The sequence below is a fragment of the Amborella trichopoda genome, chromosome 11 (genome assembly GCF_054954075.1).
Source record: "Amborella trichopoda isolate Santa Cruz 75 chromosome 11, AtrichopodaSantaCruz75HAP2 v2.0, whole genome shotgun sequence".
Taxonomy (NCBI): Eukaryota; Viridiplantae; Streptophyta; class Magnoliopsida; order Amborellales; family Amborellaceae; genus Amborella; species Amborella trichopoda.
Window position 1 is genome coordinate 31475961 of NC_142346.1, and position 72089 is coordinate 31548049.

A 72089-nucleotide genomic window follows, 5' to 3' on the forward strand; every position below is an offset into this window, starting at 1 on the left:
CTTTGAATTTGTAGCAGAAGCAATGTATTTATCGAACAAACTTTGAGTGGGATCAGATAATTGAGCACTAGTTTGAAGAATCTACTTTAGTTTTTGTGCCATTGTAATGAAAACAGAAAATTAAATTACACAACGCGTGAATAATAAAATAAAGTTAAAAGACTCTATTGAAACTCTAATGAACGATATAAAAAACAGGAAGATATGTATGTGAGATTAAGAAAACGGTTTCTTATGGTGGATATGACATATACATGTAGAACATTCATTGAACATGATGTTGTGCCAAGCTCACTCTTACAAAACCCTGTCAATAGGATTTCCACTATAAGAATCTTATCTGATTTGGGATTAGAATCAAGAAATGGTGTGGGTGTGCGTGTATCTCTGTGGAGACCTCAGGTAGATTTTAAGTAGCACAGAGAATTTATAGCATCATGAGCAACTCTTTAGTATTTTTGCACAGCAATAAAATTTTATTTGCTTTCTGGTATTTGTGGGTTGGCTTAGTTATCTTCAAATTTGAATATCAAACTTATGTCCTTGATGATAAGCAAGAGAATCACACCTATGACCAACCCAAGCAAATAGCTTGTAAAAATCTAATAAATCATAAATGTACTTTGGATTAAAAAATTTCATAAGGTTGATTTGTAATGATGCAACATTACATTCCTTTTGCAATGAAATATGGCTGAATCCTCCATACTCATGCTTCTTGAAGATATGATTGAAGGAGACGTCAACATTTTGTTTAGAGAAACATGAAAAATTCAGTTCTTTGTTCAGCCATATTAACCTATATACACTTGGAGTATCACTATATTGAATGCATAACGAATATTTTACATAGTGCTTCTTTATGATGTATAGATATCACCATAACCAGAAAAAAGAAAATATCATATGATGACCTCTTAGGTGGATCACATTACAAATATATTGTGTAAATATAATGTAAATGACTGTTATGAAATTTCTAATATTGCAATTTGCAGTGAACACAATAGTAAGCCAATGAATGCAATTTACATACTTGATTGTAATGGAATTTCTAATACTGCCATTGCAGTGATCATGGAAGCAGGTCAATTGTGTTAGTCAGTTGGATGTGTACATCTAAATTTTGATAAGGCAAGCATTTAGGTTCTCCAAAGATACATATTGTGAATCCATAATAGCACAAGCTCACAAGAATTGGTTTATTGATAATGCTAGGAATGCTCCTTTTGCCAACTAGTTTGGAGGTGGAATAAGAAAACAGATGAAATCTTCAAAAACAGAGTAGCTCAGCATCAATCACTATTTGAATTAAGGAGTTAAACCATCCTGGACAATAGCCATGTTGTCTCACTAGAATTAGTACAATTGCATCACTAAGGCTATACTATGCACGCCATCTTGGCAAACCATTTCATAACATTAACTCAGATGCAAGAATCTTTTCTATTAATGACATAGATCCTGATATGCATAGTGGTACATTCAAAGGAGCTCTAAGTTCAAATATAACACCAGTTGAATGAGAAAAATTCTCCATCCAGTAAATTTCTATCCTGCCTGGTAGTTTCAAAATGCCTATACTTGTCCAATCCAAATTAATATGAAGACACCTATTGCAAGTACGAAGTGAGCGATCAGTACGATCTTAGGCATTGGCACCAACCTGATTTATAGGAACTGCTGATCGACAAAGTATGGGACAAGATGCTAGAATGGAGAATCGAGATTAAAATTTCGGACATCCATGTGTGCACCCATCCCAAAATGGTTTCATACCCCTCCATGCCATCAAATTAAGGCACACCTTTAAATATTGTGAAAGATGTTCCTTTAGTACTCGAAATCTTGGTGCGCCCTTAAAATTTATTTTTATCTCTATTTATAAAATTTAAAGCTTCAAAATTAGTGTAGATTGAGAAGATCTATGAACGCTTGAAAATCTTGAAAAACTATTAAGATGCACTATTTCCAAGACTTGAAATCCATTTTTTGTCTTGGAATCTATTTTTTCTCATATCCATACATAACAGTTATCAAACAAACTGAAGTAACACAAGCACATACTCCAACAAGATGTTTGAACATTTATTTTATACACAAATTAGTGTAACAATTTCTCAAAACAGTGGCTGCTGTACTTCACAATAAAGAAGAAAAAATTTATCTCAAACTCATGGTAGAGACGTATCTTATCTTAGAAGAAGGGGAGCTGCAATGCGATGGTTCACTGGTGTAAGATTTCTTCCCATATGAGGATATTAGTTTCTGTAAAACCTATAGCAGAATTGAGCATTGCTTAACAAGATTGAAATATATAATTGAATTGTTCAATGATCCATAAATAAATGAGGACAAAATGTGTTAAATAAATGAGGACAAAATGTGTGAAGAAGTAAATACACAAAACAAACAGAGTAGGACAGCAGTATGTACTGCATTTTCTAGACAGTTAGTGGTGTAGGAGGTGGCATGTGTTAATGGTCCTCGACATTTGGATTGGACTCATGGAATACCTCCAATGTAAACCCCAAGAGTCACAAAGAACATGGTAGAAAGTTCTAAAAGGCAACAATTATGCAAAACAAACTAGGCTCAGCTCTAAATACATGATTATAAAATAATTTAGGCACTGAGCTATTTCCTTGATCATGTGATTGCTAGGACTTATCTAGCTGGTATGTTCCCATAAGGCTAAGCATCATAGATATAGCAGCCTGTATGGAATTACGGCAGACTAAATTTATATGTTCTATTGTTTAAGCGTGAAGGAAGAGTATAATCAGAGGCATAATTAGGAAGCAAAAGAATTGTCATCATCATCATCATAAGCAAAAGAATTGTGTAAGATAACATTTATAATTCATTTATACAGTTAAATATTTTAAAAAAAACATTTATAATTCATTTATTAAGCATATTCAGTTACAACAGAGACGGCTACCAGTTTTCCTAAACAGTTGCTGCATAATTAACCAGTTGCCCATTCATCTTAAAATGACCAGTACTTGAGAAAAGGGCCCGCTATTGATTTTAGTTTGGAGATTCTCTATCTTAAAGTGAACCTCTAATGGAGAAAGTACAACCAAGCTTAGAGAAACAGGACATGGCATGAAAATAATTAGCAAGAAGATAGTACTTTTTATCAAGGATCATAAAACATTTCATTTGGAAAAGTAGATTCTTATACTAAAAGGCAATTTTTGTTCCCTTTTCGTAGAGAATCGATCATCATTTGCCAAATATCAATGCAAAATCAAAATTCTTGACCCAATGCCCCAATTTCATTAACCTCAATAATTATTAACATGCCCATTCCAATTTCATCAACCCCTTAGTATTGAACAAGAAACCTCCACATCTCAATTTCATTAACCAAAATTAGTAGTTAAAAACTCTACAACTCGTCAACTCAAGCACCCAGCAAAAAAACAGGGGCTACTTCATGAAGATAGAGAGAGAGAGAGTGTGGATGTTTAGGCAACTACAGCCCCACGGAAACGATATCTACAAAAAAGAACTCAGAAGGATAGAATTTACCATCAAAAGTCCACAGAATCAGACCCACAAAATGAAGAAGCACCAAATAAATTCAAAACCACCAATCTCATTCATTTATGCATGATCAAATCGCTTTTAGTCCCATGATTCCTTTGCACTCAACGCCAACAACTCCTCCAAAATCTCCATCTTATCATCAACATCACCATCACCATCACCACCAAATTCTTCATCACCGCTAGTATCAGTATCCCCATCATCGCTAGCATCAGTATCCCAATCATCATCAGAAGGCTATATTCCTCGTCTTCACCACTTGAAGGCTCATACTCCTCGTCTTCACCACTTGAATCCCAATATACAGAGGGGAAATCCAAAGCCTCCCCCTCCACTTCCTCAAATAAACATGTCTTCCTCACCCGGGTTTCTCAGGGCTCTGCATGGCGAGAACGGTCTGCAACCTCTCCTTCAACATTAGGGTTTCGCTCACTGCGATGGCCTTCTTCTTTGGGAGCCTGCAACCTTCGACGGCCTCCATGTCGTGTATGAGGTTGTGTATGGCTGCTGCATACGCTTGGTCCTCGGTTTTGTATACTCCATGAACCGAGTCTTTGTTGGTGCCCTGGTGGAGCCTAACCAGGATATAAGCGGGCGAGGGTTCGGCCAGGCCCGGTGATGGGCTCAGCTCATGGGCCACCATTTACCTTATTTTCTCTTGCCTGTCAAGTGAGAGAGAGGGAACTAACGCGTACTGTGTAGAGAGAGAGAGCAAGGGTTTTGTAGTGAGCACTGCAGAGGTTTTGGAGTGGGGTCGAGACCGTTGGGTTCATTCCGCCAGAAGCCATCAACTTTTGCCGCCTCTGTCTCTCACTTCAAATTTCTAATTTCACTTAATTACATACGGACTTTAAATAAGTTACGAAAATACGACTTTGCTCCGTCTTTTTTTACAGAATTAACCCTCAGTCCGAGATCGTGAGACCGTTTCTTTTGTTGTCATTCTCGGACTTCTTTTATGTTTCAAAACTTAAGTTTGGCTTGGAGAATGCCATTCCCATTTCGTAACTTCAAGTTTTGGAATAAACCATCATCGGACAGCTTTTCTTTTTCAAAGTTTAAGTTTCGGTCCGAAAATGCCATCTTCGGACAACAACTTTAAATTTTGGAAAAAAGAAAAGTGGTATGAGGATAGTATCTCTGAACCGCTTTTAAGTTTTGAAAAAAATAAAAAAGTGGCCCGGGCTATCCTCAGACCGCTTTTAAGTTTTGAAAGACAAACGGTCCACGGACCGCTTTTTATTTTTTTCTTTTTTTTCAAAACTTTAGGTTTCGATCCGAGAAAGGCATTCTCGAAACGCCCTTTTAAAAAAAAGCTTAAGTTTCGGTCCAAAGTTGAAATCCTTGGAACTCAACTTAAGTTTTTTTTTGAAAAAAAAAGCAGTATGAGAATGTCATCCTCGAACAACAACTTTTAAGTTTTGAAATAAGTAAAAAAAAAACAGTTCGAGAATGGCATATTCGGATTGACTGGGTAATTTTGTCAAAAAAAAAACCGTATTGACTGACTTTGATTGTAATTTTCAAGTATAAAGAGAGCAACTCGTATTTTCCTAACTTACTTAAGGTCTGTTTAGAAGAAAGGTTCGAGAGACAGAATTGGGTAGCTAAACTGGTCAACCACGGGTAGCTGAACCAATGTTGTAGATTCGCTTCAAGCAATTCGGTGTTTCAGGCGGTTTGGGAAAAGAACTTTGGACTTTTTTAAAAAAATTACTATAATAAATTAGATATTTATATATAAAATAATAAAAAATTTAAAAATAAAAAAATTTTAAAAAATGCTTTTATAGAGATATTTATTTTTTAACCGAAGTGGTCCGAAGCAGACTCGAAACAACCCAAAGCAGCGCGAATCTGACTGAAGCGGCAGCACCATGCTTCTCTTGGCTCTGGTTTATGCATAAAATTCATAGGCTTTAATAACATTGAGCTGAACCGGCCAACCATAGGTCCCAATCAATTCAGTTTTAATTGACTAGGACCTACCAAGCTAGAAAAAACTGGAAAATTTTCAAAAAACAAACAACTGTATTTAAAAGACAGTTGATAAATTTGCGACATATTTTTTAGTAAATCACAATTATTTTTAGAGTTTAAAATATAGTAAGTCTCAAATAAGAATAATAACAAAGAGAACAAGAATAATAAAACTTACTAAAATTGTACATAACATTAATTATAGAGCCTAGGCTCTAATCAAATTAGAGCCTACCTTCAAATAGTTTCAAGAAATATGGTTTCAACACTAGAAATCATTGTGATGGCCTTAAAATATATTTTCATATTTATTTAGAAAGTTTAAAGCTTCAAAAATAGCTATGAAAACTTGAAAATATTGAAAATTGATAGGCCAAAAATGCAGTATAAAATACACTATTTCCAAAACTTGAAATCCATTTTTTTCTCATGTCCATGCATCTTGATGTCAAGATGATCAATTTGACGATATTTTTCTATCAAAACAATCTCTTTTAGTGAAATTTTTGAGGTAAGCTCAAATTTCATTGCTTAGAGCCTCAACTCTATAATAAACTTTTCTCTTAATTCAAATAGGAAACTTATCTCTTCTTTCTTTAATTCATGCCCATACCTACTTTTGCTCATTTTCTTTTCCCAAAATGATCTTCACCGACCTAATCTACATCTTTATCTATATGATGCAAATAGGGTTATCAAAAAAAAAATTTACTTTTTTTTAATGACTTAATTTATGTTTAGTGGATAAGTGAGTTGTTTGAGGATATGGTTGATTTTAATATCAGACAAAAAGATTTAGATATCGTATTTTTCATGACATGGGAGATTTACTACAGATTTATGGAAGATTTAGATAGAGATGTATTTAGATGTGGAAGTTAGACGCTGATTTACATGGAAGTTAGAGAACAAACCTTGGAATTTAGTAAAATTGTAGGGGAATTCCCTTGCAAATTTAGAAAGAAAATATACTTTTCTTAATCTTTTTTATTTTATATTTCTATTTTTCTGTTTTATTATTTCTCAAAACCAACATTATGAAGCGGTGAACGTGTTGCAAAAATAGAGCAGGTTATTTTGGATTGAAGGACTTAATGGAAAGCATGGAGTGAGGAAATCGAGATAACCACGGACAATTAGGAAATGGAGATAACTTTTGGAGTGGAGCTTGCATAGACATATATGAAAATAAATAAAAATTACGTAACACAAAAAAACTTAGAGGCGGCATTTCCTCAAAGGGTTACATCTCTATCATCCTATAGAGAAAAAAATTTCTTGAAAGACCATTAAAAAAATAGAAAATAAAAAAAAATTGCTCAAAAGGTTGATCTTGCCATCTTGGAGAAAGCATTCCAATTAAATACGAAGGTTGATTAAAAATAGGTAGAGAGATATGATGTAAGAATCAACTACGTATCTGAATTATTTATTTTTTTATAATTTTAAAAAAATTATAATTAGTTAATAAAATTATTCAATTATAAAGATAAATTCAATAATATCTAAGGCAATATTTTATTGAAAATATTTTTTCAGTGATTAATATTAAATATTATGTGCAATGCGTTTAATTGAATTGAGGAGACAGAAAAAGAGAGAGACTCTTGAGGAAAGGGGGTGAACATTTAATCCCACATTTAATGTGGGAAGAGAAGGGTAGCCTAAGGAACATTAAAAAGACATTTTGGTGCTAAATTTGAGTTGGGCAGCTTAAAGCCTTTTCATGCACGCGAAGTGGACCGCAACTATAGGTAAATGATTTTTTTTTAAAAAAATTGATAAATAAAAATACAAAATTAATGAATAAGAAATTTCTTTAATGAATCGATGCGGTGGCATGGTTTTCTGACAAAACTGGCTGGTTCATAAGGGGAACCGGCCAGTCCAGATCAGCCTGACCTATTCCCATTTTGGATTGGCTGGTTCAGATCCGAATCACCAATTTTTAAAACACTGCTTCAAAAAAAATAAGTTCGCTCATGTGTTAAGATCCTCTAAGTTTGGTCCAATCATATGAGAGTTTATGTTCATACATTATATGAGAGCAGTCCAATTATACGAGAATTTATGTTCATGCAAGAGAGTTTATATCCACCATAGTGTATAATGGCGAGAACCCGATATAATCAGCAACATTCCCTTACATGTACCCTTACATTCTCTTACAGGCACCCTATTTTGGTATGCAAACTCATATTTTCCCAAGTTTTGAGAGGCAAAAGGCATTTATGTTTAGCCTAAGTTTCGATCCATTTTCAGGCAGTATTATTCTTCAATAATTCATCTGGAGCCACTATTCTTCACATTAGGATTGCCATACCTTCAATTGAGAGATAAAAGCTGACAAAGGTACCTATTTTTATTTGTGGTCTTCTCATGATATTTTTAAGGTTTCTAATGAGATCCTGCTATTTCCCTTCCTACCTCCGCCATGTGCTTTGATTCAAGCTCTGGATTAAAGCTGTGTATGTTATGGTTCTTAAGTTTATTCTACTAGTTCTGTTATCTTTTTGGCTCTTTCCCTTGTAGCTTTTTGGGCTCTTGAAAATGTTTTATGGGTAGGGATGGCAAGGGGCAGGTGGCCTGCCCGGCCTGGCCCCAGAAAATTAGGGTTTGGACCATAAAAAGTGCTTTGAGGGCTAGGCCAGGGCCGGTCCAGCACTGCCGAAGGGCTTGGCCAAGCCATGGCCAAGATAGGGCCAGCATGGTCCAACCTTTTGTTCTTTATATTTCTTTATATTTTTTCCATTTGGCCCAATCTGACCCTTCTCGGATCGGACCCAATGTTGGATATACATGGTGAAGCCATGTTTAAGGGAGGTTGATCCCTACTAATTTGCGACCTACGTGATTCCCTTGGGTTACATTTTATTTCCTATTTTGTAAACATGGGATATGAGATCCTATTTTTATGGGATCTAATTCCATATAGCAATAGGAAGAGTCCCGTGACTTCTATTGGGAGACATTTTTTAATCCTAGTAGGTGTAGGAAAGTTATGGGAATTACGTATGGGGTACAAATGAGCCATGTGAGTCTTTTGGCCTCTTTATATAAGTTGCCTTGTAGAGAGAAAAAAAAAAAAAAGGAAAAGTGAGTTACAAAAATGGAGAAAGAAAAAATAGTTTTTCTTTAGCCCTTAGGTAGGTACTCTGGAGAGAGAAAGACCGTGTTTTAGGGCTTGCGAGAGAGAGCTTGTAATACCTTGTATTTTTCATGCTTGCATTGTGTTTTCTTGATTAATAGAAGAGAATTTTATTGTCCATGGGCTTGCGAGAGAGAGCTTGTAATTCCTTGTATTCTTCATGCTTGCATGGTGTTTTTTTTATTAATAGAAGAGAACTTTGTTGCCCCATGGACGTAGGCAACTTGTCAAACCACATTGTATCTCTCTTCTTTTATTTTTCTGCACTATTTTTATTTCCCTTATTTTTTCCAAACTTTGGTTTTTATCTTCTACAATTGGTATCATAGCATTATGGTTTTATGATCCTTGAGGGGCACAAGGTTTGTAGCAGATCGTGGATTTTTAAAGATGGCTGGAAGAAGTTCAACTAGATATGAAATTCTAAAATTTGACGGTTCAGATTTTTCAACCTGAAAATTAAAGATGCATGCAGCGTTGGTGTAAGATGGTTGTGCATTGGCGGCAAAGAAAATAAACCTGCAAAGATGGATGATGAGGAATTGGATGAGAATGATGAATTGGCCAGGGCTGATATTTTCTTAGCACTTGATGAGTTTGTTTTATTTAATGTCTTCTTAGAAACTACTGCGAAAGATTTATGGGACAGGCTGAAAATACTTATAAATGTAAGTCTCTTCTTAATAAAATTTTTCTTCATCGAAAACTTTACACTCAAGATGAGTGATGATGCATCTTTGAAAGGGCACTTAAAAGAGTTTAATGCCTTAATTGGTAAGTTGATGTCACTAGATGTAAACATTGATGAAGAAGACAAATCAACTATTTAACTTTGTTCTATGCCAAAATCATGAGATGGATTAATCATGAATGTCAGTAGTGCAAAATTTTTGGAATTTGATTTCATTGTTTCAACAAATCTGACAGAAGAGTCTAGGCAAAATTCTAGTCAGAATTTCTTTGGGAATGTATTTTTAGCATAGGGAAGATCAATAAAAGAACTACGAGTAGAGGTCAGTCAAGATCCATATCGGCGTAAAAGAAAGTGAAGTGATGGAGCTGTGGAAAATTAGGTGATGTGATGAAAGATTGTAAGGCACAAAAAGAGAACTAGAAAGCCCATAAATCTAGTTCTAATGAGAGGTCTATTTCAAGTTGTTCTCAAGGAAATCTAGTAGAATAAATTGAGTTTTCTGAAGATGAAGAAGTTTTGTCTATGAATAGGGAATAAGTTTTATAGTATTGACTAATTGATTCTGGTACATCCTTTCACATGACTCTACATAGGGATATGCTTTATAGGTACCAACTATGTGATAGAGGTATTGTTTACATGGGATATAATGACTCATGTAAAATAGTGGGAGTTGGAGATATGAGAATCAAGGTATTCAATGGAAGCATATGTACAATCCTAGGTGTCAAATATATTTCAAGTCTTAGAAGGAGTCTCTTGTCCTTGGGTAAATTTGATAAGCAATATTTCAAATTTATAGGGAAAAAAAGATATTTGAAAATTTCATAAGCGGTACTAGTGTTTGCGAAAGGAGAGTTAGTAGACAATTTGAATAGACTTGCTTGAGAAACAATTTTGAGAGAGGCTAATATTGCAGAGATAAACGTTTGAGCGTGGACTCAAGGTACTTCTCACTAAAAACCTCCTCCCTAGTTTAAAATGTTTTAATTTAGATTTTTGTGAGTCATCCTTATTTGGAAAGCAAAGCAAATTGCATTTTACTTTATCCATTGCTAAAAGTAAGGATGTTTTGGAAATGATTCATTCGGATACATAGGAATCACATTGTTGTTTCTATGGGAGCTACTGCATATTTTGTCACTTTTATTGATGATTTTTTTAAAAAAGTATGGGTTTATATGCTGAAAAAGAAATCAAATGCCTTTAGTTGTTTCAAAAAATTTAAGGCCTTAATAAAAAATAAGAAAGGTAAGAGCATCAAATGTCTAAGAACTGGTAATAGCGGAAAATTTTGTTCTGACGAATTTAATAATTTTGTAATATGCATGGTATTATTGCTAGGCAGTTGATAGTTCCTGGAAAACCTAAGCAAAATGATGTTGCTGAAAGAATGAATCATACCATTATGGAGTGTGCTAGGTATATGTTGAGTGCTGTCAGATTAGAGCAGTGCTTTTGAGTACAAGCAGTTCGTATAACTTGGGTCCTAATCAATAGGTCTCTCTAGTTCTGCTATTGACTACAAAACACCAAAATAGGCCTGGATAGGTCAACTTTTTTATTATTCTTTCCATTGTGTTTTTGGTTGTAATGTGTATTGTTTAATTCCAAAGGAGAAGAGAACTATGTTGGATGAAAAATCCAAAAAGTGTGGTTTCTTAGCTATGTTGATTGTGTTAAGGGGTATAGATTGTGGGATACTACTTACCACAAGGTTATAGTCAGTCGAGATCTTATTTTCAATGAAAATTCTATACCGAATAAAGAAAGATGAACCATATGCAAAAACTGTTCAGGTGAAATGCACCCATGAGAACTAGCAAGATAGTGAACAGGATCAAAAACTTGAAATTGTCCAAGAGCTTGAAGAATAATTAGGTGATTTTTAAGTAAGAAAATCAGATAGACCTAAAAAGGCTCATGACAATGTCTTGTCTTATGCTTTCCTAACAAAGGAGGGTGAGCCATTTTCTTATCATGAAGCATGTGAGGTCGATGAAGCTGGTGAATGGAGAGCATCCATGAAAGAAGACATGGAGGCCCTACGAAAGAATAAAATATTGGACCTCGTCGAATTACTAGAGAAGTGAAATGCAATTGGTTACATGTGGGTCTTCAAGAAGAAGAAAGGTCATAATGATACTGTTGAAAAGTACAGAGCTTGATTGGTTGTGAAAGGTTGTGCTAAAAAATTACATATTGATTTTGACGAGATTTTTTCTCATATTGTGCACATGCCCACTATTAGAGTTGTTTGGCTATGGCTACCATTCTTGATTTAGAGTTGGAACAATTGGATATGAAAATTACACTTTTGCATGGTGATTTAAATGAAGAAATTTATATGACCCAACCTAAGGGTTTTATTGAGGAAGGTAAATAAAATTTGGTTTGTAGTTTCAAGTAATCGTTGTATGGGTTGGATCAGGTGTTGGTACAAACGATCTAACTCTTTCATGTCGAGCTTGAAATTTCTTCGATGTGAAGCTGACCATTGTGCCTATTTCCATGATATGGTGATGGAAGATTTATTATTTTATTATTATATGTCGATGACATAATTGTTGCAGGACCAAACAAAGAGAATCTTACAATACTTAAAGCTCAGTTAGCAAAGAATTTGAGATAAAAGATTTGAGAGAGGTTAATCGAATTATTGGGATGAGTGTACTTATAGACAAGAAGAAATGGAAAATTTGATTAACTCAAAAGAGTTATGCAGAAAAGGTTTTCTGGCACTTCAATATGCAAAATGCCAAGCTGGTTAGTACCCCATTGCCTGTGCATATAAAGTTATATTTGAAACAATGTCATAGCATCGAATTAGAGAAGACACAGATGTCTCAAGTACCGTATTCATTAGTAGTAGGGAGTCTCATGTTTGCTATGGTCAGCACCAGACCTAACATAACACAAGCAGTGGGAGTTGTGAGTAGATATACGATAAATCTTGGTAATGATTATTGGATCATTGTAAAGTGGATCCTTTGATATCTTAAGAGAACTTGCAATATTAGTATTTGTTACAGTGGAATGGATTTGAAAGTCACTAATTATGTTGATGCAGATTTTGTAGCTGACTTGGATAAAAGATGGTCTTCTACCGGGTATGTTTTTTCTTTGGGAGGTGGTGCAGTTGATTATGAAGGTTGCAGTCTATGATGGTGTTCTCTTCTACAGAGGTTGAGTATATGTCACTTATTCATGGATCTAAAGAAGTAATTTGGCTAAATGGGTTACTTGGTGAATACCGAGTTGTGCAAGAAAGTATACCACTTCGTTGTGATAATCAGAGTTCTTTGTTTCTAACAAGGAATCTAGCTTTCCATGATAGGACTAAACATATTGATGTTCAATATCACTTTATTCTCGATGTGGTAGAATATGAAAAAATTTTATTGTAGAAAATTCATATTGAATTTTTTCTAGATGGTCATCAATATGAATTTTCTACAATATGAATTAATAACCGGTGGGCAGCAATTTCTTGAAGCATACTACTCCAAATGGAAACATATCTTCAAGTGGGAAAATGTCAGATATAAATGGTGAAGCCATGTTTAAGGGAGATTGATCCCTATTAATTTGGGATCTACGTGATTCCCATGGGTCATATCTTATTTTCTATTTTGTAGTATCCTATCAACACAGTATACGAGATCCTATTTTTATGAGATTTGATTCCATGTAGAAATAGAAAGAGTAATGGGACACTTTTACTAATTAGGAATGGGGTAAAGATGATTCACGTGAGTCTTTTGGCCTCTTAATATAAGTTGTCCCATAGAGAGAGAAAAAACAAATAGAAAAAGTGAGATGCAAAAACAGAGAGATAAAGATTAGTTTTTCTTTAGTCTTTGGGTGGGTGTTCTAGAGAGAGAAAGACTGTGTTTTAGGGCTTGAGAGAAAGAGAACTTGTAATTCCTTGTATTCTCCATTCTTGCATGGTATTTTTCTGATTAGTGGAAGAGAACTTTATTGCCCCATGGACGTAAGCAACTTGCCGAACCACGTAAGTCTTTATGTCTCTCTTCTTTTATTTTCTGCATTATTTTTTTCACTTATTTTTTCCAAACCTTGTTTTTTATCCTCTACACCCAACACATTGCTAGGCTTTATGGAAGCAGTGTTGATGGATGGTTCAATTTCTATGGATTTGCTTTCTCAAAAGGTTTTTGCCTTTGCTTCAAGATCTAGGGTTGATAGATATAGGCTTTTGTTATGCTGTATATTTTGGTATATTGGGTTTATTTGCATGACACGTATGTGGGCTTTCAAACTTTTATTTTGGTGAGTACTATTATTTACGTTATTAATATTACACTTAAGGAACTAACATTTTTCATTGTAATAACCATGTGGTTTGATTGGTAAAATGTGCTCATATGGTTAATAAAATTAATTTGTGCTTATTTGCATCAAAATTACACTTGAAATTGCTTGGACGCTTGTAGTTCATAGCTTCATTGGCCACATTGTAATTTCTTTGTCATATTGAGTGATTTGATTTGGTGGGTATTGAAAAAGAAAGACGTATCTATACACCACATCGACTTGTTGAAAGATATGTATGACAGTGTGCTAACTAGTGTACGAACAACTAGTGGAGAAACGAGCGACTTTTCAGTTACAATAGGTCTACATCAAGGGTCAGCATTGAGCCCATACCTCTTTGTTTTAGTTATGGACGACTTAACTAGGCACCTACTGGATGAGGTGCAATGATGCATGTTGTTCGCAGATGACAGTTTTGATTGATGAGACCCAAAATGACGTGGAGGGATGCTCTAGAATCTAAAGATTTTAAAATTAGTCAGATTAAGACAGAATATATGGAGTGCAAGTTTAGTAATAATAGGAGTAGAGACGAAGAAGTAGTTAAGATTGATGATTATGAAGTACAAAAAAGACTGTACTTTCGATATCTTGAGTCAATAATCCAGGAAAATGGAGAGACTGAAGACGATGCCGGACACATAATTAGAGCTGGCTGGGTGAGGTGGAGATGTGCAACTGGAATTTTATGTGATCGCCGCATACCAATGAGGTTGAAGGGTACATTTTATATGATAGCGGTGAGACCAGCTTTGCTCGATGGGGCAGAATGTTGGGCGGAGAAAAAATAATATACCCATTGAATTAATGTAGCGGAGATGATGATATTGAGATGGATGAGTGGCAAGACAAGAAGGGATAGAGTTTGAAATGAATATATTCGAGAGAATTTAGGAATTTAGGTATGATACCAATATGGAATAAAATGAGAGAGAGTAGATTTAGTTGGAATGGCCATGTGTGGCGCCTACCAAGTACAACACCTATTAAGAGGTGCGAGTTAATTCAAGTGAAATGATTGAAAAGAACATGGGGTATACCCAAAAGGACGTGGTTGGAAATAGTCCGAAAAGATATGTGGACTTATGATCTCCTTGAGGATATGGCCTTTAATAGATCAAAATAGAGAACTAGAATTCATGCAGCAGACTCCAACTAATTGGAAAAAGGCTAAAATGATAATGGTGATTAAGTGATTCAAAGCCACATGTTTGTCTTGAGATATTCATTATTTCATATTTGTTGTTGCTTGTTTTTGTGTCATACGTAGCTCCAATGTCCCTCAATATGACACATACATTACAGTGAAAATGTGAATTGAAATGATGGAGGTACGAAAGAATGATAAGCACAATTCCAATATTAGATAAGGTAGGGAGTCCTACAAATAGTCCTTTTGATATCTTTCAAAGGACCATTCTTGTTAGATATCTTGTCCACGAGTTAATCAACTATCACTCATTGAAAAAGGGGCTGGGTCCACCATATTGTGATTTTTATTCCGATTGACACCACCTCATGATACTTTCAAAAAAGTTAACTCTAAATTATTTGAAAAAACTGATAAGGCCTGTCATACCCATTGAATTACCAAATAAAAAATTCACTCATTGGGCTTAATTCCTTTGGCTTTTCTATTCTTTCTTTATCTTTTTTATTTTTTATTTTTATTTTCGTCGGAATAGACCACCTATTTTAGTAGCAAAAAGAGATTTTATATTCTTATAGGAATATGTTTCTATTTACTCCCTTATTTGAAACTCAATCTAAGATTAACTTTAGGGTCCCAAATTTAAAGAATACAATATCTTCAAGCCATAGGCTAATCCTAATAATTTCTATTTATTTTTAATTGCATTCAATATGCCCTTAGAAAAAGTAATCTTAAAATTGACTACAAATCGTCCAATTTTTAGAGAGTAAAATAAAGTTACTGGAAATCTCAAAATTCAATTTTTTTTCTTTAGAAAATAATAACCTAATAGATCTTAAATGACTCCCAAAATTTTAAATTGAAAAAAATCCTAGGTATTCCAATGGAAAGAGTCGATGTATGTGGGCCTAGCCCTGACCTGAAACCTAAGACCTTCCTGCACATGAAGGCCAAGGTCTAGCAAGCTGCCATTTTGGGTTGTCATGGTTAAATATATCAACGAGTAGTAAATTTGGACGTGCAACTCTTGCTTAATAGATCGGCGTATTCCACCACGGAGAAAGTTTATATACAGCCGAGGCTCTAAACAATCAAATTTGAGCCTACCTAAAAAATTTCATTAGAACAGGTTGTTTTCGTGCCCAAATATATTCAAATTGATCATCTCGACATCAAAATGCATAGACATGAAAAAAAAAATAGATTTCAAGTTTTGGAAATAGGGTATTTTGTAATGCATTTTTGGACCGTCAATTTTCAAGATTTTCAAGTTTTCATAAATCTATCGATCTACACTATTTTCAAAGCTTTAAACTTTATAAATAAAGATGAAAATATATTTTAAGGCTATCATAAAGATTTTCAGTAGTGAAACCATATTTCTCAACACTATTTGAAGGTAGGCTCTAATTTGATGGTTCAGAGCCTAGGCTGTATACAAACCGCACCCATTCCACCACAACACTATATTATAATTTATATTCCAAGCTATAGGAACTTAAACGGGTGCTGTTTATATAGAGCTGAGGCTCTAAACAATCAAAGTAAAATACACTTTCAAATAGTGTCGAGAAATGTTCTTTCAATATTGAAAATCTTTGTGATAGCCTTAAAATATATTTTCATATTTAATTATAAAATTTAAAGCTTAAAAAATTGTGTAGATCAAGTGTATCTATAAAAACTTGAAACGGTCCAAAAATGCGTTACAAGATGCACTATTTCTAAAATTCGAAATCGATTTTTTTCTCATGTCCATGCATCTATATCGAAATGATCAATTTAAGGATATTTGAGCATCAAAACAACCTCTTCTAATGAAATTTTTGAGGGGCTCAAATTTGATTGTTTAAAACCTCAGCTCTATATAAACTTTTTCCTATTATATATAGAAGTGTGACTTACAATACTGATATTGTAGCTTTGCGTATTAGACAACCTGATGCATACTAAATATGGATATTGACATGCGTACTAGTATCCATGTAACACCACAATTTCATTTATGCTCGGGGGACCATCTGACGAATCGACAATGACGTTATTTTGCATGCGTGGGCCTGTGAATAATTGTCCTGGTTTTCAATGGCAGCAAAGCTGTCTGTAATAGGGCAATCAAAGGAATCTCAGTGACATTTTGCTAAACCGTAACGGTGTTCCCTGAGGGTGGACCCTCTCCCACTAAATTAGTGGAGCACCTATATATGACATGAGCTCTCTGTGTCCCATGCACTCCTGTCATACCATTTTCTAAGAGTGGGAGAGAGGAGGAGAAACAAGTGAACAATGAGTTGGAAAAGCAAGATATAGATAATTGGGGGAACTGGTTATCTTGGTAAATTCATGGTACAGGCCAGTATTTCAATCGGACATCCGACCTATGTCTACAGTCGACCTTCTACAGGGGCCCCCGATTCTTCTTCCAAGATTCAAGTCATCCATGACTTTCAATCCACGGGAGTTCACATTATTGAGGTTTAAAGCTATATCTCTGTGTATGTCTTTGTTGACTTGTAAAGCATAGAGAATGGATTTTAAAAGAAAGCGGAATTCACGAGCTTTAAGAAAGTTAAGAATTAGGGTTGGCATTGGACTGTGGCCCGGTCCAGCCCAGACCTAAAAAGACTAGGCCCACAAAATGTTGCATGAGGGCCAGGCCATGACCAGGGCCACCATAGGCTGGCCCGGTCCATAGTTATTGGGAGTGCCTAACTAGGGTGGCGCTCCCACTCCAAAACCTAGCTCTGGCGCTCCGTAGCAGGGATCTCGACCGGAACTCATTCCCTATTTTTTGGGAGCTCGCTCCTATTTTTAAGATTCTCGATTCCATTTATAGGGGAGCTTGCTCCCGATACTGCATGGAACGCATTCCTTCAATTTTAGGATATCGTTCCTGAATAAATTAGATTCCCGCTCCAAGAATTTTAGGAGCGCGATCCCTAAATTTCCGGAACTCCATCCATATGTGCCTAGAACTTCCGAAAAGAAACTTTTAAAATAAAATTATTTTTTAAAATAAAATAATTATGTTTTAAGCAAAATTTTCATAAAAGTGGAGTTTTGCTATAGGAGCGCAGACAAATCATGTACATAACGCGATCCTTCCTTGAATGGAGCTCAATCCTTTCGAACAAGGAACACAGTCATTCTTAGATGGGGATGCGATCCTGTTGTCGATGGGAGCATGATCCTAATAAATATGAGTACACGATCCTATTTGACATGGAACACGTTCCCGTTAAATAGGGATCTCCATCTCGATGTATTGGGAACACGCTCCCTATACATACGGGATCTCGATCTACTACATTTACCCTCACCGAAACTCGCTCCCTGAGCTCTAGAGCTTTGGGCAGACATTGATCCGACGCTCATGCTCCTAGAACTAGAGCCGTTCCCGAGGGCCTTTTTGGCCTAGTTAGGTCTTGGTTGGGCTTCGGCCAGCCTTATAGGAACCAGGAACAGGCCAGAGCCAGCCCGGCCCAGGCCAGTCCCGTTGCCCAGGCTGGGCATAGGCCGGCCCTATAGGGACTAGAAATAGGCTAGGGCAAGCCTATCCTAGGCCAGGCTCGTTGACTAGGTCAGGCTTGGGCCAGCCCTATAGGGACCAGGTATGGGCTAGGGCCAGCCCATCCGAGGCCCGGCCCGTTGCCTCAAAGTTATCAACCAAAGGCTAGAAATCATGATGCAATCTAACGAGGAATCGCACATAGTGTGTGAAATATATGGAGTTTTTGCATGATTTTACCATGGAAAATGAGAGGTTATTCCGCTGGCTCACGAAAAATTAGTCGTCCTATAAACCAGATTTTTCGTGTGACTGCAAAAAATTTCCAAAACATTCCCTATACATATTCATGAAAATCATGGATTTAGAGCCATAGAAAATTCATCGAATCCCTTGTTACGGTACACGTTAGTGGGTTAGTGGGCAATTCATAGAGTACATTAGGAGACCATGACTTTAATGTTGCACGGCTACATCTATTTTTTGTGCCTCATGGATTTGGATTCCACTCCTTGTGGGTAAAGGATCTCCTAGGAGTTCTTGATGCTCTTAGCAGTTTAATAGAGAAAAAAATGTATATGGCATTGTTGGATTTATCCAAGAAAGAAAAGAAAGGGAATTCTATATAATATGGATTTATCTTTAGAGGGAGAAATAACCATTCTTTCGAAAACGATTTTTTTGTGGGGTGTTTTTATAAAAAGGAATCAAAGAGAGAGAAAATGTTTTTCTCTAAATGGGTTACGTACATCTGAAAGGGAGATTCTCTATTTACACCAAAAGCTTCTATGTGTCGTCTTCTCTCTTTATAAACACTAGAAAAAGAAAAATACCAATTGGTGATTTGAAAACTTTTGTACCTTGCATCAAAGGCTCGGAATATATATATATATATATATATATGTGTGGGAAAACCTAAAAAACGTTTATAGGCGAAATGATATAGCGTTTCGCTTCCATCACAGACTTGTTATGTATGTGGTGGTTTATTGAATGGACCCGCAATGAACGACGCCATCCATTGTGGTTCCGCGCAAAGTTTTGGACAGCCACCGAACTAGTATGTCCATGACCACAATGAATGACACCGACCATTGTGGTTCCTCGTGAATTTTTGGACCGCCACGGACCTAACATGTCCATGACGATTAGATCCACGGCGGTCAAAAAATACACACCGATTAATTTTTTCGAATGGTTATCGGCCAAAAAGCGAAATCAGTATAGCATTTCGCCCTTAGGGATTTTTTTTAGAGGTTCGCCTCCCTGATTTGATAGTACGTGTGACTGGTATACAAATAGAGAAAAGCCTTCTTTTTTGAAGTCTTTTGGCTCTTATCTTTATTCTTTTTTTCTTAGCGCTTTGGCAAAACTAGCCCCTGAGGCACTGTATGGTCCTTGCAGAGTTGGGCCATACATATGCATGCTGAGCACACGCAAAATGAACTTTGCGCGGGATGTATCTTAGACTACGTGGTCCGTCATGGTAGTCCACACGGTGCATTGGAGGTGAACTTGCTAGTCGTCCAACACCCTACGCGTTCAAACGCTAAATGTGTTTATTACCACAAGTAGGTGGTCCCAAACGACTACTGCACGTAGGTGATCTTTCTTGACCATAGTGCCCAGATGCTCTCAGAAGACCAAAGCTATACTGTAGTCTCGGGGAGCACTTCCAGGAGGTGGTCCTACCACATTTTGCAATGTGCATTTAAAAAAAGAAAATTGTTTCATGTGGGCTGCATCCATGTGGGCTGCATCGCATTTCTACACATGCGCTGCATCCATGTAGGCTGCATCGCATTTCTACACATGCGGTCCAGAAGGTGTAAAGCATCCATTACGAAGATAGATGAAAATAGGTGTTCTATCTAAAAACAATGGATTTAAAATCTATCTCAAAAATAGATTTAAGGGGCCTGAATTTCTACATATACAAGCATGGCCGCATAAAAACTGTGTCCTTTAAAAAAATACAAAAAATAAAACAAAAGGTTTATCGGCCACATGTGTGGAAGACATGTTCACATTTTCCATGACATGTGTAGATCATACGTGTGATTTGACATGTGTAAGTTCAACTGTGGCATAACGTGCATGTGAGGACCACACATGGCTTTTTTTTGTTTTTGATGCGCAACTCCAACAATTATGCGCCGTGGCCATGCAACATACCATGCAATTGTAGCCTCGTGTCATCTGTGTGGCCTTGGGAGTATCATGTAAGTTTTGTAAAGGCCTATCCTTACTAGAATAGGTGATTTCAAGGAAGCAAATTAGACCTAAAACATCTTGAGGGTATAACTTTCCATAAAGATGTTGTTAGGATTTAAGAACCCCCATATGATTAGAATCTTAAGTTGGAATGTTAGGAAGTCTTAGTAGCAGGAAAATAAAATTAGAGCTTCTTTCAATGGTTAAAAAAGATAGCCTTGATTTGATTTTGCTTCAAGAAACTAAGATCTCTAGTCCTAGTTTGACGGAAGTTAAATCTATTTGGGATTGTAGGCCTGTTATGTTTTGTTGTAAGGATGCTATGGGTTTATCAGGGAGTTTATGAGCAGTTTGGGATCTCTCTGTGTTTTGTTGTGAATGGTCTTCTGTTAATGCTTCGTCTCTATCTCGTGTCTTCTTGTTTATTCCTATTGGTGTTAGTTTTTGGGTCTCTAATGTATACAATCCAAACTCTCTTTCATATCTCATATGTGGCATGAACTTGGCTATGTATGGAATATGTTTAAATTACCTTGCTTAATTGGCGAGGACTTCAATATTATCAGATGGCCTACTGAATCGAGTGTTAATAACCATTTTACTTCTTGTATGAGAGTTTTTTTGGGTTTTATTTCAAAATTTTATTTTCTTGATTTACTTTTAAATGGTGCTAGATTTACTTGGTCAACTGGGTGTGCTACAAATCCTATTATGACTAGATTAGATAAATTCCTTGTATGTCCAGTGTGTGCTGAGTTATTTCCAATGGGATCTGTTAGACCATTGCCTAAATTCTCTTCTGTTCATGCTCCTTTACTTTGGGAAAGTTAAATATAAAAGAATAGGTGAGGTGCATTTTAAATTTGATATGGCATGGACGAAAGACAAATCAATGAATGACCTAATTTCTAAAGTTTGGAAGAGGAATGATGTTCAGGGATGGCCTGGTTTTGTTGCCACAAAAATGATTTAGGGAGTAAAAAAGGAGTTGGTGGATTAGAGGAAATGGAATGTTATTAACTACAAAATGAATACTGAAGAGACCATGTCCAAAATTAGGGAGCTACATTTAAAAGATGGGAATCAGAAACTATTGAGTTGGATGACATTACTTTGTGAAATGATTTGAATAGATAGTTGTGTGATGTTATGAAAGCAGAAGAAATTTATTAGAGACAAAGGTCAAGAGTTAGGTGGTTGAAAGAAGGTTATTTGAATACATGATTTTTTCCATGCAGCGGCAAATGCAAGGAAACGTGTTAATAGTTTGCAAGTCCTTAAATAGAAGGGGTAATAGAAGGTGATGAAAATAGTTTGGAAAAAGATATTATTGAGCATTTCAAAGGGACCTTTACTGCTGGGTATACAATTATTACAAACCTTTGTAATATTCCTTGTCACAAATTGCCGAATGATAAAAGTAAGTGGATTGAGAGACCCTTTTTTTTAAATTGAAATTAAAGTTGTTTTTAGTTTGGTAGGGGATAGGGCACCAATCCCAGATGGATTTCCAGTGGGTTTCTTTTAGCATTCTTGCGATTTGGTAAAGGATGAGGTTATAAAGATGATTGTGGAATTCTATCATAATGGTTTTGTCAATATTAGTCTAAATTCTATGATTATTGCCTTGTTCCAAAGAAAGGCATGATTGAAAAGCTACAAGATTTTAGACGTATTACTTATTGACTAGCCTATAAGATTCTTGCAAAATGTCTAACTAAGAGACTGAAATCATTATTACCTTGGTCATTAAAAGGCCCTAATCAACATTAATTTAGAATAGGTAAATTACATATAGTATCTTTTGTGCTCAGGAAGTTATTAGCTCTCGATTAGTTAAGAAAGAAGCTGGGATTGTGTGTAATATTGATTTGGAAAAGGCTTATGATAAGGTTGAATGGAATGTCTTATTGAATAATATGAAACCAATGGATTTTGGGGATAAATGGTTAATGTGGATCAAAAGTTGTTTGGAAACAACTAATTTCGATCGTAATTAATGGTATGCCAAAGGGATTTTTTAAAGCTTCTTGGGGGATTCGTCAAGGAAATCATTTATCCCCTTTTTTGTTTAGTATCATGGGACAGATTTTTAGTGTGATGCTAACTTTGGTGGTAAAGTTTTTCTTGCCAAAAGGTTTTCAAGTGAAAGAAAATGGGACAATAGTATCACGTCTGCAATATACGGATGATATCTTAATTTTTTGTGGGGCAAATGATTTGGAAATACATACTCTAAAGAGATTCCTTAGAGTATTTGAAGTGGTCATTGGACAAAAAGTAAACGTTCAAAAAATCCATTTGATAGGTGTGGCTTGTGAGGAGGAAAAGGTTAAAGATTATGCAGTGAAGATGAACTATGTTAGAACTTGCTTTCCATTAAAATATCTTGGACTGCCTTTGCTTGAAAATGCTATACCTATTTCTCTTTGGGATCCTCTAATTCAACGTTTTCTATATAAATTAGAGTCATGAAAATTTGAACTTCTTTCTTTGAGGTGTTGTATAACTTTGATTAAAGCTACTCTTTCCAATATGTCAATTTACTATGTCTTTGTTTAAGATACCAAGCAAGGTATTAAAAAGATTAGAAGGTCTGATGAGAAGATTTTTATGGGGAGGATCTAATGACAAAAAGAAATACAATCTAGTCAAATGGTCAAAAGTGTGTACTCCATCAAGTGATGGGGATATTGGGATAAAAAGATTGAAACTTATGAACAATGCATTTATACTTACCAAGTGGTGGTGGAGATGTGTATAGCAAAAACTCCAGTTGAGGAAAATTCTTGGTGAAAATTATGGGGAAGATAGAAATTTAAGGATTGTTGCTAAAGCGGCCAACACAAAGGGCATCTTATATATTTGGAAAGGTAGCTTGGCGCATAGGATATTCGTTTTTTGCAATTCGAGAAAAATTGTAGGGAAGGGTGATACTATAAAGTTTTAGCATAAAAAATGGGTTGGGGAATATGATTTAAAATCCCAGTTTTCCAACTTGTTTACTAAAAACAAACACAAAGAACTATATGGTCAGTGAGATGGTGGATGGAAGATAGAATGTTACTTGCTCATATAGAAGGGTGAGTGAAGTGGTTTCTAATAAATATATGCAATGTTCAAATGTTTTGAAGGATGTTTATTATTATCCTGATAAACAAGACAAAGTTGTTTAGGAACCAAGTAGAAATAGAGTTTTTTCGATAAGCTCAGCTTACAAATTATTGTTTGAAGATACAGTAAGATGGTCTGACAAAGATGCAGGCAAATTATGGAAATGGCATGTTCCTTTGAAGATCTGTGCTTGATTGTGGTTAGTTAAATTGTGAAGGATCCTTACAATTGATATGTTGATGAAAATAAGGTATATTTTTATAAATGTGTGCGTTAAGTGTAAAAAGGATGCTGAATCCATTGAGCATATTTGTTTGCAGTGTTCTTATACTAAAGCCATATGGGGTTGGGTATTACCATGGGTGGGCTTAAATAATACATGCCCTGTGGGAATTGATAGTCTTTTGGGGGACTGGTCGATAACAGGGATGAGTAAAAAAGGCATAATTAATTAGAAAATTGTAAGAGCTATAGTGATATAGGAGATTTGGAAAGAAAGGAATAGGAAAAGTTTTGATAATAAGAGTTTAGAGTAATGATCCTATGAGACCCTCCCACACCCATGTGTGTAGGACCCCAAAGGATCACCATTAAATTTGGCATAGATCTATAGAAAAGTCAAGTCCAACACTTATATGATAACTATTCTAGAGATCTGTACCAAATTTAATTGTGATCCCTTGGGGTCCTACACACATGAGTGTGGGAGGGTCTCATAGGATCATTACTCAAGAGTTTATCTCAATGTGAATTGATAGAAAAGATTTGTGTGACAGTAGCTAAGCTCGTGAGCATTAACAAAGAGTGGTGGGGTGTTTCAAGATTGGATATGATGTATAACAATAATTTGTTCACAAATGAGAAGTCTGATAAGAAAATCATGATATGATTATATAAATGTCCTACGAATGGTTGGGTTAAACAAAACTTTGATGGTTGTTCTTTGGGGAATCTTGGTCAGGGAGGCATTGTTAAGGATTGGGAAGGTAGAGTGTTGCTGAGGTTTCATGGTTCAATAATTGTGGTGACTGCTGAGAGTTTCATGGGGTATTACTAAGGGTTAAATTGGTAAAAGATTTGAAAACACGCATGGAAATAGAAGAAGATTCTATGAATATTGTGAAATAGTTAAACAAAGAAGCAGTGTATCCATGGAAAATCCATAGCCTGATTATTGACATGAATGGTTATTGTTCGGAGTTAGAATGTACTGTTAAGCATGTTTCTAGGGAAAGTAATAGGGAGGCAGATGATCTTGCTAAGATGGGGGCGACAATAAACAATTTGATTGTTGAGAAGTTTGTTTAGGTGGTTGTTGGTTTTATTTTTCTTTGCTGTAGTTTTTTTGCTATGTTTTGATTAGTCTATTTCGACAGGAGATATTGTATTTGTTTGTATGTTTTTATTGAATAAATAAATCAGGTGACCTTTCTTCAAAAGAAAAGAACCCTCTTAGATGCGAAAACAAGAATCTCAAAAATTATTTCCCACCAAGATCATATACTTATCTAGCTAGAAACGAAATAGGAGAGAGCAAGCTATAATAAAATAAATAAAGCACGAAACACACACCACAAAGCACAAAGATTTACGTGATTTATCCTACGAGGGCTACATCTATGAGCATGACAAACTGAAATCTACTATACCGATGAAAGTTACATTATAGATTTTGGGACATGGAGTTACCTCTATAGACATTGAAAAAGACTAGTCGAGTAAACCCTTTTAGACCCAATCTCCCAACCAACACCACCAGTCGATCTCTCTTCTCTATTCTACAGCTAAACCACTATCCAGGAATAGACTCATCTTTGTTCCACAGCTAAACCACTGTTCAAGAAAAGAAACTTGAGAGCAACCGAGACTTTCTCTCTCTAAAAGGGGAAATCACCCAAAATCTTCATGGGAACTGCTTCTCTACAAGAAAAATATCTCTTAATCTACAAGAGGTACATTCACGATGTTTCTCTCCATATGAAACTCTTTTCTCTCTAAGGAGAGGCCTTGCCTCTCATAAACAGGAGGCTTGTGCTTCTTTCTCTCTAGAGGAAGTCATCTTTCCCATATGGTGACCCAAATAGAGCACACAAATTCTCTGGTCTTTCATCCCATATATATAAGATTAGGAGTCCACACTAAATCAAAAACTTCTTATAAGTGTTACATAATATCAAGAACCAAGTGATATATCCCAAAGTCTTAATCTTTTTAGATTTTTGTTCCCTTTAGGAAACTTATCAATATTAATCTCAATCCTACATAATATGGGATTTTTATATGTGGGTGATTTTGGATATTACCATATCCAACAATCTCCTCATTGATATTAAAACCACCGGCTCACCATGCCAACATCCATTGGATAGCATTATGAATTCACCATCTTTTATCAAATAAATTCCTTCATTTCTTGCTAAAAAATTATATTTACCATCATATTTCTCCACCTCAATTAAAACACGCATACTTTGCCATGTGCTTTTCTTTAACTGAATGCGCAAACAACAGCTTTGTACTGAACCATGCGCTTTGATACCACTTGTTACGATTTAAGAGCCCTCTTAGATGCAGAAACAAGAATCCGATAAATTGGATCCCATAAAGATTGTGTACTTATCTAGCTAGAAACAAAATAGGAGAGAGCATGAGCCATAATACAAGAAATAAAGTACGAAACACATACACCACAACAACAAAATGATTTACGTGGTTCACCCCGAGAGGGGTACATCCACGGGCACGACAAACTGAAATCTACTATATCAATGAAAGTTATATTACAGATTTTGAGACATAGAGTTACCTCTATAGCCTTCGACAAAAACCAGTCGAGTAAACTCTTTTAGACCCAGTCTCCCCACCGGCACCACCCGTTGATCCATCATCTCTATTCCAAAGCTAAACCACTGTCCATGAATAGACTCATCTTTGTTCCACAGCTTCCGTAAGAAAACCTTAAAAACAACTGAGACTTTCTCTATCTAAAAGGGGAAACCACAAAAAATTGTCATGAAAATTGCTTCTCTACAAGAAATCAGTCTCTCAATCTATAAGAGACATTTATGATGTTTCTTTTCATATGAAGCTCTCTTCTCTCTAAAGGGAGGCCTTGCTTCTCATGCATAGGAAGCCCATGTCTCTCTCTCTAGAGGAAGCAATCTTTCGTATATGGTAACCCAAATAGGACACACAAATTCTTTATTTTTTCATCCCATATATATAAGGTTAGGAGTCCACACCAGATAAGAAACTTCCTATAGGTGTTACATATATATCAAGAACCAAGAGATATATCTTAGAGTCTTAATCTTTTTAGATTTCTATTTCCTTTAAGAAACTTATCAATATCAATCTCAATCACATATAATATGAGATTTTTATATGTGGGTGATTTTGGATATCACCATATCCAACAAGTGTATGTTATTAACATATCATATATCTTTTTGGGGTTAGTCGCTAATTATAATACAACTGGAAGGGTTTTGTCTATTGATTATATGACAATAGCATTTGTTTTGACCAATTTTTTTTTTTTTTGAAATGTGCTTTTATGATATTCATTTCTCCCATCAATGGTAATAAAAGAAATTTGATTCTATATCACTTTGGAAAGAGACTACAATTAGTTTCCATGAAATAGTGGGATTTTTTATTTGGGATGTAAAATACTCACTTAACGATAGGGATCAGAAAGCCTCATCCCCAGGCTTTGATTTATTGCTAATTACTAGCCCTGTAACCTTCTGGTTATGCAAAATTTGGGTTCGAGATGCTTTGGAAGTTTGACTCTTTTAATTACTGATGATTCAAAAGAATGCTAGGAATGATGATACCCATGTGTGGATGAACGTCTGAATAAATTAAGATATACATGGAACTTATTGCGGTTTTCTTTTTTCATAGAAATAGACTGTTAGTGCGTTAAAAGGATTTGATTGCCCACATCTTATAGGGAAAATTCTAGATGTTGGGAATGTTGATATGCGTTTTCTAATACCAAGTTGATAAGTATGCAATATTGGAGAACCTAATCATCAAGCAGAGGACCCTCTTGAGTATGGGTACACAATCTAGGCTAGTCACAAGAAAGAGAACTTATTAGGCATGGATCAATAATGATCTTTATACACGTCTCTATCTTAAATAGCATGTACAATGACCAAAGAGGTTAGTTTAAAAGCTTTCCAATAGCCAGGAACATAAGGTAAGCCTTACAACTCCAATTTGCTTAAAACTTAGCTAACATATTGTGTGCACTCTTGCAGGCATTTAATATGTACTAAATGCCACCAAATGTCTCCATGATGGAGCATTTGAGGAAAAAATCACAGAGATATATGAAATGAGTGCTGCTGCTATCATTTCAAGTGACAAATAGTAGGTAGTAGTTTTCCTCTTGTCACTGCCTCATTCTTGGGAACCAGATGGAGATTTCCCAAGATGGAGATATTAGTGATGCATATTTTAAATGTCACTAATCTCAACATCTAGAGTGAGCCATAGTGCCTCTTTGTCTGTGAAACTAGGAAACATCATGCTTACCATATTATATTAGCACAAAGGTCGCGACATTCTTAAGGTCAAGCCTAAGAGCAATATTCCGACGAGGAAAGAGGAGATGAAAATTGAGGGTTCCAATGGCAAATATAGGCGAGGCAAACAAATCACTCTATATGAAAAAGTTACCCTTGACTTATTACACATGGCAAATAAGGTAGAAAGTTCATTCAGCTTCCTGATGTGCAAGACACTACATTTAAACCTTGAGTCACTAAACTCATTTCTAAAATAAAAATAAAACTTAATTCTTAGAAAGGTGTGGTTTCTATAAGCTTGCAACCTTAAATAATCCAATTAAGACACACCTCCAAATTTTATCATAACATGTAACTTTGGTATAAAAAATTCTTAGGATTATCTCAAAATCTATTTTCATATCTAATTATAAAATTTTAAAATTCAAAAACAATTAAAATTAAGTAGATCTATAAACATATGAAAACATTAAAATTTGACGGTCTAGATAATGTGATGCAAGATGCACTATTTCTAGGACTCAAAATATTTTATTCTTTTTCATATTCATACATCTCGTTGACGAGATGATCAATTAGAGGGCTTTCAACAGTAAAACAACCTTTTCCAATGGATTTTTGAGGTGCATCTGTAATTCTACATTTTAAGGTTGCAACCTTATATAAACATTTTCCTTCTTAAAATAGGACACCTATTACTAATAGATGGATGTCCTATTTCTAATATAATAGATGGATGTTAAAATTGGATACCTTTGAAGAGATTTTCGAAATAAAAATTGAAGTACTAATTCACAAAGATGGATGTTTATACTTTAAAGAAGTACACAGACAAACCATTTAACTTTTAGTATAAGGATGTCACAATCACTCTTGACCATCAGATTTTAAATCGGATGGTTGTAAGTATATCATTAAGTAGACTAAAAGTTCAAAAAAGACTTTCTCAAACTTCACAACGCGCACTAAGCCATCTAATTTGAAATCTAACGACTAGGAGTGACTATGATCACTTTGTTGTTAGTGTATGGATATCTCATGTTAGTATTGATATACATCATTACCAATACATATCAATATGGATATGGATATCTCGTGTTAGTATTGATATACATCATTATGGATACATATCATTATAGATATGTATCTGTATGGGTATATATCTCTTGATAAGATTAGTTGTCTAGGCAAGATTAGTTAGTAATTATCAATAACTGTTGGTGTTTATCCAGAACTGTTGCTAGCCATATATTTATACGGGGCCTTGTACGTTCTTTATTAATCAATAAAGAGAGAGTTCTTTATAATATTCTAAAATAATATTCCATGGGGGCCTAAGGCCGAAATATACAGAAATATAGTTTCTAACATAGTATCAGAGCCATAGACTCTGCAACCTCCTATCTGGGCTCGCTAACCTCAGATCTGAGGATCTGTTCCTTCTCGCTAGTATCTCATTCCTCTCTACATTCATCGGTGTGATATTTGGATTTCTGTTTCACTTCTCTAGACCGTGAAACCTATCCCGTGCAAAATTTTTCTTTCCAACAAGTTTGCTTTCCAAGCTTCTATTGACATGTCCCCATTGCACCATTATATTGGCATGTGACCCTTGCTCCATCTATTGGAAAGTCCCCTTTGCACCATGTTTTGCACCATCGTGTCCATAAAATTCCTTTGCTTTGCAACTTTGTGAAACCGATTCAAACCCCTTTGCGGCTCTGCAATTTGAATTTTCTTATTACTCTTTGAAGGATCCCTCACAAAACCTGCAAGATCCATGGATGAAAATCCAACCCCTGATCTCGGCATTACTGTTCTCAACCATTTTGTAACTATAAAGATGGTTAGATGTAGTAAAAAGCTGCCATATGTTTTTTGTAACTGCTGCCTGTTGTTGTTTTCCTCCTCTAAGATCTGCTTCCAATATGATATGTAAGCCTTAAAGCCCCTCCGTTATTTGCCACCTCTGAAATAATGGCCTCTCAAAACGGTCGAGCTGCCCCATCTAAAAAAAACAAGAAACCGCTCTCTGCCACCTCTCTGCCTATTTTTGTCTCTAGATCTTGATCTTTGGTCAAGATCCATTTGAAACCTCGTCAGTCTGGCCAACCTGCCTCGCCAGCCACCCTGATCTAATCTTATCTGATGATCGAGTTTTTTGTTACTCGATCACGTCTGATGATCGAGTTTTTCGTTACTCGATCTTGTCAGATGATCAAATGTTTTGTTTCTCGATCCCGTCTGATGATTGAATTTTCCGTTACTCATTCTCGTATGTTCTGAAGGCCTGTTGGTCTATTGTTGCTTGAGTTCTCTGCAAACTGCTGAATATGTTGTCTCTTCAATGTGCCATTCTGTTTTCTCAGCTGTCGCGACTGTTTTTTCTGGTGAAGATCGGAAGTTTTTTTATCTAATGGCTCAAGTCTGTTCCAGATGCCATCTGTTGTTCCTGAGACAGTTTGTTCCTGAGGCTTATTGATCTGCGACTACAATTCGTGCTTGTTGTTTAAGCAATCTGAGCAATATGAAGATCACCACTCATTTTGGCAATTTAGTATTATTCAAACTCAAGCTGTTTTGTGTCAAAGCATCTTGAGTTTAAGAGGAAGTGTTAGCGTATGGATAACTCATGTTAGTATTGATATACATCATTACTGAAACATATCAGTATGGATATGGATATCTCGTGTTAGTATTGATATACATCATTATGGATACATATCAGTATAGATATGTATCTTTATTGGTATATATCTCTTGGTAAGATTAAGTATCTATGCAATATTAATTGGTAATTATCAATTACTGTTGGTGTCTATCCAAAACTGTTACTAGCCATAGATTTATACGAGGTCTTACATATTCTTTATTAATCAATACAGACAGAGTTCTCTGAAGGATTATGAAATAATCTTCCATGGGGCCTAAGGCTCAAATATACAGAAATACAATTTCTAACATTTGTAACAATCGTAAATGGTTGTATAGTATACAATCCCTTATACTTCTCCTTTACATTATCATCACGAAATACTCGAAGTTTCTTCTTTAACTATGAGTATGGAATAAGTGAAGTAACTGAGGGTAGCGGAAGATTCATTAAAACATCATTAACTGGTACATGGGGTCAATTATCCTGCGTTGGCACCTTGGACGAATTTAGATAAATACTCAAGAGATTTTATTTCAAGTCTCATCACACGGATCATCGTCACCAGAGCCTTATTCCAATTATTTGGGACTGGCTCTCTCAACACACACGTGCTAAGGGGCTGATTCTTTGGCTGACAATGGGTTGGGAGGAGTAGTCTTTAATTTTGGTAGAATTTTTGCATATTGTTTTATTTATTTATTTATTTATTTATTATTATTATTATTATTATTATTATTATTATTGTTATTATTTGATCTTTTTGTTGCATATCTTTTGTAAAAGGCTTATACCATGTAAATGTTGTAAAACTAGTTTGCAGTTAACGACAAGGTACTAAATCAAGTGTACATTAAATCACTCCTACGAAATATGGGCACATGTGCTTGCTTATATTGCTTTAGAAGTAATATTAGAGTTGCCAATGGGCCGATCCATTGTTGGCCTACTCAAAATTTGATTGGAAGGAGCCTTATTCAAGCCACATGATTTAATTTAGTGTTAGGCTTGAGCCTGGTTCACTGGCCTCATACAATTGCCTAAAGGCCCTTGGATCATGTGGCCAGCCCTTCATGTATGAGGTTGCCAATAAGCCACGATAGGCATGGCCTAGCTCTTATAACCACGACTGCACTCAATATGGGCCCAGTCACCTTAGATTGGGCAGGACTAAGTTAGGCTTGGGAGCATCATCAGGCTACCTTCGCCCAGGTCAAGTCCATCCCAATTGGCAGCCTTAATTTGACCAATATTCTTAGGGTGGAAAATATTACAAACAAGGATAAGAATTAGACTGCCTTTTCTAAAATTTGGATAATTTAAACCCCAAGTAATTTTTGTTTTATCCTCTATTTATAATGTAGAAAATTATGAAATATTGTTACTTAATAGCTTGTGTCTCAATAGGGGTACTTGGATGAATATGATAAGCTGCTTTCGGTGCTTCATAAAGTTGATGCTGTGATCGCATTGTTGCCCATTCCACAACATTTAGAGCAACTCAAACTCATAAATGGCATCAAAGAAGTGGGAAATATTAAGGTAAATTAATAATTTGATTGTACCAAGAGCTGACATGCACTAGTATTGCTGGTTAATCCTTGCACTATAATTTTGTTTGTTTTCTCTTCCTTTATTCCTGGCTTTTAAAGTTTTTGCTATTTGCATCCACATTTTACTATTCCCACCTAAAACATATGTTTGAATACATCTACAGAGGTTTATCCCTTCAGAGTTTAGCGTTGAATCAGGCAGGGCACATAGTTTGCCTTCATTTCAAAGAATAATTGATACTAAGAAGAAAATTAGAAGGGTTATCAAAGAGGCCAAGATTCCACACACTATTGTTGTTGAGAATGCCTTTGGTGCTTACTTTGTAGATTACTTGCTAAATCCTCAGGAACAAAGGGATGAAATTACAATCTATGGGGATGGCAAAGCAAAAGGTATGTTCCTATTTCGTAATCTATTCAGTAATGGGTGAGAAATGAGTGGAATATCATTTGAACTTTCGAGTACTTCTATTGGAGAATAGTTTACTTCTATTCCCTAGGTTAGAAACTACTTCAGAGGATTTATTCAATCTGAAATTATGGGAACCACTTCAGAATTACTAGAGGATTATGCTCCAAAACACTTGAAAAAAATTGAGTTTTCTAACAACTAGATCTCATCATTTAAAATTGGATAGTTGCTATTCAACCTCAAGATACTATTTTTTCAAATGTATAGAGTACCGTAATGCAATTTTTTTATTATTGAGTTTAATCTATGGGTTGGAGAGCTTACATCCCCAAAATTTGAGATACTACAATCAAATCTTAGTGGAGTTTTACTCAAGGGAGTAAATGGACATTCTACTTCCACGGGAGTAGAACATCATTTGGCTTTTCAAGAAAAATGTCACAGAAATCGCAGCAACACTTCTAAAAAAATAATATATATATATATATATATATATATATATATATATATAGAGAGAGAGAGAGAGAGAGAGAGAGAGAGAGAGAGAGAGAGAGAGAAGGCGAGAGAGAGAGACTACATTATTAAGTCAAATGCAAGGGGTAGACACATGTCGCAAGAATAAGAAGGGACCGATTGCTATAAAGATAGGTAACTATATTATATAAGTAACACTCCCTCATCTTTAGTATTTTTTTGTTTGGTGAAGGGGGGGGGGGGGGGGGGGTCATCTTTAGGGGGCAGAGAAAGAATAATGTTCAAATAAATTTGGATTATTTTGCTATTTTTAAGCAACACAAGTTACATAATAGATAGGGAAAATCAATGGGCTTTTAGACAAATAGCACATGGAGATTTGAGATAATATGGAGAATGAGATACTTTAGGAGAAAGATAAGATGGAGACTCAATTGTAAAATAGTAGGTGAGACTCTCTCTACAATAGCTTTGTTGGATTTGGATTATCGTGTCATTTTTTAAGCAATGCAAATCAAACAATAGATAGAGAAAATCAAGAACCTTTTATATAAAGAAAATTATGAGATAATATGAAGAGAGATATTTTAGGAAAAAAATGAGAGGGAAACTCATGTATAAAATAGTAGGAGAGACTCATATGATTATATAATATTTAAAAAGCCAACTTTGATACAAATATATTTGAAATTAAAGATCTTTTATATCTTGAACTTCAAATGTTTTTAAATTTCATTTATGTCAAACATTATTTATTTTAGAAACCTTTAATGCATAAAATTTATTTTTTAATGGAAATTTCATTCTCCGATTATCAAATTTCTTATAATGGCATTTAAGGGAAATATCATTCTCCGAAAATAGTTTATGGCCAATTATCAAATTTCCTATAATGGCATTTATAATATTTTTCATAATTTGTGATGACTTTTCTTTAAAAGCAAGAAATAATAAAAAAATAGTTTCTTACCTTTTTTGGTTATTTAAATAGCTATATATATTATTTATGAATTTTATGGTTCTAAAAACAATGAAATCTTGTGAGATTATTTACTTCTTGTACTTCAAAACTTGAAAGTAGAAGTCCATATTATAGAAAAGATGTGCCATTATTCAATTTTTCATCTATATCAATGTAATTGTATTTGATTTATTATACAATATTTTTGTGTATTATTCAATAGAGGAGATTGCTTAAAGTTTTGTGCAACACGTGTCCCTCTCTCCACTCTCTTAATCTCTCTCTTTGCTTAAAAACTATTACAATTCAACTGTTATCTCTCTCTTTTTAAAAAGTTTGAAAATCAAAGGTTTTCCGCTCATCAAGTCTCTCCTACAATCTTTTCCCTTAAGTCTCTCTTGTGGTCTGCCTCGTTCTCTCTTATTTCTTGGTCTCATCTCATTTCTCTCTCTCCTTAAATCTCTCTCTCAATGTTTCCATCCATAAATGTCTCTCTCAGTATTTCCATCCCTAAATATCTGTCTCAGTGTTTCCCACTGTTTCTCTCTCGAAATCTCTCTCTCAATGTTTCCGTCTCAAAATCCCTCTCTCAATGTTTCCCTCCCTAAATCTCTCTTTTTTTATCTCTCTCCCTCTCCTCCTTTTACTACCTTTCTCTCCCGCTCCTCCACTCTTTGATATTTATGAACATTGACTAAATACAGTTTTTCTTCACATTCATAAGGGAACCAAATATTGTTCTTTTAGAAGTTATAAAAGATTATCATATTTTTTAGTATATAAAAAAAAAAATACTGCAAACAAGGAAAAACATAATTTATTTCAAGCTTTTTTACATTTTCTAAAGTAAATACTACATTATATACAAAAAACAAACTCTCCTAGTGTTAAATTTCGGGGGAAAATTCAAAGAAAAATATAAAAAATTAGATATCAAAAAATAGAAATTTAATTCTCCCTCTTTTTCTTAAATTTTCTAAACTAAATTAAAAAAAAAAAAAAAAAGCTCCAAACTTATTTATGTTCTTTTACAATTTTCTGTACACGCTTTTTAAATATTTTTAAAAATATAAAAGTCCTTGCAAATTAAAATAAAATAAAAAGAAAAAAAATGAAAAGAAAAGGAGGAGCAACAAACTCATTTCTTTCTTATTTTAAAACAACATTTCTTGGATTTTGGAATCATCTTTTAAGGGATTTAACACATTTAATTGTAAAAGCGCTTACAAGTTGGAAGTTACTATATTGAAACCTTATACATATTAATTTTTTAGTTATCATATTATGGTCTTTTGTAAAATTGTAAGACATTCTTAAAATAAGCTAAATATGCAAATAAAGTAAATAGATTACATTGTACTATTATGTTGTTCAAAGTAGAGTTTATAAATGTTTTATTTGTGTTAAATAATATACTGCAATAATTTTCTCCTTATGTTATCTAAAACGAATTATATATTTGAATTGTAATTTTTTAGTTTAAAATTTTTTTTTAACACAAATATTCATTCGTGTACTATGCAATATGGAATACGAGGATTGTCTCTTTTTTCTAGTTTTTGAATTTACTTATATTTTAATTTGGATTTCATGTTTTTTTAAGTTATAAAAGATAGTATGGGGAGAGAATTACATGTTAGTTTATGATAAATAAGCTAATTAATATTTGGCTAATTTTTTGTTACAAAGTCTAATACTTTTTAGTATATATGCAATATATTTTACTATCTTTGTTTACCAGATATATGTAATTTTGTTTACATATTAACTATAACTTTAGTATATGTAATTATTTACGACCTATTTTTATAATTTATATTAGTATTGTCTTCTATGTTCCATTCCCTTTTGCATCACTTTTAAAGTTTAACGAAATCAAAAAATATTTTTTTTAGGCAATACAAGATGTAATGATTAAAACGCAAAAACAAAAATTTATATTAGTTTTAAGGTGATGTCCAAGACTTAATAATTAAAAACATAAAAAATAGTAATTAATAATATGTTTCTATAAATTTAGCGAAATAAAATAGGTATATTATCTACAATTTAAAAATAAGAATTCCATAAAAGTTTAAACAAAATATTAGAATTTTCATTCTCCCTAGCATCCATATTGCAATATTTTATTTAAAGATTAGAAATATTTTTGAAAGCATAAGGAAAAGGTAAAGAATGAGAAAAGTTCTCCAACTACATATTTTATAAAGAAAAAGAATTATTTTTATTTTTATTTTAGGGTTCTTTTATTTATAAAAATGACTCATTTTAATCTATCATGCTAGGGAGAAAGAAATTTTTTTTTTTTTTTTAGAACATTGCTTTATTATTAAATAATATATCTACTTTGATTTTTTATTTTAAAAAGTATGTATTATAATTATTAATTTGTTTGTTCTAAAATTTATTTTAAACTATATTTTAAGATTTTATAATAATTATACTTTAATTATAGAGTTGGACATATTAAAATTATTCATAACTTAATGTTCCCCTCTTCTCTAGCTTCTCTTGCTATTTTCTAGGAGCACTATATCCTTCTTATTCTCTCTGTTTTAAAATAACAATTTATTTTATTATTTTTATTATTTTTATTTTATTTGTATAGGCAATTTTGGATCCTGCATGTTAGATACAATGGAACATTTTTTTTTTCCTTTTTGATGTAGAGAGCTATTTTATTTTTTGTTTCAAATAACACATGTGCGTTGTCTTGATTAAATTTTTTTATTATATAATATAATTTATTAATTTTTATGGTTTAGCAATAGCGTGTTACTATTTTTTAATTCTTATTAATGTGATATTTAAACTTCCTTTGGTGAATTATTTAGTTATACTTCATAATATTATTTCTATTTGACTAGTTCGGTTTTAATTTCATAAATTTTTATATTTAGTCGTATTCAATGGGTAGATATGTGTCACAAGAATAAATAGGGAGCCCATCTTAGAAAGTATGTTGGGCAAGTGACCAGAAGTTTTGGGTACTTTGTAGGGAAATAAATTCCATTCTATTTAGGATATAATATTTCATACTTTTTAATTTTTTTGATTTAAATCACGTATGTGAGTCTCTCTCTTTGCTTCCTTTGTTTTTTATTAAAGGGCTACTTTATCATTTAAAATTGTTTGATACAACGGTAAAAAACGAGGTAAAACGTGGGAAGATGAAATAAGGGAGAGAAATTAATGATAAGATTTAAATAACTTTAAAAAATAGATATTTATGTAATTTTCTAAACCTCTGCTTAAACTGGTGTTTGATCTTGGTAATTATTTGATTTTTAAAATTAAATTATGATGTACATGATAGAACACACTCTCTCTTCTTCTCTCTCGCTAAATTCATGAGTGGGAAATATGTAAGTTCGTGGTGGAAAAAATGGTTTAACGGTGAAATCATCATCTTCAATTTTGTAGTCCCTTGTAATTACATCTCTCTCATCTTCCATCAACTCTCTCTCAACCCAAATTACATGCCACTTGAATTGTACGATTTTATTCCATTTTTCTAAGTTCTAAATTTATCGATTACTTAATTCATATACCATGATATGAATGTACCTATCTGTAATGAATTCATATACCATGATATGATTGTTCCTATCTGTAATGAGAAAATGTAAGTTTGAATTCATTTCGTTGTTTGAAGTTTATTATTTTGGAAATATTTTCTGTCTCGAATATTGGTACAATCCTATTCTATATCCTATATTACAATTTTAATTTTTCTAAGATTTTTTACATTGAATATTAATATTTTGAAATAACTAATATTACCTTTAATATAAAACTCTTTACTTCCAAAATTAAAAATTCTGATTTAAAAAATAGATTACGAACTTTTTCTGTTAATAAATTTTATATATGATAAATTTCTTGAGGAATGATTAAAGTTACAAAGAAGGGTGCCCTTTCAGAAAAATCATTTATTAGGATTTTTAAAAAATTGCTTAGGTTTTTGAAATTTAGAAATTTCAATTTTTATCTAGAATAAATGTATTTGTGAGTTTTCGTACTTCTCAAAATTGTCTATGACCAATTATATTAACAAAATTATAAATATTTCAAATAGTATTATGATTTTTAAATATTTGTATTTTTTACTTATGAATTTCTAGGCTTTGAAAATTATCTATGACTGAATTTTTAGTTTGTTGTTACAAATTTTAAGAAAATAATAATATTGCAATGACTACAAAAAATAGGAAATTGATAAGAATATCAAATTTTAGATACAATTTTTTATGTTTCAAATATTATATAACTAATTTCAAATTTTTATGCTGAAAAAATGACAGATGAGGATTTGTGTAACCGATCCCAATTAGTTGGAAAAAGCTCTGATGATGAAGATGATGATAGGATTTTAAATTATAATTTTAATGTCTGAATAATTATATCCCTTAGTTTTACAAAATTTTGAAAATATAACAGTCTAAATATAATTTTGTATACTTTGAAATTAGTTTATACTAATTTTTAATTTTTAAATTGTAATTTGTAATATTTAAGAAATTATTTCCACTGTTTTGTCATTTCTCAATATTTTTGAAATCTTATTTTTAATTATAATTAGAAAATAGAATGCGATATCAAACTTCTTTATTTCAACTTCTTAATTTTTCATGCTATAAGCTTTGCCGATGATTAATTGTCATGCTCTCTAGAAAAATTTCATACTTTAAAAATAGATTATAAATTTTTTCTAATTGTTTTAACAATTTAATTCTTCTTAAAAGTCACGGACAATTTTATGCAATAATAAGTATAAGGAAATTATCTTTTCATACTTTAAAAATAGATTGTAAAAAATTTCTATTTGTTTTAACCATTTAAAAAGGCTTCTTAAAAGTCACAAACAACTTTATGCAAAAATAGGTACAAGTAAATTATCTTTTTTCCTTTATTTTATACAATTAAATATTTTTAATTTTTACTCCTTTCAAATTATTTGGAACTACTTTCTAGAAATTTTAAGTACTAAAAAATTGCCATTTGAAGTTTCACAACAAAAATTGCAAAATTTTTAGGAATTATTTTGTATGATTTTCAAGAACTATCTTTATTAATTTTCTTTTCGCAGTTAAATATTTTAATTTATTAAAAAGGTTGTGTGCTTCTTTTGTTGATTCGTAAAATTATTATGTTATGATTTTAAATGTTAAGAAAATTGTAATTGTTCTAAAACTAGCATAACAATTTTTAATTAAAACGTTGTTTAAAGAAAATTGTAATTGTTCTAAAACTAGCATAACAATTTTTAATAAAATAGTTGTTTGAAAAAAATTGTAATTGTTCTAGAACTAGCATAACAATTTTTAATTAAAAAGTTGTTTGTTTGTTTTGCTGATTCATAAAATTATTTTGTTATGATTTAAATATTTTAGTTAAGAAAATTGTAATTGTTCTAAAACTAGCATAGTAATTGTTCTAAAACTAGCATAGCAGTTTTACTAGCTAGCTTTTTTTACAAATTTGAAATTCGAAACTTCAAGGATGCTGTAACTTCTCAAATTTAGAAAACTAGTTTTAGATATCTTAATTTGGTAAATTTTGATGTTTTGATAGTTTTAACATTCATTTACAAGTCATGTTCCTTTTATTTAGAGCTTCAAAAATATAAAAGTTGACATTTTTTTAAGACAATTTTCTTTATTCATTTTCCAAAATTTTTACTTTAATTCCTAAATTCTCAATACTTGAATGTTATCACATAATTTTTGGAATATAACAATGATATTATTTTAAGTTCTACCTAACATCATGTAAGTTTATCAAATTTGTATTATGTATTTGGTTTGTATAACATGTCAACATTAGTAACACACCTTTAAATATTGCTAAAAGATGCAACTCCAGTATCGAAGCCCTTACGATAGCCTAAAAATTATTTTCACCCCTAATTATGACATTAAAAGCTTCAAACAAAAGGTATATCGAGTGTATATATAAACTTTTAAATTTTTTTAAAAATGGATGATCAAGATATTGTGTTACAAGATGTATTGTTTCTTGGTTTAATATTCTTTATTTTTTTCTCCTCATATCAGCACATCTTGAGGTTGAGAGGATCAACTGGTGAGGTTTTTAACATTAAACAACCTGTTAAGGTAGATTATTGAGCTACACCTTACTTTTGTTCTATAAAGTTAACGGCTGTATAAATATTTCCTTGTGCTATGGACTTATTTTATCTTTTGTTTTTGTTTTTCATCTGTCTATGCTTACATTTTAAATTCCATTATTGATTTATTTTTTCTTTGAATTTTTTTGTTATTCTTCTATCTCTCGTTTCATTTATAAGTACAACACGTGTAAATCCTTTGGGGTATGAAATGTGATTAACTCATTGTGCAGACCTACTAACCCTAAGAAAATAGAGCCTAAATAAATTTGAAAGATACCATCAACAAGTGTTCGCAAAATCGGCCAGTTAGAATTGGAATTGGCCGGTTAGATTGCTATCAGTGGGGTGGTGATTCCGGTGGCCGGGCCGATTTTGCTGTGCACATGGTAAGACGAAAGTCTCCAAAACAAATCGGGGCCAAAACCAGTCGGTTCAATGTTAAATTGGCGGTTTTTCTTCAAAACCGGCTGGTTTTCCTAACCGTTCTGGTTTACTGATGTTTTTGTGCGCTATAACGCATAAAATAACGGCCATTATTTGACACAGTCCCGTTATTTTTATAGATCAAGATTTTGCAGTATTTTTTTCGTCCATTTTGTAGTTTTTTTTTTTTTGTTTTTTCAATCAAATATTAATGTTATATACCGTAAAGTTTCTATATATTTCTATTATTGAATCAAAAGTCGAAAAACAAAGAGTTCTTGGCGGATTGAAATGGGGATTTTTGAAAATTAGAAATTTCTGCCATTCTATCAAATGCAACTTTAATACCTCAAAGATTTTCGTATAAATGGAGGGCTTAGATAGATTGTTGAAAGATTCAATGTTTACATATTTCAATTTTTTCAAAACGATGAAGATTTGCGGTTATTTTGGGCCCGAAGTACTGCTGCTCGAAGAACTGTTTTTATCCAAATAAAATGATTTCTGATCGATCAATTGATCGATTTTTATCAAATTAATCATTGAAATTTGATCATAAAGTCCTTATCTATCAAATAAACTAGTTATTTTGATTTACTATTCATTAATTTTTTTTATATCAATTTTTTTGCTGCGTTTTTCCTGAAATTTTCGTGAAGTAAAAAATTCACAATTTTTTGAATAAAGATCTCAATAGTGAATAAGTTTCCATAAAATTTGGTGCATTTGAATCTTAATTGAAGTATCTATCATATCTCCATATCAATTTATTAAAAAAAAAAAAGAGTTGGGGTTGATTTCGACTCTAAAGTTTATGTCTTCTTTGACTCGATTTTAGGGTTCTTAAAACAATTTTTTAAAAATAAAATTATGTTTTGTTTTTATAAAAATATGAAGTTTGTGATGAATATGACAAAAAAAGAATATATTCTTTTTTTTCTAAATATATATATTTTTGGTGAGCTTGTTGGATTGTTTTTAATGTTATATATTTTTTTACAAAAATATGTTTATTTGTGATGAATATGAGGAAAAAATTTGTTTCTTTTTAATGTTATACATTTTTGGCGAGCTTGTTAGATTGTTTTTAATGTTTTATATATTTTTTTATAAAAATATTATTTTGTGATAAATATGAGAAAAAAATTATTTCTTTTTAAGGTTATTGTTGGTGTATGTTACTGATGTCTTTGTTCTCAACTTCTTGTTTAGTTGTGACATTTCTTCTAATTTGTTTTTTTATTTGTTACAAGCTATCTATTATTTGTTGCAACTTCATACTCCTTAAATCTGTTTATTAGCCTCGATGAAGAAAAGAGGTAGAAACTAAAAATTGTTTTACTCATCTCTCGTGTTTCCACTTGCTGAAATGGATAAAAACTTAACTTGCTTTTTTTAAATATACATCTTAATTCTACATTTTAAAGTTGTCATCTTATATAAATTTTTTTGTCTCATGTTAAAACCTAACTCAAAAGGTTATTGAGTAAATGAGGTTTGGCCATTTCAAAACCGATTTGGTCATTTCAAAATTGATTTGGCCATTTGAAAATATACTTGGCCATATTTTGTTAAAATATGACATTTGGCCATTTGAACCAGCACTTAATACCTTTACCCACACCATGTATTTGATAACCAAGTTACTAGGTAAATGAGGTGCTCTTTCTTACTACCTTGTCTCACAACCATTCGAAAAGTTGGGAACATCATACTACAAAAAAATACGCTCTCAAACCCATTTCTAAACCGTATTAAAGTGTTTTTCAACATTAAAACAACATTTTTCAATATCAACATTAAAACAATATATAAGCATATATTGTTACGTCATCCATTGTTAGTTGGACTTTGTAACTTCACCCATTGAATTTATGTGAAATTATAAATTATTTTGCATATTTTCATAATATTCAAATATGAAATTATATAAAAAGTTGTATCAAAATTTTTTATAAGATAAATGTATGTAATATGATGGTATATACTTAATCTAAGTTTTTCTATTTGTTTTTAAATTTTTTTGGGGATTTTGAGCCATTTTTGTTTTAAAAAATCTACTTGACCGGTTAGTCGGGTTAACCGCTCCTATTAGTCTGGTTCCGGTTCGAACCGCTCCCAGCCTCATGACCGGTTAACCGTTCCGGTTCGATTTTGCAAACATTGCCATCAGCTATAGGTGTATGGTAGATGTCACTGAACATATTCTAGATGCCACAAAAGGGTAAATACCATGTGTCGATGGTGCATGGTACACTTTCCCTGATTAAATTGTGGCTACATATTAATTTGACCACATTGTGTAATGTATATTAGACTTTTTTTTTGGGTGAGTCAGTGGGGAGTGGGCCCTTGACCTTTGTAGGAATTGAACTTAAGAAGTAGTGTTGCAAATCGTCAAGTGCAAACCAATTAAGCCTGGGCTCTTTTCCTTGTATATATCATTCTTCAATGGTGTACAACACACTTTCCCATAGTAAATATTGGATATATGTTAATTGACTCCAAAGTTCACTCTTTATACCCTTATCCACACCTCATTCTTAGTTCTGAGTAGTGATTGATAGAGTGTCAAACCCATTTGTTGGATGATGTGGAGATCCTTAAAAGTTTACGTCTTGCGGAAAGGCTTTGGTAGAATATCTTTAAAGTGTTCAAAATGTCCTGCAAAATCATCAAAGGGCTCAAAAGATCTCATTCAGTACATCATCATAAAGTTTAGTTAAAAAGTCTTTAGTTTGCTAATTTGGCCGACTGAAGTGGCTTTAGCTAAATTGCAAAAATGGACTTGGTTATTCAATTAGGAAAGTTGAACTGCCACATGATCAAAATAGCATTTGTTATTTAGGGTTGGCAATACAAACTATGGGCATTTTGCCATTTAGCAGTTCCTTGTTCCCTACACAGAAGAAACAAGGGTATTTTTATAATTGTGCTTGAGCCACTTGAGTTTATCAAAATGTTTCTTATTATTTTAGGTTCTCTCGAACAAGTGATTTAGGCGCTTTTGAACAAAATTTTGTGGGATATACCCTTTTGAAATGGGTTTTAAAAAGTAAACTCCACAATGTTAAACAAGATCTTTATTGCTAGAAGATCCCTTAAATATGAGTTGAGGAAACATTAATGAAAGGATAAGGATATACGAGCATGGTAAAGGGACCACACGATAAGATCATGACTCCAATCATCAGATGTAAACGGAGTGGTTTGTTAAAAATTTATGTCAAACAAGTTTTCCTATGCCAACATTGTACCTAGAAACAGTTTTAAAACCTAGGGACCCACATCTGAGCCAAATTTTATTCCATAAAACTTTTAAAATATTAGGTAAATTCAAAAGGAGCCCCTAATCATAAAACCGTAGGGTTTTTCGCTTTGAGAATAATTCAGTAACATATACATTGGAAAACTTACCAGCCCAAACGAGCATATATTGGGGAAAAGTTTGGTGGATCCTTAGTTTGGGTGATAAGAGGATCTCACAAATAAAAGCTACGAGCTTTGGGTTTGATTGCAACCCAAACCCAGAATCAGATAACTGATAAAGGTCATGGATTATGCTTCTACAGATATCATTAAAAAATTAGGTTACTATAATATTAGGATAATATGAAAGAAACAATGCTCAAAGCAAGAATGATCATTTGTGTAGCATAGAAAAGACGAAAAATTACAAAGGGACCGCTCGATATCAATACGGAATGGACCCGATACATGATGAAAAATATCTCAAAGTCTGGGACCAATCCAATATCACTTGGTACTATTTACTGAAAGGTCTCTGTTGTTGCATACCATTCATATGCTACCTCGAGTTACTATTTACTATGGCCTAAGGGTTGCTCGTGAGACCCCTCGGCGGGTGGGTCCACTCTTGCCACCCTAGTCCCTTGACAGTCTACCATGAGGGACGACCACCATGCCCATGTAGATCCAGATGGTGCTACAAGGTGTGCACAACCGCTGCTGGTCCCTAACAGGACGCAAATTTTTTGTGGATATGCAATCTATTGCACATAAGAGGGAGGCAAGTCATGTGCGAGGTGAACCTGTGTGGTCATGCTTAGAGGTCACGCAGTGGATAGGCGAGTGCACGAAGACCGTGTGGACTGGCAGGCTCTGCATAGCGTTCGCAAACGTGTAGCATGTACACGTGTGTCTACACGTGTTAGATTTTTATTTTTTAGCCCCCTGGCTGCAGAACAATATATACGTCCGAGTCTCACTGACATTCTGCTGGCTTTGGCCCTTTATATGAGGCCGCACTTTGTAAAGAGCGACCGAATCAGTTAAGTGATATATTATGGCTTCAGTACTATTACTTGACACTGCACTCAGAGTAATACGATTGCAGCGGTATGTGTTTCAGTGTGGCTCCGACCCCCTATTCCCTTATGTGCGACTGTAGAGAAACATTGTTTTGTAAGGCCACAACCTTACTATAGTGGCGTTTTTTGGTTTACAATGCAGCCTCAAACTCTTGAGGGGCATATCTTTGTGTCTGGATTTTTGGTTTTAGCAAACCTTTTAGGTTTTTGGGACAGAATGAAAAATTGGACACAACTAGCAAGGTCTCTCTATGGATTGTGCTACAAAAAAACTTGTTTTAGCCATAGAAACATATTTTTGAGCCCCATTTGTTATTTGTTGTGGCTCTTTGATGTCGTAGGGTTTAGGAAATCTGATTGTAGGACATGTTGGACTTTAAACTGCGATAATTTGCCCTTTTGATGTAGGATTTCGCATGTAGGATTAGACCACTTCCATACTTACGAGGATGGGAGCCTTGTTCTCTAGATCCGATCTAATGCTTATTACTAGCCCAGGCCCCTATCTGGCTGTGCGAAATTTTCACTTTGGTTTTCTTTGGAAGTAGGATTATTTTTGGGTTTTTTTGAAGGCTCGAGGAAGTATTAAAAACAATGATAAAATTTTTGAATTGGCAACCATGTACGAACAAGCTCGACTATTTGTATTGTTGATTTACTGTGCTTTTCTTTCCATATTTATGAAGATAGACTACTCGGGCATTTCTTTGATTTGCCCAAATCCTTATAGGGGTTTCCTTGATATACATGCTTTTTTTTCCAATACCTGCTCAATTACAAAGTATTATTGGAAAATCTAATTGTCAGTATGGACCCTCATGAAGCAAGGGTATATTATATGGGCTTGTCATTAGATGGAGACGTGTAGGACATGGATTTGCAATGATTATTGTGCACACTACATTATGATGAGTGGTATGCACTAATGAAAAAATATGTCAGTCTAAAAGTTCTCTAATTGCCAGGTATGAAAGGTTAGCCTCCTCTTTTGGTTCGCTATCACCTCGGCCACCATATTGCACGAACTCATGTGGGCATTTGATGTGCCCCCAATGGTGTCCATAATCGAGAACTTGAGGGAAAGAATCATAAAGATCTGTCACTAGTGATGCTGGCATTATTAAAGTGGCGGGTACATATAATGTTTATGCACTAGTCACTTCATCATTCATCAGATCCATATGGAGATATTGATGATATTTTTTTGCAGCATCGTCTTTACATCTGGAGTTAGAGGCACGGTGCCGATCCATGAGTGATAGCAGCACCGACTTACTTGCCAAGATGTGTGGGCCCAAGGGCAGCAGCGAACCAAAGGGCTAAGCCAATGGGAACATTCACTTGAGGAAAGAGAATACAGAGGTTGAGGGTGCTGGTAGCATATGGGGGTGAGTCAAGCATAGATCTCAAATGTCAAAATTCAACCTTCACCTATTACAATCGTGGCATGTCAACTTCACTATCTATGCAAGTACACGGGGTGCAAGATGATCATTCATTGTTTCCTTTAGTTGGATTGCAGAATTGGGATAATGAAAACATAACATGGTAGGAAGACTAATTCGTATAGCTTCCCTTGATCTAGAGGGAAGTGTGAGCATTAAATGGAAAACAATATTGCTAAGGATGCAATGCATATAGGATCATCGAGATTTATCATTTGTTCTAGATTATATGCTTGAGATGAGGAGGAGCCCACCTTTTAGTGTCTAGACCCTCTTCTACAGGATATTCAATGCTATTATCTAAGGAGATAGTGTTCATGGAAAGATATGTACGTGATTACTTTCTCCTATTGGGTTTTCTCACAAATGGATTGTTAACATAATTATACCTTCCCACTCCAGAACCTTGTTTAATTGTAATAGTTGGTATAAAATCCCATTCATAAAATACAGAGATCATAAGGACCTTTAAAAGTTATTTGGACTTTCATTTAGGTCCCTTAGATAGGGCCCTGTGATAAATCTCAGTATCAATAATTTTACCTTTATTAAGTATGCTTATCTCACTTGAGTCATAGGCTACTTATTGCTTCAATGAATTTAAGTTGGAGGTTGAGAACCGGTCAGGGAGGAGAATTACGATCCTCAGAACTTACAAGGGCCGCGAGTACACAATTGAATTGCTGGGATGATTCTCTCATAATCATGGGATTCGTCAGTAGGAAACAATGTCATGTATTTTGTAGTAACATGATGCTGTAAGAGAAGGAATCGTACCCTATTGAAAATTTGATCGGGAGTGATATATGACAAAAAGATGATTTGTATATCACGTGTGAGCATTGTAGGCGGTCTTATGAATGCCATGTTGTGAATGTGACAGGAGTTGCCATAGTGCTTGTTAAGTCGCTACTAGAGCAATCTAAGTCCAGAAAATTGGCAGATTATGAATTGGACACTCCGATATCCCTAGAGAACTTAGAGTACTCATTTATCTTTCTAGAAATGATCCCCACTATGAGGATAGGGTAAACCTAATTCGATGGTGAACTGGATTATTGATGGTTGACATCAGATAATTCTCCACTCCAGGAGTAGGAGCGTTTTCTTGGTACAATAAGTTAGAAGATATGACTGAAATGTCTAATATAGAAACAAAGTATATAGATTAATGTATAGCATAACGGGTGAGCATACGACTCATGAGGAACCTGAAAAATGAGGGATTATAACGAGTCTTGGAGTGTATATGAGCGTGTTTTGGTGATAACACGATGCCACAAGCTTTTATAAAAAGATCCCAAGTATCACAATATGACATAACATGTAGATTTTTAGGTATCACTATTTGAGATATGTCATTAAGAGGAAAGAGATAGTGATGACATGTAGACCCCATGACTAAACTTATAGCTTGAGAGAAGTATGGGATCATGTCAAGAGATTGGGACTTCGAAGTCCCTACGTGGTTTTCCTTCACCATCATCAGTTTTTGACGCTTCCCAAACATGTATGTTGTTGATTGACCTTTACCATTTATTTTAGATATTACAGTATTATGGTTTGTTCATAGCATAAACGTTTTTTTTTATTGCAAATTCACACTAGTCACTAGGAGGCTTGTTCATTATTTGGTGCATTGTTAACAAGCTTCGTCTGCTCTCTCCCACAATGTTGACCACCTCAATGTCCGGGATTTTGGTGGATGAGACACACACTTCGATTAGTACCTAAAGAATAAATATACTCTAAAGATGCTCATCAACTACAGCGACATGAGGTTTTTATGTTGGATTTTCTTTTGCAAAATATTTTTGAAAAACTATTATAATGTAATATAATATTTTTTAAAATGAATTTCTTGGCTTGCATAAGAACGATGTTTTCATTGGATGTGTTGAGTAGGAGTACATGAATGGGGTTGAGTAGTCTCCTGAGCATAGAGTAGCTCATGAGGGATTAGTTGAGATACTCAATCCAGTGTGCCCAACTAAGTTGAGGGCAAGCTAGAGCATTCATTGAAAAAGAGAGAAGAGGTGTTCCATGTCTGCATGGTGGAAAATTAAAGTAGTTCTCTGTAGAGATGCATTCCTCCATGTAGTATGAGAGAGTTATTGCGTTGTGATGTATCATCAGATACTGATTATAGGATCAAATATATTTTTGTGCACATACGTTAGGACAAGTGGGAGATGTTGGATTTTGACTGTGTCCCTTATAGGTGCAGGGACGTCCATAAAAATTTAGATATTCTTAGTGGCTAATAGAGAATAAGGATGTCTATGGGATTATTAGACTTTTTAGTGGTTGAGTGAAAGGATATGGGAATCCCATGGGATATGGGATTTTCAACTAAGAACAAGTTCCAATTGAGGGAATATTATCCAAAAGTGATACAATAACTCCCTTTTGGATAAGATTCACTCATGGGATATTTAGTAGAGTTTTTATATGATGCACATGCCTCTTAAAAATTGGTTTTTTCTCTCTTCACAAAAAAGCTCATCTTTCTATCTTTCTCTCCTAGTTTTCTTGCTATAAAGCCTAGAATGAAGAACCCATAGGTAATCCAAGAGGTCTCGAATCTTCCATCAAAGACTTGTGATTCACGCTGTATATACTGCTACACTTCTTGTTCTAATAATCGGTAATCCGTGTAGGTATGCATTTATGAAACTCCCGAACTGAAAGAGACACGTGCAGGAAAGGTCATATCAGTTGTATGGGAAGAATTAGATTTAAAAACATTATGTGATTTTTATCCGATATGTTTGTTTTTTGTGTTTTCGCTACATACGAGATTCCCTCTGGAATCCTACAGATATGTCAAAGTTAGGCAGTAAGTGTCAAGACTCTACATGCGATTGCGGATTTTAGATGCCTCCGTGAGAACAAGTCATATCCATTTAAGGATATAAACACACACATAAGTGTAGGGGGTCTTCCATGACACTTGTACATGTTCTTGTTAGTGCGGCATCCGATATGCGGCTATCATATATATTTATCATAGGACCGCTTACCGATGATTTGGTCGTCGACCTCACAGGTCTCTACAGTCCACACATGGGTAGTTAAGTATATTAGTATCCTGGTCAATACCATCGAGAAAATTTCGAACTTCGATGAGAGAGAGCCTATAAAACTCTCAATAGTATATATTAGCATCCTGCTCAACACCAATGAGAAAATCTCCTAGCTCGACGAGAGATGACCCATAGAAATCTCAACAATACCACAAGATAAAATCCCACTGGCTACATTGGGATTTTGTAACTCTAGAATTGTAATGTCATTGATGTACTTGGTTCTAACCCATAAACCTCGGGTTGAATCATAAAAGTGTTGTATGGCAGTAAAAAGTCACAAGAATGGAAGACCAATAAACCAATCCAACAAAATGGACTTTGCTCTATATAGGGCACCACTAGATATGCAATATATGCAAATCTTGTATCCCCATATCAAGCTCCCCGCAAATCAAAATATCATAATGTATGTGGTCTTATAAAAAATAACGCCTTTGGAAGGCCACAAAATCCTAACAGATTGCAAGCACACTTCAAGGACATGCACTCTTGCAAATATAATGCGCAAGCACATAACTCTTTCCATTGGATCAATCTAGGGAAGAGTGAGTTCCCATATGCGAAGATTTTATGCACATACTGTGAGATGGCTTATGATTGAGGATATGGCTTATATCCTCGGAAACCATGGCCTTCTCACACAGGCTTACGTTAATCCTTAGTAATTACTATAGCAATACTCAAGCTGCAACAATTCTCTTAACACATTAATACCCAAAATATTTACAGCCAATAAAACAATCACGAGGTATACTCACATATCTTGACTAAGTACCTTCAACCCTTTCGGCTTAATGGCCCAAATGAAAGAAACTTTTTTCTAGGTTTGAAACTTGTAACAAGTGAGGTTATATTGGTAAAGCAACTTTAATGAGTCAAATTATCAAAATTTCCTTGCATGTTCAAGGTTGCAAACCCATATCAAAGTTCTTAAAGAGGTGCCTAATTTAAATATTTTTAAGAAATAATCTTTTTGATAATAAAGTTGTTGATTTAATGACCTCATTAGGACATTTGACCATCACAATTATATTTTCCTTAATATTAAGGAACATCAAAATTAAGAAACATGTTTTTAACATAGAAGCTTTTGTAAGATTTTTGTAAGGCAACAATATTTAATGCCAACTATTGGTCAAAAGAATTGAATAAGCGAAAATAAGCTATTAAAGCCAAAAATAGCCCAAGTTAGTACAAGATCTTATAACTTGAATTCTAATTGTATTTATCTGACACTTGCAGCTGTGATGACCTTTGAGGAAGACATTGCTGCTTTCACAATAAGGGCAGTTGATGATATCCGCACACTCAACCGCGTTGTCATCTGCAAACCACCCAAGAACGTCATTTCTCAGCTTGATTTGATCTCTTTGTGGGAGAAAAGATGTGGAAAGAGTCTAACGAGAAACTTTCTCTCAGAAGACCAAATAATTAAACTCACTGAGAGCATGTAAAGGAAGCCAGAAACCTCTATTACTGGTTTTTCACCAATTGTAGTATGCTCCAAATATGACTTTAAAAAACGGATCGGTAACCCAAATCGTGAATCCAGATTTTCGATCTATTTTGGTGGATTCTTGATCAGGTCTACCCAAGTGGTTATTAAAAATTTAAATTTTGAAAAGAATAAAAAAAAACAAGGACTGGCTCTGACCGGTTCTCTAACAATCAGAGATCCGGCCAGAACCAGACATGTCATATTGGCCAGTTCCCGATAGTTCGGGGGAACCAGTTTGTCCCTGACGATTCCCCATTTCAGTTGGCATTCTTAAAATATTGCATTAGGAATTTTTTGAGTGGACTAGTGGAGCCAATCTAGGTCACAAAGTGTGATGGTGGATCCACAAGTTCACATATAATTTTGGATGTGAAGATCAGCTGCATCATGTTTCAATTTTGACCTCTATCACCAATCCACTAACTATGCTTTTCATGATACGAAGTGCCATGCAACATTAGAAGCAAAAGGAAAGCATATGATACGGCATGCTTGGTGCTCTCTTCTAATATTAGTTCTAATATTGAGGTTCGGAAGTAACCATATTGATGGGGATTGACGCTGATGCAAAGAGAACGAGATTTGGTTCTGATAAGAAAGGGCTGCTTGTAAGGCCTAAATTTAGGGTCATGTAGTTAAGGAATCAAAGATTTGTTAGAGCTTCCAACCCTCACGCCCCTCTTCTTTTTTTTTTTTTTTTTTGAAAAGTTTTATTTTGGGAAGAAAATCTTGGGATTGATTTTAGGAACTTTTTAGTTAAGGGTAGTTGGACTTTGACATAATTTACGGCGGGCATATCTTTGGGAACTCTTACTATTATCTTGGATCCCAAATAGTAAAAGGAAGTTGAGAGAGCGAGTTTCATTTTTCTTAATTTATATCGTTTTATGTTTTTAGGGAAAGGGAAGTGTATATATATGTACAGGGAGGGGGTTTGGTTTAGAAATGAGTTTTGTGCTTTATTTTTCTCTCTAGTGTAAAGAGATTTTCTTTCTTATGAAGAAAAAGTAAACAAACCCTCTTTTTTCATCTTTTATTTTTAATTTTGGGCATATATTCATCCTGCCTCATGTATAGTCATTGTTGTTTACATGGTGGTCAGTTGCGACATTTGCTAATTAGATTTTATTCATTTTTATTTATTCAGATTTATCCATTTTTATTTTTGTTCTTTTGTTTGCTATGGTTCACACAGGAAGAGTTGATATGGTGCAGCTCTTCCTCATCTTGAGAACGTGGCACCGGCTATCCTGCACTAGTTCTTTTGCAGGTCAGTCCAACTTGGAATTGGTAGAGGATGACTTGGAGCTGTCGCATCTTTTATCCAGACTACAACTGCACTCCCATTGCCGATCTCATTGACGTTCTTGCAGTTAACCCACTACAGATTAAAAAGACAGCCCTTGGATGATTGGAATTCCCACACACACTGGGACTCTTGTCGGCTTTTCTTTGGTCTTGTTTGATGACATTGCCCTGGTTTGTATCAAACATTTGAATATGCAACTTATTCCATCATGGCACTTTGCATAACTGGTCACTCCCTCGTGATTTTTTGTGTTGGTGTGTGTGAGAGAAAAGGGTCTTAAGAGTTTTATGAGGTTCTCCAGAGAAATAACAAAGGAAATATCTCAGCTCATCCCAAACCAACAACTAATGGCAAACAAATGAATAAATAGTGATGAATGAATAAATAGTGATGTTTTTGTTCAAAAAAAAATCCACCCTTAATATTTATTAAAATTAATTTAAGAAAATATTGGTTAAATTTCATTTTATGTATCTTAGAACCTGTCTCATATTCAACTGGTATTTTCTATCATCAATTGTTAGTCAAAAGGAACATACTTGACTAACGAGTCAAGACTCTAAAGGCATATGGAAGCCCTCATATGATGAGTCATGAATATACTATATCTTTCATATCTTCATATCATTTCAGGGGGGTTGGGCATCCTATATCATGAGGGAGGGGCACTAATGGAATTGGACTTTTTGATGAAGGCCAGCTTGGGAATATAAAAAATAGTGATTTGTTGACCCCTCCAGTCAGTCAGACCAGAGGTAGGCCCCAGTCATATAGGCAGCTAGCAACACATTCAAGTCAGTCTACCAACACAGTCTTTTTAGGCAGCGACCCCCCAAGTCAATTCAGCCAGAGGCAAGCGATAGCGAAGGACTTCCTCAAATAAAGTCCGTTTTATATAGTTTTTGAAAAGAACAGCAACTCTTGTAATGCGCCTTGCGACGTAAAGAGCAAATCAAAACCACACGGAGAAGCCAATCACTAAGCAGAAGGTCACCAAGATAGGTGAAGGTTTGCAACCTGGCTTGACTTGAGCTTGTTATCTTGTCCTAATACACCTGCAGCGCGTCTCGTAAAGTCTTATTTCTATAAGAGTAGGATCTCATGTGTTGGCTTTGTTATGGGAAGATATTCCTCTTATCTCTTTTTAAGAGGTTATGGGATAGACTTCCAAATATGATTGTTATCCCCTTGAGTCCATGCAAATAGAAATAACATGAGAGCCTATTGTATTCTTAGTTGGTTTGACCAAAGCCCATCTATCGTAGGTCATTTTAGGCGTGCATCTCTCTTGGGCCGCCATTCTTTGGACGGACTCTTCTTGGGGTATAGAGATATAAGAAGCCTTTTAATGCAGAAAAGAAGAGAAAGAGAGGTAAAATTATCCTCCTCTTAAAGTAAAGTAGAGATAGAGTTATCATGCTCTGAAGAGAGAAGAAGAAGAGAGAGAAAGTTATCTCTCTTCTTAGAGATAAGAAGAAGATGAAAGAGAGTCAACAATCCTCTTCTTTAACGTTTTTTTTTGTTGAGAGAAAAAAGAGGGCGAAGGGAAGAAAAAGGAGAGAAAGAGAGAACATTTTTTTTTAGAGAGAGAAAACCTCTCTAGAAAGAAAAAAATTCTAAAAAATCAGAGAGGGGAAATCCTAAAGAGAGAAGTCTCTAGATGAAATTGGTGATCCCAAGAAAGGTTGTTTCTTAAATGACGATTGTAACCATTGAGTTAATAATAGTGGATTGTCTCTATCTTCCATAGGCGTAACCTGAAAAGGTGAACTACATAAATATGGTGCCAGTAAGATTTATTTTTTTATTTTCTTTATTGCATATTTTCCCTCTCATACACACACATTGGCTTTAGCATAATTGTGTTTTCCATATTTCCTGGTTCTGTAGTGTGGATCCGTATTCGTGCGAGATGGCTCTAACGTGGTGAGCCCAACAAGGGGTATCAGAGCCGGGTATCCCTCACCGCTTGGTTATCTCTATCATTATTTTACAATATAGTGAACCTCACGATTGTAGGATGAGTAAGGAAGAACACAAATCTCGCTCCTTTAATCTTTGTCACACTCCGGGCTTTGCCCTGACTTGACTTTCGATTAATTGGGCTTAGGGGATAAACAAACCCTCGGGCGACAGTAACGATCCGATAGCACAACAATCGGGGGACGACACAACGATTCGGCAAGAGTTCACAATCGGGGGGGTAGGTCAAGATCGAGTGGGAGTTCACGATTTTGGGGCAGTTCACATTGGGTTGCAGTTGACAATTGGTTGACAGTTCACGATCAGGGGGCAGCTCTAGATTGAGGGGTAGTTCATGATTGTGGGGCAGTTAACCAAAACGATCGGACTATAGCTAACTGTAATGCGCAGGGGATAGACACTGTGTAAGGATAGATGGATTCCAATACCGGGAGCAGAATGATATCGCTCAATGGGAATAACTGGATCATTTGGAAGCTAAAGATGGAAGATCTACTATACTGTTAGGAGTTGTACGCATCCATTGAAGGGGTAGAACACAAGCCTGAAACTATGACAGATAAAGAGTGAAAGAGGCTTGACTGAAAGGCTCTCAGAACTATCTGACAATGGTTGGAAGAAAATTTGTTCCACCATGTATTGATGGAGACATCCTCGAAGTCATTGCGGGTTAGGTTACATGACTTGTACGAAAGGAAGACCATCGAAAATAAGGCATTCTTGATCCGAAAGTTAGTGAACATGAAGTTCATGGACAGGGAATCCGTTGCAGAGCAGGTGAATGAGGTGTATAACATTTTTAACCAACTCACAACGATGAAATTATTCCTGGAAGATGAGCTACAGGCTCTGTTTTTGCTCGGTCACTGTCAGACAGTTGGGAGACTCTTGTAGTCTCTGTGAGCAACTCAACACCGGATGGGATAATGATCATGAGTCAGGTCACTAAAAGCCTGCTGAATGAGGAAGTGAGAAGCAAAGCCTCCAAAACATCGAACTCACAAGCTCTTGTCACAAATCGAGGAAAATCCAGAAATGGGGACCACAATCAATCGAAGATGAAAAAGGGGATTAAATGTTTTCATTGTGGCGAGGAAGGGCACATCAAGAAAGATTGTCTGAAGCTCAAGAATGAGTGATATGAGGACAATGCCATGGATGATGGCAGGCAAACCACTGCAGTGGCTATAGATGATGGTGTGGTCCGAAACTGTTGTGGAGGGTGCATTAATATCGCATCATGCAACTCGAATTGAGTTGTGAATACCGATGCATCGGATTTGTTTGGTGGCGCATCATATCTCGTCACCTTCATCGATGATACTTCATGAAAGGTATGAGTGAAATCGAAAGATCAGGTTCTTGAGATCTTTTAGGATTTCCATGCTAAGGTGAAAAGGGAGAGACATAAGTTGCCAAACTGTCTCAGAGTTAGGAGCATGTGATCCACCACAAAATTGTATTAGGGTGAAGCAGTCCTCACAACATGCTACCTAATATTGATCCCTTTGTTTCTTCTAGATGGTCAGATCCCAGAGAGAGGTTCGACCGAAAATGATATCTCTCATTCACACTTGATGGTGTTCGAGGCATTGGTGCACGTGTCAAGGATCAAAGATCCAAGTTGAATGAGAAAGCACTCCTATGAGTCTTCTAGGGGTACTCAAATAAAAAGTTCAGTTGTATGAGTTTTAGCATTCTTTTTTACACTTCTATCCCCAGTACAAATAAAGAGGAAGCCAATTGCGACCTAGTCCAGCGGGTGTCAAAATATCTATTGACTACAGAAGAACTGTTAAAATAAACCCTGATCCGGAGAAAATTTTTTAGTGGCGTTGGATCGGTCCCATAAATTATTCGGGGTAGCATTTGACTCCTTAAGAATACCCGTCAAGTTTGGTCTCGATCCAAAGACATTAAGGTGGATCAGACACAAAACTAGTTTGCGAATTCGACCCCTCAAGTGTTGAAAAATCACTTTAAGACTAAAAACTTCATATGAATACCAGATCACTTCTGTTGGATTCAGAAGGTCTGAAAACCCCCAGATATCAAACTTCAGCTTATTCGAATGCTTCTGGACCATTCTGCGACGAACTTACCAAAAAAGAGTAGGTTACACACTATTCTGGTGCACCCTCTGTGAACTAGCTTCCATAAATGGAAACTTTGTCTTATGATTTCAGGATCACCTTCAAAAGGCCATAACTTTTCTATTTTAAGTCAAATTGAGCCCAAATTTCAAGAGGATTTTCTTCTCGTCGACTTGCACATTTTGATATAAGGAACAGCCCATGACATGGCCCGAGACGGAAGAAATCTTATAGAGAGGTTGCTCAAGAAAACTCATGTGTTGCAGATTTTTGTGGGAAGGAGATCCCTTCAATGAAACGGACATATGATAAAGCCCCGACCTCGGATCGACTTGAAAATGGGCCCGTTGCGACCGTGACATCGAGGGTTTCGATCCAAGGTGAACATCATATGTGATAAATGAACGAAAATATTGTATCTTGAGGTTGCAAAAGAGGTATTTTTCGGTGGTTGGAATCCATATTCTGACAACTTCTCCAATTTGGAAAGTGTTGGACCGACCATCAAATCGAGCCATTCTTGTCACGAAACGATCATGGTGGATTCCCCGTCATTCTATAATAGAAAGATCAAACCAAAACGTCAAGGAATAGACAAGACCTAAGATATGAGATCATAGATTTCCCAAATTTTACTGGATTTTGTCAATAGCTCAACACTTCGATTCGAGGATCAAGTAATATCTCAAAACGATCGCCTCATCGAGATACACCGGAACGTTTCTGAAGGGGCTCGAAATGAGCCCCGAATGATCATATAGCTCATGGCCACTTTTTTTAGGACCATCTTGCCAATTCTAAGATTGTGAGTAGGGGCAAAATGGTCATATTTCTCTAAAAACGGGAATAGAATTTAAATTATAAAAGTATAGCAATTAGGTTTAGTTTTCAGCATCCATCCTTATTCCAAGGGTGTGCTATATAAGCATTGCATGATCATATGTAAAGAGGTTCCTCCCATAAGCTAAAAAATTAATAAATTAGCTTGAGTTTCCTTGGCTTGCAATATTTTTGTCTCTACTCCTTTCACCGACATAAAGGAGAGAGAAAACTATCCCAAGTCACTACCCTTAAAACTTCTTACTTACCACTTGGAACTCCCCACTCCCAACCTAGCCCCTGGTCCGGTTCGAGGGCCACACTAGGTAACCCCTCACTCTTTCTCTCTCCTTCCCCCTTCTCTTTCTCTCTCTTCCTCACCCTTTCTCTCTCTTCCATTCTCTTTTCCCTCTCTCTCTTCTCTCCTTTGTCTCTCTCCTTCTTCTCTCGTCCCCTTTACGTTCTCTCTCCCTTCCCCTTTTCTTTCTCTCTCTCTTTGTCCCTCTCTCTCTTTTCTCACTCTCCTCTCTCTCTCTCTTTCTTAACTGTGCAAATGGCTAAGCCCCCGACCTGCCTCTCTCTTCCATTTTCTCTCTCTCTCTCTCCCTCTTCCCGTCTTCCTCTCTCTCCCTCTTTCTTTCTCCTCTATCTTCTCCTCTTCCCCCACTCTCTCTCCCTCTTTCTCTCTTTCTTTTTATCTTTCTCTCTCCTTCATTTTATCTCTTCTCTCTCTCTTGGTCCCCTCTTCCCCTCTTTCTTTCTTTCTCTCTCGTCATTCTCTCTCCCTTTCCTCCTTCTTCTCTCTCTCTCTTTCTTTCTTTCTCCTCTCTCTCACTCTCTCTCTCTTTCTCGATCCAGTCAGACCAGCAACTTAGCTGCCGGTCCCCTCTTCCCCCTCTCTTTTTGTCTTTCTTTTCTATCCTTGCTCTGTCTTTCTTCCTCTTTTCTCTCTCTCACCTCTGGGATCAGTCGAACCAGTGACTAGACCTCCAATCCCTTCTCTTTCTCCTCCTTCTCTCTATTCTTCCCTCTCTTCAATCTCTCTCTCGCTTAGCCGTTGGTCCCCTCTCTTTTCCCTCTTTCTCTCTCTTATTCCCTCTCTTTCTCTCTCTCTTGCTCTCTCTTTCTCCCTCTTTCTCTTTCTCTTGCCCTCTAATAACCTCCTCAGGGTCGGTGAGAGAGGAATTAAGGTGTGAGGTGTGACTTACCTCACTTGGGTTCGTGACGCACTCGGGCTAACTCGCGTGGGCGCCCTCTTAGATCACGTTGGAATGCCCCCCGGTCTTATGACTTGTTTGAAATCGTCTTCTTTGGACTATTTCGTCTTTTCCTGCAATCACACACACACATTAGAATACAAGACAAGTGGGTCTAAAGACCCCACCTTGTCATAGGGTGAGCGCACATGTACGTGTGTACTCAAAAGAAAATAGAAAATAACATGATCAAGCTCGTATCAATTTGACAGCCTTCTGACGTCTCCTTGACAAAGGATTATCAATACATATTTTTACAATACAAGGGTGAGAGATAGAGAAAATTCATTAGAAGAAAGAGAAAGGAAAAGAAGAAGATAGAGAGAGGAAAAAAGAAAAGAAGAAAGAGGAAAAAAGGGAGAAGAAAGAGGAAAGAAGGGAAAGAAAGAAGAAAAAATAGATAAAAAAGAGGAAAGAAGAGAGAGAAAGAAGAAAGAAGAGAGGAGAAAGAGGAAAGAGAAAGATGAGAAAGAGGAAAGAGAAAGAGGAGAAAGAGGAAAGAGAAAGAGAGAAGAGAACACAGACGACGGCTTGGCTGCCGTCTATGAAGAGGGGAGAGAGAACACAAACGGTGGCTTGCCTGCCTTTTATGAAGAAGGGAGAGATAAAAAGAACACAGACAGCGGCTTGCCTGCCGTTTGTGAATAAGGGAGATAAAAAAAAGAATACAGACGGTGGCTTGACTGCCGTCTGTGAAAAGGGGAGAGAGAGACAGAACACAGACGATGGCTTGATTACCGTCTGTGAAAGGAAAGAAAAGAAAGAGAGAAAGAAAAAGAGAGAATACAGGGACAGTAATGAAACCAGCTAAAAAGTGTAGCAGAGGAGAGAGATAGAGAGGTCATAAGAATCCCGACGAGGCCCATAAAAAAGGGTAGCCCACATTCGCACCCCTGTGCAAAGGCAGAGACAGAGAAAGAACAAAGAAGAGAAAGAGAAGAAACAAAGGCATAGACGGTGACTTGCTGCCTTCTATGAAGAGAGAGAGAAAGATAATTGACATAAGAGCGACGGTTGATGCTACTGTCTGTGTTAGAGAGAGAAAGAGAGAGAGGGGGAGAGAGATACACAAACGATGGCTGAGGCTGTCGTCTGTGTTAGAGAGAAAACAGGGAGAAGCGAGAGAAAAAAAGAAGAGAGAGAAAGAGATAAATAGAGAAAATAGAGAAGAGAGGAAAGAGAAAAAAGAAGTGAGAGAAAAATAGTAGAGAGATAAAGAGAGAGAAGAGAGAGTGAGAAAGAGAGAGAAAGAATAGGAGAGAGAATTGACATAGGCGACAGCTGATGCTACTATTTATGTCAAAGAGAGAGAAGAGGGAGAAGAGAGAAAGAGAGAAGAGAGAGAAAGAGAGAAAAGAAAGAGAAGAGAGGAGAGAGAAAAAGAGAGAAGAGAGAACTATAAAAGAGAGAGAGAAGAGAGAAGAGAAGAGAAGAGAGAAGAGAGAAGAGAAATAGAGAAGAGAAGAGAGAGAAAGAGAAAAAAGAGAAAGAAGAGAGAGAAAGAAGAGAGAGAAAGAAGATGAGGGAGAAATTTACCTAAGGGTACCCGTGTGAATTTTCTCTATCCTCTCTCTCTCTCTCTCTCTCCAAGTCGTGACCTAATGCTCAAGCAAAAAGAAATTTTTTATTCATCCCAAAAGGGGTCTTTACATTGAGATGGTACATTCTTTATATAGAAGTGAGCCCCAAACATGGGTGGATGACTAAAACTCGACCTAATTAATGGAAATTAGGCAATAAAAAAATTAAAAAAATCTAAGAAAATGGGGAAAAATAATGATTTTGCCCATGCACCAATAATTCAAGTAATTCCAAATCAGTCCCTTTCATGGTCGTTCAATCGTGCGAACTTTCTATGATTGATTCGGAGCTTTTTTTATCACCATCCATCCGAAAGATTTTTTTTGCTTGATGAGTTTGAGAAGATGATCATTTTGGTACCAATTTTGGGCCGTGGATCTGAGTTTTGAACTATGATCATGATGTGGCAAAAACATGAAAAAATGTGCAATCTTAATTTTAAGATTCAACCTATTTCTCAGTGTTTTTCGCTGATTTCTTAATTGTAATGTACGAGCAAGTTACCACGATCGTTCTGCAAAAAGAACGGCTCGGTTTGATGTTCGATTGACCATTTTCTAAATTGGAAAACTTTGGCTGGAGTGGGGTTTTCATGGCAGGAATTGCAACAAATTCGGACTTATTGTATGTCGAATCCGACCGTCCATCCAGTGCAAGGTTCGGCTCAAATGAAGCTTTTGACCTTGTGCTCGTAATGGGTCTGGTTTGAAGTCAATACGACACGCGAGCATTGTGATACGGGAGTTTGATTGGGGAGATGCATGGCTGGAATTTTTTAGGATATTTTGGGTTTTTCCGATGAGCTTCTCTCTTCGATTTCTGCTGGCTCTGGCCATGTCACCACGTGCTGCATATCAAATCGACCAGGTTGACGCGACGAATAAGCTCCCAAAATTTGGGCTCGATTTGACTCGAGATGAAGGAGATATGACCTTGTGAAGTTTTCCCCCGAATTAGTGATGCACAGTTTCCATTAATGGAAACTGGTTGGCCGAGGGCACACCGTAATAGTGTACAACCTTCCCATTTTAGGTAATTTGGCCATAACTTGCTCTAGAGGCATCCAAACGTGTAAAAAATTAGTACTTAGGGGTTTTCGACCATTCTGAATCCAATGACGATGATATGGAAACCATTTAATGCTCTGATAATAGTGTTGTAGTTCAAAGCCCATTTTCGGCATCTGCCCGGTTTTGACATCTGCACTGCCTAAAACTCGTTCGATTAAGAAGAAACTTGACAGGTGTTCTAAGGAGACCCTTAGCCATGTTTTTGCACATTCTCTGGCCATTATGAGATTGTTGGAATTTTCACTTCAGATCTGTGCTTATTGTCCTACGGCTTCCGTAGTCTATAGGCATTTTCGTTTCTGCGGACCTAGGTCGCAAATTGATCTTTCCTTATTCCCATCGGGGATAAAAGTGATGGAAAATGACCTCAAATAGCTTGCCTCCCCGATTGTTGTGCTTCGAGAGAAGCGAGAAGTACAACATTCGAAACAAAGTTGTTCCTCCGACTTCAGTTTTCGTCCTAGTCACTGGATCACACGAATGTCAAAGGATACTCGTGCAAAGATGCTTCTTGTAGGATGACCAAGGCGCTTCATGACGGTTGAGGGTTTTGTTGGCTTACCCCAAACGTGGAGACTTTTAAGGGATGTGTTTTAATTCCTCACCCATGTCGGTATCATATGCTTCTAAAGTCTTCAACCTCATTGGACTTGTTGTGGCATTGTTTGCTACTACACCAGGTTTGCTTTGAAAAGTAGGGTCCCTCTGTGGGTCTCGTCCTTCCAAGCCTAGTCGAGAGTTTTTGTTGGCATACCCCAAATGTCAGGTCCGGCGAAGGAGGGACTTTGACAATGCGACCTTGATTGGCTTCACCCTGGTTGTTGTGGGCAGGTATTGACCTGATTTGACAGTTACTTGCCTGTATGGGATCTGGAGGGATGATTTTAATGTCTACACCCCGATGGACGTATGGTTGAATGATTTGTTTTTTTTTGGGTCTCGATAACAAGATATTCTACTACGGAGGATTTTGTGCTTGAGATACTACCTGAAGCAGCTAATGATGGCAGACACTACATCAACCTACTTATTGGTCTGAACGCCCATTCAGGTTTTCGCTTGGACAGGGGAAGCGGTGCCGTAGAGACTGTTTTCACCAACCTCCTTTCTATTTAGCCTCTTTTGCTCATGACCTGATGGCCATGTTTGCCTTTTTTTCCATTTTTACTCACGGTGCCCTTTCAAGATTTCACCATGCCTTGGACGGTCTGTTGTGGCCATAGGGTGAGTATGGTGATGGTTTGACTCACTTGGGGGAGATGGCACGAGATTGTCTCTGAATGATGAATTGTGTTTGTATGGAAGGTGGATAAGGGTTGACCCACTAACTGTCGGTGAGTATGGATGATGGAGTGGCTCACCGTAGTTTCGTGAGCGTGGGTTCGACTCACTTAGGAATGTGGTGAGTTCATAAAGGGCAATGGAGATGGATTCATTGGGGAGGAAATGAAGGTGGTAAAGATATGTATGGAGGGGTGTTTAAGGTCATGCCACTAGGACCTAGGCAAAGCAGTTTAGTGTCATGCAGCTAGGACGTGTGCTACAGTTTAGGGTCATGCAATTGAATCATTGCACAAAGCAGTTTATCGTCATGCAGCCAGAACTGGTTAGATGCCTTGATCTCGCCCTTCGGGTTGTGATGACCTGGCAACACGTGCCTTGGGTTTCGAGGAAAACCCGAGACTTGAGATCGCTCTCTTGAAAACCTTGTTAAAGAACAATGGCAGGTACACCAACCTGTGAGAGAGGAATTTGGTGTGAGATGGAACACACCTCATCTAGGTCCGGGACTTACTTGGGCTGACTCCTGTGGGTGCCCTCTTAAATTATGAAGAAAGCCCCCCATTCATTAACCTGGTTTGAAACCATCTCCCTTGACCTGTACTCTCCTGTTTCTGCGATCACACACACATGATTAATTTTACAAGACAAGTGGGCCAAGGTACCCCACTTTGTCTTGGGCGAATGTACACATGCATGCACATCCAAAAGAAGAAGGGAAGAATAAGAGGATAGAGATTGGAGTGAGGAAAAGGAAAAGAAAGAGATAGAATAGATGAAAGGGGAGAGAAGAATTTGATCCAGAGGCTAGACTGACACAGTGGCTAGACCAATAAGTAATTGATCTAACGTGTTAGCAAGATGGGTAAAATAACTCTGATCGGCACGATGACAATGCTACTAGACAACAAAACTAACACCAACCAGCCAGGCACGACAGCTAGCTTGTCATTGCAGTAAGACGGGCTCGGTAACTTAGACCGGCACAATGGCATTACTGTTAGAAGACAAGGCTATCATTACAGTGCTCATCTTAACCTCTTTTGGTCAAACGAGAAAGGAAGAAGAAAGAAGAGGGAAAAGAAAGAGAGGGAAAAGGGAAAATAAAAGAAGAAAGAAGGGAAAGAAAAGAGAAAAAAGAGTAAGGAGAGAGAAGAAGAGAAAGAGAGTAAAAAGAGAAGAAAAAGAAGAGAAGAATAGAGCGGAAGAAGGGAGAAGAGAGAAACAGACGAGAAAAAGATGAAGAAGAAAGAAGAGAGAAGGGGAAAAGAAGAGAGAAAGAAAGAAGGGAGAAAAGAGGAATGAAAGAAAGGATAGAAAGAAAGAAGAAAGAAGCAAGAAAGGAGGAAGAAGGAAGAGAGAGAAAGAAGAGAAAGAAGAGAGAAGGAAAACATGGACGACGATCGTCTTCTGCCGTCCATGACAGAAGAGAGAGCAGAAGAAGAAACAAAGACGACAATGGGCTTCCGCCGTCTATGACAAAGGGAAAAGGAGAGAGAAAATATGGACAACGATGGATTCCGTTGTTCATGACATGGGAGAGAGAGGGAAAGAATATGAGCGACGAAGAGCTTCCGCAATCCATAACATGAGAGAGAAGTGAAAGAAACATGGACGACGAAGGGCTTCTATCATCCATGACATGTGAGAGAGACAAGAGAAAGAATATGGGCAGCGATGAGCTTCCGCCGTCCATGAAATGTGAGAGAGTGAAGTGAAAGAAACATGGACAACGATGGCTTCCGCCATCCATAATACGAGAGAGAGAGAGCGAAGTTATGCCGTCCACGACATGAGAGAGAGAAGTGAAAGAACATGGACGACAATGGCTTCTGCCGTACATGACATGGGAGAGAGAGAGAGAGAGAGAGAGAAAGAGAGAGAGAAAGAAACATAGACGACGATGGGCTTCCGTCGTCCATGACAAAGGAAGAAACTCATACAGAGGCCCGACCTGTCACTCTGGCTAAGACCTGGCTCACTACATGTATTCTAGAGGAGGACATCATGCCCGACGATAAGCACTGCCATGCATGAATGGAGAAAAGAGAGAAAGAAGAGAACATGGAGAAAGAAAGAAGAGAGAGATTAAGAAACATGGGAAAGAGAATGGAAGGAAAGAAGAGAGAGAAAGAAAGGGAGAAAAGACTATCAGGAAAGAGAGGAAAGATTAGGAGAGAATGGGGGGTGATTAAAGAAAGAGTAGAGAAGAAAGGAAAGGGGCGAAAGACACACACGGCGATAACCCACTGTCATGTATGTTGAGAGAAGAGAGAGAAAGAAAGAGAAAGAGAGAGAGATAAAGATGAGAGGAGAGAGAGATGAGATAGAGATGAGAGGAGAGAGAGATGAGAAAGAGATGAGAGGAGAGAGAGGTGAGATAGAGATGAGAGGAGAGAGAAAAAGAGATGAGAGGAGAGAGAAAGAGATGAGAGAGAAGAGAGAAGAAAAGAGAAAGAGAGAGAAGAGAGGAGGAGGAGAGAAGAGAGGAGGAGAGAGAAAGAGAGAGCAGAGAGGAGGAGAGAGAGAAGAGAGGAGGAGAGAGAAAGAGAGAGAAGAGAGGAGGAGAGAGAAAGAGAGAGAAGAGAAAAGGAGAGAGAAAGAGGGATAATAAAGGAGGAGAGAGAAAGTTACTTTTATCGAGGGATACCAGACTTTTTCTTCTCTCTCCTCTCTCTCTCCAAGACATGCCACAATCTCAAGACTAAAACTCTCAAATTTTATTCATGAAATTAAAGAATGAGGGAAACTCCTTACAATTATGTTGAGCATGTATTTATAGAATTGGGCCCAAACCTGTTAGATGCTCAAAATCTAACCTAATTGATGATAATTACAATTTATTTGAATTAAATGAAAATTTAAAATTGAGTGTAAAATGACATTTTTACCCCTGTCCAATAATACATGAAATTTCAAAATAGTTCATGCTGCTGCTCTAGAATGTGCGTGATCTTCCATGATCGATTCGGAGTTCCGTTTGGTCAAAAGATTATTGCCTTCTTGTTGGGCTTGACATGACGATTGTTTTGATGCCAACTTCGAGCCACGGATCACATTTTTAGGCCACGATCATATGACTCGAAATTTGGATAAATTTTGAAAACTTTCGATCGATGGTGTGCTCATGTCTTGAAATTTTTCCATGATTTCATTCTTGTATTGCATTGATCATGCTGTCACGATCGCGTTACAACAAACGCAAGTCCAGTTCGTGCCTGGATGAAGATTTTGCAATCTTTGGGTTTTGGTTGAAATCTGAATTCTAGTGGCCGAAATTTACAACAACTTTGATGTCTTTGTGTGAAAAATACGACTGTTCATCATGCGCGGGGTTCATCCCAGATGTAGCTCTAGACCTTACGCACACGATGGAACTGATTTTGCATTAATCCGATGTGCGAGTGTTGTGATATGTCGGCTCGAGCGAGACATGTCGGTCGGTGCTAAATTTCTTGCAACTTTTGTCACGAATCACCAACTTCTCTCTAGCTTTTCTCTCTGTTTAGGCATCGTCACGAGGCATAAAACATATCAAAACGCTCGTCTTGGCGAGACGAACATGCTCGCAACATTTGACCGTGATCCGACTCAGAAAGAGGGAGATATGGGTTCCCAAAGTTGCTACTCGTGACACTATAAATAGTCATCATTAATGGTAATTTGGTGCAGGGAGGACACACGGAAATAGTTTGCGGCCTACCCCTTTTCAGCCTTTTACCTATAACTTTATCCTGGGGCGCCTGATTAAGCCAAAACTTGACCCTTAAGGGTTTTCGACCTTGTCAGATCTAATGGCGATGGTCCAACAACTGTTTGACATACTGAAAATGGATTTCTAGTTATGGGGTCCGTTTCAGGGTGTTAGAGGCTGATTTTTTCAAAATCGTTTCTTTGTCTGTGCTGCCTTAGACATGTTGATTTACGACGAAACTTGGCAAGTGGCCTTTTGGAGTCCTTAGGAAGAATTCCACTTGTTCTGGGGCAATTCTGAGACTATTAAAAATTCCAATGTAAATCAGGGCTTTATTGACCGGCTTCATCTTTATTCCGAATCGCGAATCCAAGGTGCTGAAAAATGTATTCAAACAGCTTGCCCCGCTGAATGTTATGCTTTGAGTGAAGTGAGAAGGACAACATTTGAAAAATTTCCTCAGCTGTATTACTTTTCTCTTCCTAGTCCTTACCTTATCGGACAGTACCTGATAGCCTTGTGATAATGACTGGACTACGTTGTCACCCGGCATCGAAGAAGGGATGATGACTGGGCTACTTGTCACCCAGCTTTGAAGAGGGGATGATGACTGGGTTACATTGTCACCCAGCCTTGAAGAAGGGATGATGACTGGGCTACTTTGTTACCCAACCTTGAAGCAGGGATGATGACTGGGCTACGGTGTCACCCAGCCTTGAAGAAGGGATGATGACTAGGCTACGCTGTCACCTAGCCTTGAAGAAGGGATAATGACTGGGCTACATTGTCACCCAGCCTTGAAGAAGGGAGAAAGAGATGAAGGAGTCGAAAAGAAAGAAAGGAGGGAAGTGTACGGTGCTGTGACCACAGCACATGTCAAGAGAGAGAGAAGAAGAGAAGAAGAGAAGAAGAGAGAAAGATAAGCATGCACAGTACTACCAATGTCGTACATGTGAGAAGAAGAAAGCAAACAGAGAGAGAAGGGCATGTACGACCCTGCCATTGCCATGAATGTCAAGAGAGAGAAGAGAAGAGAAAAAGAAAGATGTTGAGGGATGATTTTAACATCTACACCCTGTTGGACATATTGGCGGCATTGTTGGCAGCCAAACCAGGTTTGCAGGGAGCCAGGTACGACAGTTTCTTACCTATTGTGGATATTGAGGGATGATTTTAACATCTACACCTTGTTGGACATCTTGATGATGAACGGAGTGCTGGCTGAAGCCACCTGTGGAAGCGAGTGCTGCATCAACCTACTCTCTTGGTCCAAGTGCCCTTTGCGGGTTTTCACTTGGAATTGGGAAGTGGTGCCGTAGAGATGGTTTTCACCAACCTCCTTTTATTCGAGGTTCTTTTACCCATGACCTTATGGCCATGTCTACCCTTAATCGTTTGTTTTTACTCACGGTGCCCTTTTAGGTTTTCACCGGGCCCGGGTTTTCATTTTCACGGAACTCTCTTACTCATGGTTTCGTGACCATGCACGTCTGTTATTTTTCAGTCATGGGGTTCCCTTGTCCAGGTATACACCATGCTCGTTATTCATTATTTTATTTTATTTTTTATTATTTCTGTGAAAGCGTGTTTAGGGTCGTGCTTCTGAGACCTGTGCAAAGCAGTTTAATGTCATGCGAGTAGGACGTATGCTACAGTTTAAGGTCATACAGCTGAACCGTGGTGGAGATGGATGACAGTCTGTAGAGGCCATGGAGTGAGTATGGTGGTGGTTTAACTCACTTTGGGGAGATGGCATGAGGCTGCCTGAAAAATTTGGATGATGTGTGAATGGAAGGTGGAAAGTGGTGACCCACTTGCTGATGGCAAGTATGGATGGCAGAATGGTTCATCGTTTTGTGAGAGTGGGTGAAATTCACTTGGGAATGATGATAGTAATGAAGAAAGATGGATTTAATGGGGGTTTGATGAACATGGTGTACACGAAAAGGGCGTGTGCATGTGTGTGAGGGCATGTTTAAGATGATGACTTTTAAACTTGGGCAAAGCAGTTTAACGTCATGCGGCCAGGATATGCACTATAGTTTAGGGTCATATAGCTTGGACCGTGGCTATGCAGTTTAAAGTCATGCAACTAGGACCATGCAGTTTAAGGTCGAGCAACTATACCTCCAATACAGTTTAAGGTAATATAGTTTGGACCATGGCTGTGTAGTTGAGTCATGCAGCTAGGACCATGCAGTTTAAGGCCATGTAACTAGACATCCACTACAGTTTAAGGTCCTATAGTTTGGACCATGCAGTTCAGGGTCATGCACCTGGACCATTGTGTGGGTTGCCATGTAGGTGAAACTCCATGGGGAATGGGTCCGTGAATGACAATCCACCTCCCTGGGAATGAAATGGCTAAGGTCATACACAAGAGAGTGCATAGATTGAGATGGTGACCTTACAAGGAGTGGCAAATGGAAGCGGACATCCCTGGGAATTAGGGTGCGAGTGTGACTCTCGGGGGGTGAAAACTGAGACTCAATGAAGAATAGGTATCTCGACTCCCTGGGGATAAGATAAAAAAGGAATAATGACTCGGTGTGGAACAGACCTATTGGGGATTGAAGAGATAAGAATGACCTTAGCTTTATTGGGAATAATGGGTTGCATTACGAGTGTGACTCCCACTGGGGATGAGGGACATCGGCCTGCTCTTGACTCCATTGGGGATGACAGGTCACGGCCTGAGTGCAACTCCACTAGGGATAGTGGTAGGACGCACACGGCGGTAACCAGGTGCGAACATGCGTGGCATTACCATGGGGAGCAAAACACACAAGACGGTGGACTTGAACGGTAGTAGCATTGACACATACGACGTCAATACAGGCGGAGGTAACATACGCGACACTAGCATGCGCACACACGGCGGTAGTCTTGAGAACACAGCCGACATTAGGCATAGCTGACGTTAGCTTTTGAGAACACAACAGGTGCTGGCCCTTTGAGAACATATCCTGCTTTGGGCACAGATTACACAGACAACGTTGGTCGCAAGTTACACAGACGACATTGCTCACAATTTACACAGACGGTGCTGATCACAAGTTACACAGGCGACACTAATCACAAGTTACACAGGCGGCGTTAGTCATAAGTTACACAGACGGCACTGCGCACAAGTTGCATAGACGGCAGTGACCTGTGTTCGGGCCTCTGGTCTGAGCTTGACCCGGTCCTGGTCTCTGACGTATGAGTTTCATGGGCGGCGATAAACTTTGCTCGGGACTCCAGCTTGAGCCCGACTCAGTCCGGCCCATTGCTGTTTGGTCTTTAAGAACTTGACTGGCATTCTTGATTTGTTAGAGGCACTTCGTGGGGAAGTTTCACCTATATAAAGGGGTAAACCCCATTTTTTCACCATTTTATCGAGGAATGCAAATTTTCAGCAGTGATGGAGAGGGACTTCCCGGCGATAAATTCGGTGAAATCACAGGGCAGTCCAAGTTTTGTCAATAAGAACCTCGTCAAGAAAGTTTCGGCTGTGAGAGAAAGCATCAGAGATAACCCACGAGCATCCGCAGGGGGATGCAGGAATCTATGGCAAGGGTTACTGTTGCCAGAGAGAGTTCCCGCCAGAGTGAGAGCAACAAGGAGTTTAACTCTGACAGTAGTTTTTGAGAGTAAAGGGGAAAGGGGCCCAATTTACTGCAGAGGCTCGCCGGGTGAACTTCCACTGGTTTTGAGGATTTTTCGATGGTATTCTAGTGTGGTGAAAAGAGAGGGGAGATCCACCAGTAGGTTTCTGACGAGAGACTGAGAGTCACCGGGAAGTGAACAGCCGTTGATAGCAAATGGTCAATGGAAGGTGAGCAGTCGTAGGGAGACGAAAGGCCACAGGCAGCGAACGGTCACCGGAAGGTGAATAATCGCAGGGAGTTGAAGGGTCTTGAGGAGTTGAAGGGTCACCTGCAGCCGAAGGGACACAGGAACCGAAGGGTCGTAAGGAGATGAAGGATCTTGAGGAAGCTAGATAATCACCGTCACTGGCAATCGAAGCCTTACTCGCGATGGTGGAGAGCACAACTGACGTTAGCCTTAGCCGGCATTAGCCCTTTGTCAGCCACAACTGACGATACCCCTCGAAGTCACAACCGACTGTTTGAAGACATTTTTCAGCACTTTGGGCCCCCGATGCCGAATAAAAAGAAAAGCGGGTCAATAAAGCCTGAATTATAGTGGAATTCTTGACAGTCTCAGAATTACTCCAAAACAAGAGGAAATGTTCATACGGACTTCAAAAGGCCACTTGTCAAGTTTCGTCGCAATTTTACATGTTTCAAGCAGTGTAAACAAAGAAACAACTTTGAAAAAATCAGCCTCTCGCACCTTAAAACAGGCCCCGTAACTAGAACTCTATTTTCAATGCATCAAATTGCTGTGGGATCACCGCCATTAGATCCAGCACAATAAAAAACCCCTACTGGTCATGTTTTGGTTTAATTAGACGCTCCAGGACAAAGTTATGGGTAAAAGACCAAAAAGGGATAGGCTACACAGTATTCATGTGTGCCCTCCCTGCACCAAAACACCGTTAATGGCGACTGTTTTTATAGTCTCAGGAAATGACTTTCAGGAACTATATATCACTTGTCCCAAGTCGGATAGCGTTCAAAATTTGTGGGCGTGTTTGTCTCGTCAAGACGAGCGTTTCGATATATGGCACGCCCCGTGACGATGCCCAAGCAAAGGGAAAAGCTAGAGAGAAATCAGTGATTCGTGAAGGAAGTTGCAGGAAATTCAGTAGCGACATATCGCGCTTGAGCAGCCATACCACGATGCTCGCACATCGGATTGATGCGAGACCAGTTCCATCGCGTGCATAAGGTCCAGGGCTAGTATTGGTCTGAACCCTGTGCTTGATGTATGGTCGGATTTCACGCACGAAGCCGATACAGGTGCTGTAAATTTTGACCACCGGAATTCAGATTCCGACCAAAATCCCAAGACTGCAAAATCTTCGTCTGGACATGAAATCGAACTACATTTGTTGCCACGTGATCGTGACGATAGGCTCAGTGCATTATAGCAAAGAAATCATGAAGAAACATCAAGATATGAGCACACTATTGATCTGAAGTTTTTAAGATTTGCACAAATTTCACGTCGCATGATCGTGGCTTAAAAACACGATCCGTGGCTCAAAGTTACTATCAAATCAATCGCGATGACGAGCCCTATGAGAAAGAAATCATCTTTATTTCAAACGGGCACCAGAGCGATCATGGATCATCTATAGAAGATCACGCAAGTTATAAGGCAGCAGTAGGGACTGTTTGAAATTCCATGTATTATTAGGCAGGGGCAAAACAATCATTTTACACCTATTTTTAGATTTTATTTTAATTCAAATAAATTATAATTATCGTCAATTAGGATAGTTTTTCTGCATCCACCCATGTTTATGGTACAATTCTATAAATACATGCTAAACATAATTGTAAAGGGCTACCCTCATACTTGCAATTCATCATTAAAGTTGAAGTTCTTACGTTGAGTTGGAGAGGCACATCTTGGAGAAAGAGAGAGGAGAGAGAAGAAAAAGTCTGAAACCCCTTGATGAAGGTAATTTTCTCTCTCTTCCTCTTTTCTCTCTCCTCTTTCTTTCTTTATTATCATCTTCCTTTTCTCTCCTCTTTTCTCTCTCCTCTTTCTTTCTTTCTCTGTCTTCCATTTCTTTTCTCTATCTCTGTCATCTCCATCTCAAACATGCATGGTAGTAACCATTGTCGTGCATGTCTCTCTCTTTCTCTCTCTTCTTCTTCTTTCTTCTT

General features: G+C 36.5%; 1 long non-coding RNA gene and 1 other non-coding gene across 2 annotated transcripts in view; one reads left to right on the forward strand and one right to left on the reverse strand.

Moving 5' to 3' along the window:
- LOC148779846 (uncharacterized) overlaps positions 1 to 4060 on the reverse strand; it is a 7522-nt gene extending 3462 nt beyond the window's left edge. The window contains exon 1 of the long non-coding RNA XR_016043513.1: positions 3541 to 4060. This is a non-coding gene — a long non-coding RNA (uncharacterized LOC148779846). The remainder of the gene's footprint in view (positions 1 to 3540) is intronic.
- A 13097-nt stretch (positions 4061 to 17157) lies between these two features.
- Positions 17158 to 52631, forward strand: LOC18449078 (isoeugenol synthase 1). Its single transcript, XR_016043526.1, has 6 exons — positions 17158 to 17346; positions 32309 to 32443; positions 32619 to 32847; positions 50965 to 51172; positions 52118 to 52157; positions 52343 to 52631. It is a non-coding gene; the product is annotated as an isoeugenol synthase 1 (transcript).
- Positions 52632 to 72089: the final 19458 nt, after the last annotated feature.